The 71,145-nt window shown below is 47.9% G+C and overlaps 2 protein-coding genes across 8 annotated transcripts in view; one reads left to right on the top strand and one right to left on the bottom strand.

Annotated features, from left to right (window-relative positions):
- RPRD1B (regulation of nuclear pre-mRNA domain containing 1B) overlaps positions 1-20,367 on the top strand; it is a 77,439-nt gene extending 57,072 nt beyond the window's left edge. The window contains exons 7-10 of one of the 7 annotated variants that reach the window (XR_003793060.1): positions 15,657-16,219; positions 16,478-16,594; positions 17,727-17,929; positions 20,219-20,366. Coding sequence is in view for 1 of the 7 variants with exons in the window: in XM_029219886.1 (XP_029075719.1) it covers positions 20,219-20,323 (105 nt within the window). In the remaining 6 variants the exon portion in view is untranslated. Of the gene's footprint in view, positions 1-15,656; positions 16,595-16,682; positions 16,696-17,726; positions 17,930-20,218 lie in introns of those variants that run through there. The other 6 variants (XR_003793059.1, XR_003793062.1, XR_003793063.1 and 3 more) reach the window with 6 other exon arrangements.
- Positions 20,368-32,455: 12,088 nt separating this feature from the next.
- On the bottom strand, positions 32,456-65,850 carry TGM2 (transglutaminase 2). Its single transcript, XM_029221211.1, has 13 exons — positions 65,740-65,850; positions 62,103-62,282; positions 56,012-56,254; positions 52,242-52,360; positions 49,413-49,541; positions 48,192-48,369; positions 45,762-45,897; positions 44,740-44,843; positions 42,927-43,169; positions 40,652-40,924; positions 36,180-36,340; positions 35,055-35,191; positions 32,456-34,333 (listed from the first exon to the last, which is right to left on the bottom strand). The coding sequence occupies exons 1-13, from the start codon at positions 65,747-65,749 to the stop codon at positions 34,183-34,185; spliced, it is 2,064 nt and encodes a 687-aa protein (XP_029077044.1). The 5' UTR covers positions 65,750-65,850; the 3' UTR covers positions 32,456-34,182.
- Positions 65,851-71,145: the final 5,295 nt, after the last annotated feature.

Genomic DNA, 71,145 nt, shown 5'->3' with positions numbered 1-71,145 from the left:
TAGTTAATGTCTTCACTCCTGCCTATAAATAGTAAGTCCATAATTCCTCTGGTTTAGTTAGCACTTCAGGCTACAAAATGTGACTCTGAGGTCCTCAGAGCTGAGGGTGGAACTGACTACCCAGGAGTTCATGAATCTGTCAAAATGCTTAACCTCTGTGATTAGAGCCATTAACAGTGTGACCTTCCTAGGCAAGGTGCTTTCCTCTCTGGGCCTCAGTTTTCTTATCTTTGAAGTGTATTGGACTAAATTGTTTCTGGACACCCGCCAGCCCTAAACCACATGATTGTTGTCTTGCAGGAGAAGAATGCAGGACTGAAGTCTGAGAATGCTGGATGGCATTTTCTGGGTTCTCAGTAGTATTTGATAGGTAGAGTAATAATATCATCATCGTGCTGTAATCGCTTATTTTTTAAAAAGTTTACATGAAATCTTGGAGGCTGTGAGGATCAAAACACGAGTCAGTGCCAAGACTAGGAAGATGAGAGTAAGCACAGTAGCTCACTGTCTGGGGACAAACAGTCTGCGCTTAGTTTATTTGAGATCTTTAAGAAAAAGCCACCCTCCAACCTGGTTTGCTCTCTTGCTTTCTCTGAAGATCATTCATCTAGCTAAACTCATTTCTCATCGCCACCTCTGTGGGATTTTCCATTTAAAAATCATTTTTCCACTCTGAGGCACAGATTCAATTAAGAATCCTTTATTCTCCTGTACAGTATATTAGGATTCGCACATCTTTACCTAGTGTTGGAAGCCCAGTTTGTTCAATTTTTTAAGACTCTGAGACAGTTATTTTACATTAAGAATTCACTTCTACCCCTGGTTTGATAAATCTTAAAATTAGCAGTATGCATTAGAATTTACCTAATACTTTTTACAAATAAGAGGCAGCTGTAGCAAATGATAACCCCCATCTTCTGATCTCCTCTCACTGTGATGACCTTCGGCAAGTCCCTCAGCCTTTCAGGACCTCAGCTGCTGCTTAAAGGAGATGAGTGTGGTTGACTAACCTATGAAGTCCTTTCCAGATCTAAAGTTCTGTGACTAGGCTTTCAGAATATTTTTTCCTATTGAGAATCTTATTAATAATACCTCACTCTGTAGATTTTTAAATGCCAGTTATCTGTATGAACTCGTGAAATCGGTAAGGTAGTTATAAGCATACCTATTAATAACTTTAAATGAGATGTTTGTAAAAAGGACCTAGTACCATGTCTGGGACAAAGTAGGGGCTCAATAGTAGCTGTTACTATATTCAGATGATTGTAGTTATTTAAATGCACATGCAACAAGAGGTTAAAATAGATGTTTTTTGCAAGGCAGCAATAGATACCACATAAGTATACCATATGCTGTATTTATAATGGAGGTGGTCGAAAACCTGTAGCCATCTTAAACTCCCTCACCCACATCAAGGATATAAAAGAAGAGTTAAGAGTTGAAGAAGGAGGGCTTCCCTGGTGGCGCAGTGGTTGAGAGTCCGCCTGCTGGTGCAGGGGACATGGGTTCGTGCCCTGGTCCGGGAAGATCCCACATGCCGCGGAGCGGCTAGGCCCGTGAGCCATGGCCGCTGAGCCTGCGCATCCGGAGCCTGTGCTCCGCAACGGGAGAGGCCACAGCAGTGAGAGGCCCGAGTACCACAAAAAAAAAAAAAAAAAAAAAAAGAGTTGAAGAAGGAGAATTTTTGGTGGGGATTTCTTTGAAGAGAGCCATTTGTGTGTTTGGAGTCTCCTCAGCAAGAGTAATGGGTGCCAGTTGCGCTCACCTCAAGGCTAGGGAAAAGGGCCTCATTGGAGCTTAATATGTGCATCCCCTGTAGGGTGACAATCTGATAGACTGTACAGACCCTGGCCTGGAAAAATCTAAAGGATGAGATACCAGTGGCTGGCTGGGTGCTTTGATGATGGAGCAAAGGAGAGGTGGCAGAGGTGGGTGCAGCCTCCACTCCCAGAGCTTGTTGGGCCAGGGATGTGTCTCTGCCTCCCAAGGACCAGATGTGGGCTGCGTGCAATAGAACTGGCACGCGGTCATCTGAGAGCCTGAGCAAGAGCCGAGGGTTTACTCCAGGAGATGAACTTCCAACTCGCGGTGCTGATGAAGGATCAAAAAGCAGAGTCATGGGGAAGTCGTCACCCCTGAGGGCTCCCTGGGGCATGATGATGGCATGACAGGGAGAGAGGAGAGGACGGATGAGCCACCCTGAGGAGCGTTGGAGGAGCCCACATGAGAAAGACAGTTAAACTCTTGCCAAGTCAGTGCCCAGTCACCACAAAGCCTCAACTAAGGCTGTTTTCTTGCTTTGCCTTCATTTCCTCACTCCCACGGCCCTACCCCAGGAGGGTCAGAAGCCTTAATACACAAAGAAGGCCTCCCTTCCCTGATGCTGGCTTCTGGTCTGCAGCAGGCCCAGAGAAGGCCTCAACTTCAAATGATAAGCCATTTTGATTATAATGGAATTGGACGTTTAAACTTCTGAACTGAGACTGTTTTGCATCTTAAGTGTGACTACAGGATGATATTATGATGATGATGTAAGATTGACTAGAGAAGTTGTAGAGGCCTGATTTTCTTCTAGAACTAAGGGATACGCTAGTCCCACAAGTTGGATTTCAGGAGACGGTAGGAGACAAAACTTGCTTTGTGATTATAGTTCCACAAGACTACTTGTTTATCACAATGGTTACACATATTTTATGACCTTTAATTCTTTTTTTTTTAATTTTTAAATTTTATTTATTTTATTTTTGGCTGCGTTGGGTCTTCATTGCTGCGCATGGGCTTTCTGTAGTTGCGGTGAGCAGACGCTACTCTTCGTTGTGGTGCTCAGGCTTCTCATTGCGATGGCTTCTCTTTTTGTGGTGCACGGGCTCTAGGCGCGCAGGCTTCAGTAGTTGTGGCACACGGGCTCAGTAGTTGTGGCTCGTGGGCTCTAGAGCACAGGCTCAGTAGTTGTGGCACACAGGCTTAGTTGCTCTGTGGCATGTGGGATCTTCCCGGACCAGGGCTCGAACCCATGTCCCCTGCATTGGCAGGCGGATTCCTAACCACTGCACCACCAGGGAAGCCCGACCTTTAGTTCTTGATTTGTTGTTTTATTTTTGTTAACTTAAAAAGTTCCATTTCCACATGTTCAATTTGTTTCTTAATTAGTAAGTTCAAGAATTATCCTTCTCTGTGTATTTGAACACTTTTTTAAATTGTAGTAAAATGCGCAATATAAATTAGCCATTTTAAAAGTGTATGATTCATTGGTATTTAATACATTCACGATGTTGTGCAACCATCACAACCTAGTTTTAGAATATCTTCATCCCCTCAAAAGGCAACCCCATAGTCATTAAGCAGTCACTCCTACTCCCAACCCCCTGGCAACCACTAATTTGCTTTTTGTCTTTATGAAATTGCCTATTCTGGATATTTAATATAAATGGAATTTTACAATGTGTGATTTTTGCGTCTGACTTTGTCCACTCACCGTAGTGTTTTCAACATTCATTCATGTTATAGCATTTATCAGAATTTTATTTTTTTAATGGTTGAACAATATTCCATTGTATGGATATCCATCAATATTTATCAGTCAGTTGATGGACATTTGAGTTGTTTTTATCTTCTATTGTCAATAGTGTTGCTATAAATATTCTTGTACAAATTTTTGTTTGAACACCTGTTTTCAATTCTTTTAGATATATACCTTGGAGTGGAAATCCTGGGTCATTTGATAACTCTGTTTAACTAATTGAGGAACCACCAAATGATTTTCCACAATGGCTGCACCATTTACATTTCCATCAGCAATGGATGAGGGTTCCAATTTCTCCACATCCTTGCTGTGTTAGGGTTTTCCAGAGAAATAGAATCAATAGGATATTGATATAGGTAGGTAGATAGATAGGGATTTATTTTAAGGAATTTGCTCACACAGTTGTGGAGGCTTAGTAAGTCCAAAATCTGCAGGGTAGGCCAGCACCTGGAGACCCAAGAAATAGGTGCAGTTTTAGTCCAAAGACAGTCTGCTGGCATAATTCCTTCTTGCTCAAGGGGAGATGTCAGTCTTTGTTTTATTAAGACCTTTGATGGGTTACTCACATTGTGGAAGGTAATCTGATTTTCTCAAAAGTCCATCCATTTAAATGTTAATCTCATCCTAAAAACACCACAGAAACATCCAAAATAATGTTCAACCAAATATAGGGGCACCGTGGCCCAGCCACATAAAATTAACCATCACATTTGCCAACACTTGTTATTTTCCATTTCTAAAATTATAGCTGTGTTGGTGTCCTAGGGCTCCATAAGAAAGTACCACAAACTGGGTAGCTTAAAACAGCAAATTCATTGTCTCACAGTTCTGTAGGCTAGAAATCCAAAATCAAGGTGTTCACAGGGCCATGCTCCTTCCAGGTCACTAGGGGAGGATCCTTCCTTGCCTCCTCCAGTTTCTGGTAGCCCCAGGCATTCCTTGGCTTGTGGTAGCATGACTCTAATCTCTGACTCCATCTTCACATGGCCATCTTCCCTCTGTGCCTTTGTCCGAATTTCCCCCTTTTATAAGTAAACCAGTCATATTAGATTGAGGCCCACCTTAATCACCTCATCTTAACTTGATTACATTTATAAAGTCCTTATTTCCCAATAAGGTCAAAGTCTCAGATACCAGGGGTTAGTACTTCAACATATTTTGCAGGGGAGGGGACACAATTCAACCCATAACAATAGCTATCCTAGTGGGTATGAAGTGCTCTCTCATTGTGGGCTTGATTTGCATTTTCCTAATGACTAATGACATTGTGCTTCTTTCCATGTGCTTAATGTTCTTTGTATATCTTTGGAGAAATGTCTGTTCAGGTCCTTTGCCCATTTTTGAATTGGGTTGTCTCTGTTGTTGAGTTGTAAGAGTTCTTTATATATTTTGGATACTAGACTGTTATCAGATACATGGTTTGCAGATATTTTCTCCTATCTTGTAGGTGTCTTTTCACTCTCTTGATAGTGTCCTTTGATGTATATAAGTTTTAAATTTTGATGAGGTCTGTGATCTATTTTTTCTTGTGCTGTTTGTGCTTTTGGTGTTATATCTAAGTAAACACTGCAGATCCAAGGTCATGAAAGTTTACTCCTATGTTTTCTTCTAGGATTTTACACTTTTAGCTTTTATATATAGGTCATTGGTGCATTTTTTAGTTAGTTTTTGTGTACAGTGTGAGGTAAGAGTTCAACTTCATTCTTGCTTATGGATATTCAGTTATCTCACCCAGTACCATTTGTTGAAGAGATTATTTTTTCCCCTTGAGTGGTCTTGGCACCCTTGTCAAAATCTTGAACACTTTAAAAAGTGAATTTAAAGGTTAAGTAATGGGTTGTGTCTTGATCAATTCGACTTAACCTTGAAGATCTTTTCCTAGTTCAACTTTTCATAAAATCTTGACAGAGCCTAACTTCCTGGTAGAATTGTGAAACTCAAAAATATTCATGAACTAACTCCCAACACAATTTTCTTAAACTGTCTCTAACAACTTTTAATGAAGTCACCATCTATTAGTTAAATGATACTTTAAAGTATAAACCAATGGTGAAAACAACTAGGATAGAGATTTTCAGTTCCACCCATGAAGGATTAAGTGCTGTGGGAATTGCCTTCTGCCATAAACAACTAGAAAAGCAGACAAAATATACGAGACAAACGTTTTCAGACATTGGACATCAGGAAGCGTTTGGGACATCTCAGGGCTGTGACTCCCTGAGAGAAGGAAAACACACAGGAAGAGGTGGATTGCCCATCTTACTCATTTAGGATTTTTCCAGTCTTCACAGAGATGGGGAACCAGACGCCCACTGTATCACTGAACTGGGAGACAGGGGTCAGAGTTCAGGAAAGCTGAGGCAGCTAAAATTTACATGGAGAAATAACAGAGAGAAGGTAGCTTCATAGAGGCAGAGCTCAGAAGATCCACAGAGGGCTCCCTTGACCCTTAGGTAAGTTCTGATCAGGACATATGTGGGCCGAAACTCCATGCCACCAGAGAAAGAAAAAACAGAAAGCAGTAATTCCCAGGGCTCACAGAGATCTGGGAATAGTTGAAGTTTCTGCTAGCCAGAGAAGAGACATTGTAATACACAGTGTTGGATAGAATCCTGAAAAGGTCATGCCTTTGTGGTGGAGCTAAAGTAGTCCTAGAGTAAAGGTTGCTTTTAGCCTGCCATAAAACAAGCTCAGTATTAATCCTCAAACTGATCTGCAAGTAACTGCTTGGCAGAACGAAGTCCAGCACTGTTTAAAGAAATACAACAAAACCCAACACTCAACAATGTAAAGTTTATTATATTTGGCACAAAAAAAAAATCACCAAAGTAGCAGAAAAATATGATCAGAACCAGGAGAAAAATAATTCAGCAGATCCAAAACGACACAGATGATAGAATTAGCTGACAAAGATTTTAAACAGATATTATTAACATTATAAATGCTCAAGGATATATAAAGGAAAACATGAGCATAATGAGGAAAGACATAGAATGTATTTTTTAAAAATCCAAATCAAATTTTTGGAGATGATACATAGACTATCTGAAATTAAAATAAACTGAATGGGATTAACAGCAGAAGAAATTAGACCCTGCAGAAGAAAAGATCAGTGAAATTAAAGGCACAGAAACAGATATTATTCAAAATGAAGCACAAAGAGAAAATACTGGAAAGGGAATGAAGAGAGTAGCCTGTGAAACAATACCAACTGTCAGAAATACATACCAGAAGGAGAGGAAAGAGAGAAAGAGACAGAAAACATATTTGAAGAAATAATGGCCATTCCCCAAATATGATAAAAATGTTAAAGGGGCATAGGTCCAAGAAACTCAGTAGTCCTCAAGAAGAACAAACATGAAAAAAACTTACATCCTAAGACACATCATAGTGAAATTGCTAAACCACTGATAATGAATAAGAAGAAACATATACCAAGGAACAAAGATCAGAGTAGCAGCAGACTTCTCATCATAAACTATGCAAACCAGAAAGGAATGGCATGACACCTTTAAAGTGTTGAAAGGGGGGGGGGGAAATGTAGAATTCTGTATTTAGCAAAAATGTCCTTAAAAAATGGGTGGGGGTGTGGCCAAGATGGCAGAGTAGGAAGACCTTGAACTCACCTCCTCCCACAGGCATGCCAAAATTATAACTGTTTAGAGAGCAACTATCTATGAGAACAACTTGGAGGCTAACAGAAAAGATTTTCCACAACTAATGACATAAAGAACTACAACAAGGTGGGTAGGAGAGGTGAAGATACAGTAAATCCAGGACCCACACACCCAGGTAGGTGACACACAGTTGAGAGCATAATCACAATTGCAGAGGTTCTTCCCAAGGAGTGAGAGATCTGAGCCCCACATCAGGCTACCCAGCCTAGGGGTCCTGCACTGAGAAGATAAGCCCTAGAACATTGACTTTGAAGGCCAGCAGGCTTGCATACAGGAGAGCTGGAGAGCTGTGGGAAATAGGGAGTTTGCTCTTAAATGGCACTCACAAAGTCTGACATATTCCAGGTCCCTGTGCAGAGGCAGTAATTTGAAAGGATCCTGGATCAGACCCTCATGCTAACTTTAGAGAGCCTCCTGGAAAGGCAGGAGGCAATTGGGATTCTCCTTGGGGACACAGACACTGGAGGCAGCCATCTGGGGGAGCTTGTTCTACCATGAGGACACTGGTGGTGGCAAGCATCACTTTGCAGTCTTCTCTCTAACCCATTAGTGCCAGGGTTTTACCCACCTGCCAGCAGACCAGCACCAGTCCCAGGACCCCCCAAACCAAGCAGTCAGCTGCCCCAGGACCCAACCCAGCCCACCACTGCACAAGGCAAGGCCTGGCAGCCAACCAGACCAGGGCCCAGCACCCCCTTACTAGCACACCCATAGTAGTAGGCCCTGTTACAACAAAAGGGCCCATGCCACCCACATAGGGGACACCCCTAGAGCATACAGCTCTCGTGACCAGAGGGGAGTGTGATGCTGGGCCCCATAGGACATCTACATAAGGCCGCTTCTTCAAGATAAGGAAACATAACCAACCTATCTAATATACAGAAATAAACACAGGCAAAATGAGAAGACATAGGAATATGTTCCAGACGAAGGAGCAAGACAAAACTCCAGAAGAACTAAGTGAAGCGGAGATAATCAGTCTACGCCCTAAAGAGTTCAAAGTAATGATCATAAGGACACTCAGCAAACTCAGGAGAAGAATGAATGAACATGTGAGAAGATTAATGAAGAGTGCGAAAATATAAAGAACTAAATAGGGCTGAAGAACACAATAACTGAAATTTAAAAATACACTAGAAGGAAGCAACAGTAGATTAGATGATACAGAGGAACAGAGCAGTGAACTGGAAGACACAGTGAAATTACCCAAGCTGAACAGAACAAAGAAAAACATAATTTGAAACAATGAAGGTAGTTTAAGAGACCTCTGGGTCAACATCAAGCATATTAACATTTCCGTTACAGGGGACCCAGAAGGAGAAGGGGGGGTTGCTATTTGAAGAGATAATAGCTGAAAATGTTTTTAACCTAGGAGAGGTAACAGACACCTAGGTCCAGGAAGCACAGAAGGTCCCAACTAGATGAGCCCAAAAAGGTCCACACCAAGACACGTTATAATTAAACTGGCAAAAAAAGATAGAGAATCTTAAAAGCAGCAAGAGAAAAGCAACCAGTTACATAGAAGGGAACTCCCATTAGACTATCAACTGACTTCATCAGAAACTTTGCAGGTCTAAAGGGAATAAATAGCATGATAAATTTAAAGTGATGAAAGGAAAAAACCTACGACCAAGAATACTCTACCCAGCAAGACTATTATTTAGATTTGAAAGAGAGATCAGGAGTTTCACAGGGATTCCCTGGTGGTCCAGTGGTAAAGAATATGCCTTCCAATGCAGGGGACGTGGGTTTGATCCCTGGTTGGGGAACTAAGATCCCACACGCCACAGGGCAACTAAGCCCACGCACCACAACTGTTGAGCTCACGCACCTCAATGAGAGAGCCCACGTGCCGCAAACTACAGAGACCACACTCTGTGGAGCCCGTGCGCTACAACTACAGAGCCCATGTGCCCTGGAGCCTGCACGCCACAACTAGAGAGAGAAAACCACACGCCACAACTAGAGCGAAGCCCACGCGCCACAATTAGAAGCCTGAGCGCTGCAGCGAAGAGACTGCATGCCAAAATGAAAGATCCCACATGCCTCAACGAAGATCCTGCGTGCTGCAACTAAGACCTGACGCGGCCAAAAAAATAAAATAAATATTTTTTAAAAGTTTCACAGTTAAGCAAAAGCTAAAATAGTTCAGCGCTAGCTTTACAAGAAATGTTAAAGGGACTTCCCTAGGCAGAAAAGACTACAACTAGATATATGAAAATTATAAAAGGAAAAATCTTATTGGTAAAGGCAAACATATAGTAAAGATAGTAGATCAATCACTTATAAAGCTAGCAGGAAGGTTAAAAGTCAAAAGTAATAAAATCATCTATATCCACAACAAGTAAGGGATAAAGAAAACATAAAGATGTAAAATATGATGTCAAAAACATTAAATATGGATAGGAGGAATAAAAATGCTTGGTTAGAATGTGTTGAACTTAAGAGATCATCAACTTAAAATAATCATATTTACATAGTTATATATGAGTCTCATGGTAACCACAAACCAAAAATCTATAATACACACACCAAAAAAAGAGAAAGGAATTCAAACACAACACTAAAGATAGTCATCAAATCACAAGGGAAGACAACAAAAGAAGGAAAAAGGAAGTACAAAAACAACCGTAAAACAAACAAAATGGCAATAAGTACATACCTATCAATAATTACTTTAAATGTAAATGGACTAAATGCTCCATGAAAGACAGAGTGGCTGAATGGATAAAAAAACAAGACCCATGTATATGCTGCCTACAAAGACTCACTTTAGATCTAAAGACACACACAGACTGAAAGTGAAGGGATGGTAAAATGAATTCCATTCAAATGGAAACTAAAAGAAAGCTGGGGTAGCAATGATTAAATAAAATAGACTTCAAAACAAAGACTGTAACAAGAAACAAGGAAGGACATTACATAATGATAGAGGGATCAATCCAACAAAAAGATGAAACAATTTAAAATATATATTCACCCAACAGAGGAGCATCTAAATACATATGGCAAATAATGCCTATAAAGGGAGAAATGTATAGTAACACAATAATAGTAGGGGACTTTTAACACCCCACTTACATCAATGGACAGATCACCCAGATAGAAAATCAGTAAGAAAACACTGGCCTTGACCAACACATTAGACCAGATTAATTTAGTAGATATCTTATAGAACATTTTATCCAGAAGCAGCAAAGTACACATTCTTTTCAAGTGCACATAGAACGTTCTTCAGGATAGATCACATCCTGGACCACAAAACAAGTCTCAATAAATTTAAGAAGATTGAAATCATATCAGGCATCTTTGTTGACCATGATGGTATGAGATGAGAAATAAAATACAAGGAAAAAAAAAACTACATAAAACACAAACACATGGAGGCTAAACAATATGCTACTAAACAAGCAATGGATTGTTAAATCAGGAAATTTTTCAAAAACCTGAGTGGGAGAAGGTGTGTGTGAACAATTTGGCAAAAAGAGGTTAATACCCAAAATATATAACTCATCAAAAAAAAAACCCTATTTTTTTTTTAAATGGGCAGAGGAAAAAAAAAGAGCAGAGAACCTGGATAGACCTTTTTTCCCAAAGAAGACACACAGGTGGCCAACAGACACATGAAAAGATGCTCAACATCACTAATCATCAGGAAAATGCAAATCAAACCACGATGAGATATTACCTCATACCTGTCAGAATGGCTATCAGCAAAAATACAAGAACTAACAAGTACTGGTGAGGATGTGGAGAAAAAGAGAACCCTCGTGCACTGTTGGTGGGGATGTAAATTGGTACAGCTGCTGTGGAAAACAGTATGGAGAGTCTTAAAAAAATTAAAAATAGAACTGCCATATGATCCAGCAGTTCCACTTCTGGGTATTTTTGTGAAGAAAACAAAAACACTAATTCTAAAAGAAACATGTGCCCCTATGTTCATTGCAGCATTATTTACAATAGCCAAGATATGGAAGCAACCGAAGTGCCCATCAACAGATGAATGGATAAAGAAGATGTGGTGTATATATACACAATGGAGTATTACTCAGCTATAAAAACGAATGAAATCTTGCCATTTGTGACAACATGGGTGGACCTAGAGGGTATTATGCTAAGTGAAATAAGTCAGAGAAAGACAAATACCATATGATTTCACTATATGTGGAATCTAAAAAACAAACTGAACAAACAAAACAGAAACAGACTCATAGATACAGAGGTCAAACTGGTGGTTGCCAGAGGGGATAGTGTGGAATGAAATAGGTGAGGGAGATTAAGAGGTATAAACTTCCAATTATAAAATAACTAAGTCATGGGATGTAATGTTTAGCATAGGGAATATAATATTGGAATAACTTTGTATGGTGACAGATGTTAACTAGACTTCTCGTGATCACTTTGTAATGTATAAAAATATTGAATCACTATATTGTACCCCTGAAACTAATTTAATATTGTGTTGATCCCTGAAACTAATTTAATATTGTAAGTCAATTTTACTTTAATTTTTAAAAAGAGAGAAAAAAATGGAAATGAAAGAGAAATGTTTTCAAAGCAACAAAAGCTGAAATAATTCATCACCAGTAGACCTGAACAATAAGAAATGGTATCTGAAGAAGAATGATACCAAGATAGAAATCTGGATCTACACAAAGGAATGGAGAGCACTGAAAATAACTCCATGGGGAAGTATATAATTTTTTTTCTTATAATTTAAATGTCTTTAAAAGATAATCGAGGGACTTCCCTGGTGGTCCAGTGGTTAAGAGTTCGCCTTCCAATGCATGGGTGTGGGTTCAATCCCTGGTCAGGGAGCTAAGATCCCACATGCCTTGCGGCCAAAAAACCAAAACATAAAACAGAAGCAATATTGTAACAATTTCAATAAAGTCTTTAAAAATGTTCCACATCAAAAAGAAAATCTTAAAAGAAAGGTAATTGTTTAAACAAAAATAATAATGTACTTCGAGTTTTATAACATACAAGAAAGCAAAACATATGACAACAAAAGCATAAAGTCAGAAGGGGGAGAAATGGAAGTAGTATTATAAGGATCTTATAGTATTCGTGATGTGTTATAATGTCACTTGAGAGTAGAATGTGATAAGGTAAAAATATACACTAAAAAGTCTAAAACAACCATGAAAATAACAAACAGCTGTAGCTAATAAGTGAACAGAGGAGATGCAATGAAATCATAAAAATTATTTTCAAATATTCCAGAAGAAGGCAGAAAAAGGAAAAAATGAAGCAAAGAATAGATGAGACATGTAGAAAACAAATAGCAAGGTGATATGCTAAAATCTGATCATATCAGTAATCACATTAAATGTCTAAATACCTCAATTAAAAGGCAGAGATAGTAAGAAATTTAAGGTGCATGGTTTCAGGTGTCAGAGTCACCAAGTAAGACACAGCTCACATAGGCACTAGATGGAATGATGCTTTACTCACAGAAGAAAGCAAGACCTGCTTTAATAGCACTGGTTCCCCATGGTCAGCGGGTCCTGTCCTGCAGCTGACACAGGAAGATGGTCTGCATGTGCCTCATTGTGCTGCAGGAGGAGGACCCTGTTCCCTCTCCCCAGGAACAGATATAAGCAGTGGGGTTGGCCAGATGCCACTTAAGCAGAACAAAGACATATACATCAAACCTGTTAGCAGGGGAGAGATATTTGCAAACAAGGTGATATGCCCAGCACTAGCTGTGAGAGCTCCTTACCTTCCTGTTAGGAAATGTTTCAGGCCCCAGGAACACGTTCATGCAGCTGTACAGGAGTCAACAGGCTGTGTATGACCACATTTCCCAACATATATACTATCTGACCCTTTACAAAAGTCTGCCCATCTCTGGGTTAATGTAATATGTACTTCAGCCCAACAAGAGACCATGATGACTGCTGAATTATTGGGGTATGAATTAATGAGGTCTCCATGTATTTCCTAACATGGGCACTTTCAAAATATCAGATGCTTAGGTCAATTCGTTTTTGTCTCCCTGGACCGGGAACCCACTGGGTAATTGTGGACTGTTAGATATGCATGTGGGCTCAAAGCCAGCTTAGAATGCATTTCACTTCCCTGGGTAGGGTCTTTGTGATGTTGCTCCCCTGGAGGATTCCCCTTCAATTAAACCTGATGAGTCCGCTCGGCATGCTCTAGGCTAGAGCAAAGAGCCCTGAACTTGGAACCCAGGTGAAGTCCCAACTCCATCACTGCAGAATGGAGTGACTTAAGGCAAGTCACTTCACATCTCAGGTTGAGGCTGACTTACCCAGGAGACAAAGTATTTCCAGATCTCCCTAGAGATCTTCATCACTGTGCTTAACATGAACAACTGCACAGAGAGGCAGCACAGGGAGGTTATGGGCACCAGCTCCAGACTCCAATGATCTGAGTTTGAGTCCCAGTCTCCCCACTTTTTAAATTTTATTTTATTTTATTTTATTTATGGCTGCGTTGGGTCTTCATTGCTGTGCGAGGGCTTTCTCTAGTTGCGGCGAGTGGGGGCCACTCTTCGTTGCGGTGCACGGGCTTCTCACTGCGGTGGCTTCTCGTTGTGGAGCACGGGCTCGAGGCGTGCGGGCTCTGTAGTTGTGGATCGCGGGCTCTAGAGCGCAGGCTCAGTAGTTGTGGCATGCACCGGCTTAGTTGCTCCTCGGCATGTGGGATCTTCCTAGATCAGGGCTCGAACCCGTGTCGCCTGCATTGGCAGGTGGATTCTTAGCCACTGCGTCACCAGGGAAGCCCCCCAGCCTCCCCACTTAACTGGTACTTTGGCCAAGTGACTTTACTTCCCTGTGTCTTGGTTTCATCATCTGTACACCAGGGATGACAATAATAGGCTCGTAACTCCGAGGCTTACGGGGATTTAATGAATATTGCTGAAGTAAGCTGAGCTACATGAGTATTTGTTAAATAAATAAAAGCTGTTTACTGATGTGGAACAATCAGTGCAAACTGGGCGTGTGAGCCTGGGATGTGGTACAGCTGGACTCAGCCGTTCTTCTCTGGAGGCCATAGCGCAAGAACTGTGTCCTTTTAAAGTCACAGCTGTTGTGAAAAGATGCTGAAAAGGGGCACTGGCCAATTTCAGGACAGTAGCTAGGCCTCAAAATCAAGGCCTCCCAGGAAGGATGACTTGGAACAGTTTAGCCTGCAGATGAGAGGGCAAGTATGGTGGTGCTCAATGTACATAGATAAAGGCAGGCATAAAAATGGTTCTTACTTTGAGGATAAAAGTGGGGACAGGAGTTGGACGTTTCAGTGGGGACAGCTTCTGACCCATTATCAGGAAGACATTGCCCCACCAAGGCTGGCTGACCCTTCTTGTCCGGGGTGCTGTAGGGTACTTCTCAATTAAGGTAGAGAGTTAGATGAGATGAAACATACAAGGGCTCTCCCATATCGAATACTCCTGGACTCTAATATTTCTGTTGGCTTTGAGATTTGACTGCTGATACGTGTGGTAGGAACGAAGCCATTGCTTTTAAAGTTCCAAAATTTGAAGCTTGCCAAGAACTCTCTAAGAGTGTCTGCCCAGATTTCCTGGGCCACCTCCTGATGGGGTGCTCAGTGGCCTGTCTTTACTCTAAAACTCCCCCACCTCTATGGATTATGAAACACGGGTTGGTGGTGACAGCTCCTGGCAAGGTCATAGAAAGGCAATTTATCTGAGTGCTGTCATTGCTCAAGAACCTGAAGACAGACCTCCAAACCCTCTTGATATCGGCACTGGTTGCCTTCAGAACTTCCAAAGGGCCATCCAGACTTGACCCCTAGTTTGCCCAGAATGCAATGGCATCTGGATTTCATTTCGATGGCTTGACAGTCTATGAAGTCATTTCCAAGAGGGGCCTTCTTATCTGCCTCAACCAAAACAAGCATGTTCAGTCCTGGTTCTGAGGTAATTAAAGTTCCTTAGGCTTTGGAAGTACATTACAGCATGACCTGTTATACATGAATTCAGATCGGCCATGGTTCAAATCAAGCTCTCTCTCCCCACCACCATCTACGTGGCCAACCATGGAACAGACTGGAAGCAAACTCCCTGGAGGCAACAAACAGTGCCTGTGTGACCCCTTATCTGGGGAATAGTTACAGAGGGGATTCGCAAATCTCAATAGAACAGGGGCTGCAAACTCAAATGCCTTCAGGACCTGGGGAGGCAATAGGAAGGAGGCAATTTGGCCAGCTGTGGACAGGCAAATGTGTGACAACCGCTGTGTAGTTCAGCCAAGTGTCGCACGCCGGAAGGGAATATCAGTATTACCAGATTGTCTGATTTTTCTAAGAGAATGTGGAATCCTGGATTTGCATGTAAAAATACTTTAGTTTTTTAATGTTGGCAACTAATTTGAATACCAGTTTGGAATTTTGTTTTTTTGGAATATCAGTTTGTCCTTGGAATGCCAATTTGTTTTGGAATGCCATATTGTCATTTTTGCACGTAGAAAGTTACTCTGTGCTGAGGACCTGTGACAGGAGTTTGCACAGCTGACCACAGTCTGAAGAAGACCACACCCCTGTTCGAAGAAGAATCTATTAGCCTCAGATCAGAGCCTGCAAGTACCTTCAAGTTAATCCAGTCCGACTACTTACAACCTGCTGTAGAGACAGGAGCACTGGCCAGAGAGTGGAGAGCCCGGGTTCTGGTCCCAGCCCTGTCACTGATTCCCTGTGTGACCTTGGGAAAGTCTCTGTCCTTCTCTGGCCTCGGTTTCCCCTTCTGGAATTGGCCCAGAATATCTCAGGTCCCTGCCAACTCAGATGGTCTAGAACTCCGCCTCAGAGGAACCCCAAATTGAGAATCCTCAAAAACAGGGCTTGTTCTTAATTTGGGGTGAAATGGCTATTTTCAGGACCGGTTGTGCATCTTTGGAACCAGTAGTTCCAGAGCTAAGGAAAGAATTTACCGGAAAGGAGGCTTTGCCAAGCAGCTTCTGGAGTTTTTGTGCCAAGATCTTAGGGCTGATGGAGGTGATCAGTTAGCATTCGTCAAGTGCCAATGGTGAAGGTAAGTGGGGCTTATGACAGATGGGAAATGGCAGGTGAGGGGGTCACACAGAGGCCTGGCTTCTTGTCCTGTTCTCACTCACTCTGCATCCCGGGAAGTCCTTCTCTGTCTCTGTGTTTCAGTTTCCTCTGAGGAAATTGTCTGGCTGGTTTCTGAGCCCCCTTTGAGCCCTGGAGTTCTGTGATTCTAACAAATTATGTTTCAGAGTTATAGTTTTATCATCTTCCCAAGGACTTTAATTTTTTTTTAATTCAACAGGTGTTTCTTAAGCACCCCCTGGTGATAGGCACTATGGATGCAGCTAGCAAAACCAGAAACAATCCCTGTCCTCATGGCACTTAGAGTCCTGGGGGGAGACAGACAGCGACCAATCAGGTAAAGGCACAGTGGGCCCGGCAAAGTGCTATGACCAGAGGATGAATTTTCAACAGGTGACGTGAACCTGGGTTGCGGCATCTTCCAGAGCTCATGGCCCCCGGTTTGCCGTGTTGAGAGTCCAGAGGGAGGTGCCGAGGGGCTACCCCAATCCACAGAGACCACCAATAATCGCAGACAACATGTATGCAGCACCTTCTGGATGATGGGCCCTTACATTCACCATCTCGTTTAATCCTCACAATAACCCTACGAAAGTAGGAAGGCCTATTAGCCCCATTTTGCAGGTGAGAAAACCAAGGCTCAAGGTCAGGTAGCTAGAGAACACAGGACTGACCCAGGTCTGCATGCTTATGTGCTCTACCTCCTGGGACCCTCTGGTGAGGATTATGGATGGTGGCTGGGTGGTATGGGGGAGCTGCTTTGGGGGATAAGGTGGCAAAGCTGAGAAGTCCAGGCCCTCCATCCCTGCTCCAGTGAAAGCAGCTCCACTGTTCCGTGTTGTGCCTTTGTGTTGTGCCTTTAAGGGACTATGTTAAATTTCACTTGAAAAACAGTTACAAAAACCAAACCAAACCAGATGGCATGGTGTTTCAGAGTGTGTGGCCTGAACTGAGAAAGTCCCAGTCCCAAGTCCCCACTTAGTGACCTGGAGAGCTAATAATAGGTCCTACCTCATGGGGACTCATGGGGGATTCCATGAATCAAGCCCGTAAAGCCTTAGCACGGTGCTGGGAACCGAGTAAATACTCAGTGGGGTGCTATTTGCAAGGAAAGATTTGCCTTTATCAAAGGGGTCTGTTGTTGGAGAAAAACCATGACTCTAGGCAGGGGGGAGACTTTGAAGGCTTTGAACAGGGTGAACCCACTCAAGTTTGTGCTTGTGGAGAAGCCCCTAGGCCGGCACCTACAGCCATCGGGGGAGCTGTTCCGTTTGCCACAGAACTTGAACTTGGTAGATAAGTCTGGTGGGGCAGGGGGGCGGGGGCAGGAGGCAGGGCAAGAGAAATGCCGTTGTGGGTTTTCTCTGAAAGGAAAGCCTAGGAGAAGGAAGTGGACAGCGATAAGATTAGGGATTGTTACAACATGTTCTGGAGCCATAAATCCTGGTTTATTTTACCCACTTTACCAGAAGGATTAAGTTGATTCTGAGAGGAACCAGAAGAAAGGAGAGAGGCTGCCTCCCAGGGACAAGTGTGAGAAGAGCTGAGGTCCAGCCTGGGGAGAACCAGCCTCTCACTCTGAGCCCAGTTTCTTTCTCCAGCACCCCTGGACGCAGCCCATCCTGTCCGTGCTTGAACCTCTCCAGTGACGGGAAGCTCACTCTCACACAGGGTAACCTGTTCCGACAGGTTTATCTCTGAACGTTCAGAAAACCTTCTTGTCCCCCAAGTGCAGATCTTCCCCCCAGTAGCTTCTTTCAATAATTCAGTGGATGATTATATGGAAACATATTTTTAATATGTTTATTTTGAATCCAATAAAAATGCTAAATTTTCTTGTTAATTTAGATAACATAGTTGTAGATCATTTGGGGTTTCTCTATATATACTAATTATAGCACCTTTGAAAGATGACTTTTATTTCTTTTCCAACTCTTACATCTTTTATTTCTTTTTCTCGCCTCACTGCACTGGATAAGACTGCCAGTAAAATGTTGAATAAAATGGGTGCAGTGGGCATCCTTGACATCCTGATCTCAAAAGGAAAAGCTTGCAATATTTTACCATTAATTATGGTAGCCACAGACATAATCTTTATCAAGTTATGGTAATTCCCTTCTGTTCATAATGTTGTAGATTATCATTTTTTTTTAGTTTTAAAATCATGACTAAATATAAATTTTTTATCAAATGGTTCTCTGCGTGTAGTTTTTGTCCTTTAATCAGTTTATGTGCTGAATTGTATGAATAGATTTTCTATTGTTAAATCAACCTTGTGTTCCTGGGATTAGCCCACTTTTGTGGTATCCTTTTATATAGTGATTTATGTGGCTAACACTTTATTAAGGAGTTTTCATTTATATTTATGAGTAAAATTGGCCTGTAACTTTCTTTTCTTGCTGTATCCTTTTGCTGTTTTGGTAGGCAGGTTATGTTACTCTCATAAATGAATTGGGGATTATTTACTGTTTCTCTATTCTCTAGAAGACTAAAATTGTTTCTTCTTTGAATGTTGGATAGAACTGGCCAGTGAAACCATCTAGACTTAAAGTTTTCTTAATGAAAGGGATTTTCAGTGTTCTTAATTATTAGAGGACTCTCTAGGTTTTCTATTTTGTCTTGAGTCAAAATTGGTATATTACACCTTTCCAGGTTGTCCGTTTCATTTAAACTTTCAAATGTATTGACTCAAAGTTGTTCAGAATACCCTCGTTTTTCTTTAATGCTAGCAGCCTCTGTAGTGATGTCCCACTTTTTATTCCTAATATTGTTTTCTTGGTGCCAGTTCTGTTTTTCTCTAGACCAATTTCCTTCAGGGGTCTATCAATTTTACTACCTTTTCAAAGAACTGTCTTTTGGCTCTGTTTTAATCTTTGCTTTCTTATTTGTTTTCTGTTCATGCCTTTATTATTTACTTCTTCCTACTTTTATTGGATTTGTCTTGACATTCCTTTTTTTTTGGCTGCGTTCTGTCTTAATTGCTGCGCGCAGGCTTTTCTCTAGTTGGAGCAAGCGGGGGGCTACTCTTCCTTGCAGCTCGCGGGCTTCTCATTATGGTGGCTTTGCCCATTGTGGAGCACGGGCTCTAGCTGTGGGGGCTTTAGTAGTTGTGCCTCGTGGGCTCTAGAGCACAGGCTTAGGAGTTGTGGTGCATGGGCTTAGTTGCTCTGTGGCACGTGGGATCTTCCCAGACCAGGGATCGAACCCGTGTCCCCTGCATTGGCAGGCAGATTCCCAACCATTGCACCACCAAGGAAGTCCCATGCCTTGACATTCTTCTTACGACTTCTTGGAGTCGATGTTTATTTTATCAATTTTCAGCTTCTTTTCTTCTCTGACATATGTATCTAAGACTATAAATTTCCCTCTATGTACTGATTTACCTACACTCACAAATCTTTATATGAATTAATTTGCTATCAGTTCATTCAAAATATTTTTTAGCTTCCTTTATCAGTTCTTCTTTAACCCATAGGTTATTTAGAAGTGTATTTAAAATTTTCCTAGCATATGGAAATTTCTAATTATCTCTTATTATTGATTTATACCTTAGTTATAAGAAATAGCTGGTTAGCTAATATGCTCTATATGATTTTGGTTCTTTGAAATTTGGTGAGACTGGCTTTATATATAGCCCAGGTTATAGTCAAATTTTGTAAATTGTCTTATGTGTCTGAAAATAAGGTGTTGGACACAGAGTTATCTATGTATGTCTATTAGGTCAAGTTTTTTCACTGTTTTGTTCAAATCCTCTGAGTAGAGACTATAGGTTCCCACTCCGGCCTGGTTTTCCTCTCTTTTCTGGAGACATAGGCAGACTACACTTCTCAGTATACTTAGAGATGGGAGAGAATGTGTGACCAGTTCTAGCTAAAGAGATGTGAATGAAAATGATATGTGTAACTTCTGAGCCAAGGCAATTAAGAGCCAGTGTGCTTCCTCCACACTTTGTCTTCTTTAGAAGCATCTGTGGGAACTACAGAGTGAGATGGCAGAGGCATGTGATGAGAGCAGACTGGATCTCTGGGTCACTCCTTGGAGGAGAACTGTCCTGAGAATTGCCTGACTTCACTGGACTTTGTGTGACTGACAAATAAACCTTTGTTGAACCAAGCCACTGAGACTTTGGAGTTTTTTGTTACTGAGGCATAACCTATCCCTATCTGATAAATACATCTTTTATATCCATACTGACTTGTCTCCATGTTCTGTCAAATACTGAGAGAGATGTATTGAGTTATCTTTCTATCAATTTTTGTTTTGAAACTATGTCATTAGGTGTATATAAAATTAAGATAGTTATAAATTAAAACATTTACCATTATACAGCAGCCTTCTTATCTCTAGTAATACTTTTAATGATAAAGTCTCTTTTATTTTATGTTAATATAGTCACACCACCATTCTTTTGTAAACTATATTTTATTACATCCTTTTACTTTCAATCTTTATATATCCTTATGTTTCCTGTATGCTGCTTGTAAACCACGTATAGTTGTATTTTTCAAATCCAAGCTATACAACGATCTTTATATTTTAACTGAAGCATTTAGTCTTTTGATATTTAATATAATTATTGATGTATATGGGTATAAATCCACTCGCTTATTTTGTGTTTTCTTTTCATCTCACCCTTTCTATGTTATTTTTCTATTCTTTTTGGCTATTCTGAATTGATTATTTTTTAATTCTATTTCCCTTCTCGACCAGCTTGGAGATTATACATCTTTTCTATTTTTTAAATGTTGTCCTTGAAATTACAACATGAATATTTAAATTTATATAATCAGTACCTTTTATCTTTTCCCAGCCACTGCAATGCTACTTTGACATATATGCCGTAGTTTTCATGTATTATAATTCTATCAAATACTAAAGAGAGAAAGAAATTCTACCAGACATTGATATTATTGTTTATATATAGTTAATGTTCAAATAGACCTGCAGATGTATTTATCAGTTTCTTTGCTCTTCATTTCTACTTTTATCTCAAGCCTTCCATCAGGGTTAATATTCCTTTTACACAGAGTATATCCTTTAGAATTTAATGAGGTTCTATGAGCAGAAAGTTCTGATTTTGTTTGTCTGAAAATGTCTTTATTTAAACTTTGTTCTTGAAGTACATTTTGGTGGGTATAGAATTTTATTTGGGTAGCTATTTTCTTTTGGCCCATCAAAGATAGCATTTCACCATTACCTGGCTTCCATTGTTGCTATTTAGAAGTCAGCATCACCTGTCATTCTTTTGAAGGTAATTTATTGTATTCTCTAGATGCTCCGTAGATTCTTCTCTTTGTCTTTAATGTTCTTCAGCTTTTCTATCATGTATTTAGACATGGATTTATTCTTTAGCTGGGGGTTTGTTGGGATTCTTGAATTTGTGGATTATTAGCTCTCATCAGTTTTGGAAAGTTCTCAGTCATTATCTCTTCAATTATTGTGTCTGCCTCTTCTTCTCTCTTACATCCTTCTGAAACTCTTAATAAACGTATTTTAGACTTTCTCGCCCTGTCTTCAATGCCTTCCCAATTCTCTTTCATGTTTTACATCTATTTCTCTGTGGTGTATTCTGGATCATTTATCTTCTGCTTCTCTAATTCTCTCTTCAGTTCTGTCTAATCTGCTATCAAGCTCAATCATTGAGTATTAAGTTTCAGTTATTAATAGTTTTCATTTCTAGAAGTTCTGTTTGGTTCTCTTTTAATTGTTCTAGGCACCATTTATGCTTTCCTGTACCATGCAGATATTTGCAAGATCATACTCCTTCCTTCTTGCTGTTCCCTGTCTGGATTGCAAATCCTCACTTATCCCTACCCATCCTCCACACCTGGATGTAAGTCTCACCTCCTTCCAAAAACTTTGGCCGACAGTTACGATGGAAATTAAAGCCACATTCATCATTTAATCATTTTGTGTTTACTCAACAAAAAAAACCTACTAAGTGCTAGGCAGTTTCTACAGGGGATACAATGATGCATCAGGCCTGGAACCTGCCATTGAGAAGCTGTGTCCTGGGAGGAAGCTGATATGAGAAAAAGGAAATGTAGAATGAAATCTGTATACCTTCCTTGAATGCCTTTTGTGTGCCAGTCACTTGGCGGGTTCTGAGTACACAGAAGGGAACAAGATACAATCTCCTCCCTCCAAAAGGTTACAGTGTAGTAGCAGAGATGAAATGAGGACTTAAATAATCATGTGAAATGTAATAAGTGCCAGACACATGATGGATGCCTTGTAAATTATCTCTGAGTGAATGATGTGAGTTAATGTGGCAATTCAGAGGAGAAAGGAATTACTTCTGATGGGAATGGATCAAGGAAATCTTTGTAATGACATTTGAGTTGGGCCTTAGCAATCAGCTATTTTGGGGGCATTCAGATAGCAAGGAGAAGGTAGGGGCAATCCAGGTATTGCATGAAAAAAGGCATGGAGTATCTTTTTATTTTTAAAAAGATATAATTATTGAGATATAATTTATTGAGATATAATTTACGTACCATAAAGTTCATCTATTTAAAGTGTACGATTCAGTAGTTTTAAGTATATTTGAGTTGTGCAACCAACATCATAATATAATTTTATAACAATTTTCATCATCCCAGAAGAAAATACTCATTAGCAGTCACTCCCTATCCTCTTGACCCCACCCTTCCCCATCCCCTGACTCTAGGCAACCACTCATCTATTTTCTGTCTATTTGTCTATTCTGGACGTGTCATATAGAATGGAATCATAGAATATATGGTCTTTTCATTTAAGATAGTGTTTTCAGGTTTCATCATGTTGTAGCATGTATCAGTACTCTATTCCTTTTTATTGCTGGATAATATTCCATTGTATGGATATACCACATTTTATTTACCCACTCATGAGTTGGTAGACATTTAGGTTGTTTCTACTTTGTGTGTGGGGGGGTGGGGGTTGCTTGTACTTTTAAGCTACTATGAATAATGCTGCTATGAGTATTCATGTTCAACTTTTTGGGTGGACGTATGGTTTTTTTCTCTAATTCCACTAGGAATGGAATTGATGAATGAAATGGTAACTCTATGTTTAACCTTTTGAGGAACCATCAAACAGCTTTCCAAAGCAGCTGCACCATTTTATGTTTCCAGCAGCAGTGTATGAGTGTGCCAACTTCTCCATATCCTTGCCCACACATATTATCTGTTTACTGATTATAGCCATCCGGTTGCTCTGAAGTGGCATCTCTTTATGGTTTTAACCTTCATTTCTTAATGTCTAATAATGTTGAACATCTCTTCATTTGTTTATTAGCATCTGTATATCTTTTTTGGAGAAATGTCTCCAAGTCCTTTGCCTATTTTAAAATGTGGTTATTTGACTTTTTATTAATGAGTTGCAGGAGTTCTCTATATATTCTGGGTACTAGACTCTTATCAGATAGATGATTTCAAATATATTCCCCATCCTGTGTGTTGCCTTTTCACTTCTGGATGGTATCCTTTGAAACAAAAGTTTTAAATGTTTATAAAGTCCAATTTATCAATCTTCTCTTTTATCACTTGTGCTTTTAGTGGTGTGTCAATTGTTCTATTTTTTAACCTGGATGCTGGTTTCATGGCTGGGTTCAGTTTATGATTTGTGGACTTTTCTGCACATGTACTTAAGGCTTTTTGTTAAGGGGTGATAAAATAATTGCAGCTTCTTCCCCTGGGTCATTGTGGGGACCGAATGGGCAAATGCCTGCACAGTGCTCGGCACAGCATCTGGCTCCCCTCAGTGCTAATACACAGCAACTGTTATTGTTCTTTTATTGTTAAAATCTAGCTCTGCCCCTGATTGAGTGGGTGATCTTGGCCCCAAGTCACTTCACCACGTCAGACCTCACTTTCCTCATCTGTGAAATGGGTTAGTATTACCCACTTCACCAGGACCACCAGGTGCCTCAATGATACAAGATACAACATCATCGAGCTTCAAATCTGCCCCAAGGACACCATCACGAAGCTTTGAGTCAATAAAACAGGAAAAAGGGGAAAAAAAACCAGTCATGACTGAGGAGAGACAAATTGGCAGCGCTGTGATCATCTGGGTGACTGCCAAGAGCTGGCTGTGGGCCGCTCAGAGTTTCCATGAGCAGAGCTGACCAGGCCTGGGAAGGAATGAAGGGGGAGTTGGCTGACAGAGAGTTGGCTTCCATGTGGAGCTGGGTGTACCAGGCTTGGGCAGGGCTGGAGCTTGAGCCTAGCCGGGCAGGGGGCAAGGAAGCTCATTCTGGAATGATCAGAGACCAGCCCTCCCTCTCCTCCTCAGCCCCCCACACTGGCTGCCCCTGTTCTATTTCAGTCTCCCTGTCTTTGCCCAAAATATCCTCCCCAGCCACCTCCACCTCCTCCGCCCCTGTCTTGCCTTTGAGGTCCCGCCCAGGAAGAATTCTCTGCCCTTCCCCCCTCACTGGGCATCTCTGCAGCCCCTCCCAAGCCTCCCTTCTGCTACCCTGGCATTATCACTCCCTCCCTGGGGTGGCTGGAGGGAGCTTCCTAAAGCATCAAGGAGATCATATCACCTCCTGCTCACAACCGTCCAGTGGGAACCACTGCATGGTAATAAATTCCAAACCCTTCTCTGGTCTCAAGGTCAAGTCAAGGTTTCAAGGGGCTTGAAGCTTATACCATTGGAGAGGGAAGCATTCATTAAAGTACAACATGCATATAGAAGAACATACGTCATAAGCATATGGCTGGATGAATTCCCCCAAATTGAACACACCCATGTAAACCGGCCCCCAGCTCAACAATCAGCCCAGCATCAACACCCCAGATGCCTCCCTGATGCCCCTTTCCAGTTACTAACCGTTCCCTAAAGGCAACCACTGTCTGACTTCTCACATCATAGATGAGTTTGCCTGGGGTTGAACTTCATATGAATAAAATCATTCAGTGTACCGTGCATCTGGCATCTTTCCTTAACATGCTTGTGAGATTCAACTAAGTTGTTGCATGTAGGTGTCATTTATTTTTTTATCATTCTTTCTTGTAGTGTCACTTTGAATGACTATACCAATTTATATATCCATTCTGCTAGTGTAGGACTTTTAGGCTGTTTTCAGCTTTGGGGTATTATGAAGAAAAAAAAAAAGACTGCTAGGAACATTCTTGCACATGTCTTTCAGAGAATATATGGACTCATTTCTGTTGGGTAAACATCCATGAGTGGAATTGCTGCCTTATAAAGATAAATGATTGTACATTTAGAAGATATGGCAAATAGTTTTCCAAAGTGGTCATAACTATTTACATTCCCCTCACAGTCACATAGGAAAGTTCTTATTGTTCCATATTTTCACCGACAATTCGAATTTTTTTTTTCTTTTGCTTTGCATTTTAACCATTCTGGTGAGAAGGCTGTGTTGTCACATCATGGATTTAGTTTTAATTTGGGGCGGGGGGACCATCTTTAATAAAAAAGAATATAAGATAAAATTACAAATATAAAATTGAGTACAAAAGTGATTATTTATGAAGAATGTGAAAAGAAATCATAATAAATTGCTGGAGACTTGCTAGTTTCAGATTCCCTTCTTCTGGGCATTTTTCAAGCTATTTCCCAGAAATGCTTACATTGAAATTCTTCCTGATAGCAATCTGGCTCCCCTCCCTGCCTGCAGTACTCCACAGCTGCCTGTGATCTTTGTGTGAACAAGGCCCCACACAAGTGAGGGTCCCAGAACCTAGAGCATCAGCTTTCTGGGAAATGGCCTCTGCCCCCACCTCCCCCACCCCTAACCTGCCCCCAACCCTTCCCTGGGCTGGTTCCTCCTCCCTAGGGTTTCAGCTTCCACATCACCTTCTCAGAAGGCTTTCCCTGACCTCCTTGTTGAAGAAGACCCTCTTGTTTTGTAAGTCCACATCACAAGACAGATGACAACAGAGCAGGAGGTTCGGGGCAGTTGCTGTGAACCCAGCCTGCCGGGTTGGCATCCTAGCTTCCTTGTTTTCTAGCTGTGTGACCTTGGACATGTCACGTAACCTCTCTGGGCCTCAGTTTCCTCGCCCACAGAGTGGAGAAGGTAATACTAGCTCCCGCCTCACAGGGTGTTATGAGGACCCAGCAAGTTCATGCATGTGATGCATTTAAAAGGGTGCTTGGCACCCTTGCTCTCATGATTGTGCTGACGGCCCCATTATCCTGAGCCTTAGTCTTTTTTTCTGACACATCTCACTTCACACTGGTGATCTGCTTGAATACTCTGTAGGACAGGCCTGCCATGGTGACCACTGTATCCCCAGGGCCTAATGCAGCACCTGGTCCACAGCTGGGGCAAAAAAAGTTGTTGTTGAATGAATGAGTCTCCTCTGTGTACCTCAAATCCATTCTGATGACTCCAAGACAGCCACACCCCAGTCCAGGCCACCTCATCCTTTCCCTTCAGGCAGCAGCCACCTCTGCTGACCCCATAGCTACCACTGGTTAAATAAATGAGCCTCAGTCGCTCGCCTTGATCTTGCCTTTCTCATTCATGGCTGGAGTTCCTGTTGGCTTCCATCTCTACAGCCCTTTACAGTTTATAAGGCCTGTCCCCATCATAATCGCGTCCCTGGGCTGGGTGACAGGGCAGTAATTGGAGCTCCAGTGCGACAAAGGCCTGGAGAGGGAAAGTGGCTTCCTCAAAATCACACAGCAAGAGAGAGCGGGGAGATGGGACACAGGCCCAGGACTCCTGGGGAGGGGCTGCCCACACTTGGTCGGAGGCCCTCTCTCATCCCTTCTGGAGAGCACCTCAGGCTGAGCACATAGTAGGCTCTTAGGCTTGTTCAAGACAAGTGGAAAGAGAAAGTCCTTGGGTTCAGCCTTGGATCTGGGACCATGGACCCACCCCTGCCCCATCTGTGCCTGTTTCCCCATCTGTAAATGGGCTTCACTTACCAAGTGAAGGCGGATCCCCGTCTCACCAGGTCTGGCTGGCATTTCTCCTTGGTCTCTCTGTATGTTTACTCCAGATGACTTTGGAATGAACTGACGTGGAGTTGGGAACTGAGTAAGGGCCTAGAGAGAAACTGGGATTTCCACTGTGCCTCTGGTATCCTTGACATGGAGCAGTGGCTGAAAGCAATGTTTGGAAAAGCATCTCTTCTCCCATTTTTAAAGGCTGTTGAGGAAACGTTGCGCTTGTGGCCAGAGTGCAAAGATCCCATGAACGATTAGGGGTTTACTAGCCCTGGGGGACCCCCAGACTCCACAGGCTGGGCCAGGAGCCTATGTGGCCATGGATATGATGCCCACATCAGTGGTGTTTCAGCACTCCTCTGCTGCTACTCTCTCCTCTCCCCTGGGGCAGCAGGGCCAACTAAGGCCCAGAGAAGGGAAGAGCTTTACCCAAGGTCACCAGCACACCCAGGCAGACCTCCTGAATCTGAATCAAGTCAGATTCTGGGGCTCAGCCTTCTCCTTTTTTCCCCCTGTTCATTATTTATTTTTAAACAGCTTTATTGAGATACAGTACATATACCTTGCAACTTACCCTTTTAAAGTGCACGATTCAATGGCTTTTAGTATAAAATTGTGCATCTATCATTACAATTAATTTTAGAACATTTTCATTACCCCAGAAAGTAACCCCATGCTTTTTAGCTGTCACCCCCTCCCAGTCCCTCCAGCCCCGCAGCCCCAGTCACTAATCAACTTTCAATCTCCATACATTTGCCTCTTCCGGACATTTCATATAAATGAACTCATACAAATGTGGTCTTTTGTGACGGGCTTCTTTTCACTGATTATAATGTTTTCAAGGTCCATCTATGGTGGAGCATGTATCAGTACATCGTTCCTTTTTCTTGCCAAATAATATTCCATTGTATGGATATGCCACATTTTATTTATCCATTGGTTGACTGATGGACATTTGGTTTGTTTCCACTTTTTGGCTATTATGAATAAAGCTGCTATGAACATTTACATACAACTTTTTGTGTGGTTATATGTTCTCAGTTCTCTTGGGTTTATACTTAGGAATGGAAGTGCTGGGTCATATGGTAACTATGTTTATGAGCCCAGCCTTTTAGCTCTGGCTTTCTCAGACCTTGGGGGCTGCTGATGGGAGACTTGTTACTCCCAGTGGCCAGGGTCTGTGGATCAAGTCTCCACCCCACTTTGGACTTAATTTTAGAAACTTCAAGTACTATGTTTTCTGAACTTGAGACATTTTCACAGGCTGAGTGTACTTGTTTACCTAGCACCCAGATGGAAAAAATCAAAGCCATCCCAGTGCCCCAAAAGCCCCCTCGTGCTTCTGTCCAGTCTTTCCCCTGCCATGGAAAACACGACCCCAACTTCTAACACCACAGATGAGTTCATGAACTTTGTCCGAGTGGAATTATGTGGATCGTGGTCTTTCATGTCTGCCTCTCTTGCTCAACTTCAGGTTGTCAGAGTTCCTGCGTTCTCAAGGCTGTATGCACCACCTTTTTTGTCATTCCTTCTGCTTTTAATGGAACACTTTGGACTTGGCATCTTGAAACAAGACACAGGGCTTCACGGTCTCGTGGGCGTGCGTCTCTGTGTGTGTTCTCAGGCCTGTCCGGGAGGGAAGTGGGGAGGCTGGGAAAGTGTATGTGATGACCTAGTCCTGGCCCCAAGGCCCATGTGCCTCTAGGAGGCCCCTACCTGGCCCTCCCACTTAAGCCTCTCCTCTTGGACTCTGTCAAAGTTCTGTTATTCTGGGTTTGACTTGAGGCCAAGGGGCGGAGCTGGCAGGCATCCCAGGTAAACAAGAGCAGCTGGAAAGGAGAGGGACTCTTGGGGGTGGAAAGATAGACCTGATCAGACCTCCATTCCACAGGGGCTTTTTTGGAGGCCTGTGCCCCGTGTATCCTAGCACTTGGTGGGAGGGGAGGGTTCCAGTAGAAATCGGGCCTCCTCTAGGCTAGGCCGTGCCCTGGGGAAGGCAGGCTGCCTGGGTTCAAGTCTCCCCACTCTGCACCTTACCAGCTGTAAAATGGGGGGAAAAACTGGATAGGATTGTTTCAGAAGTGAAGAACTCAGTGCATATAAATGTTGCTGACCTGGAGGAAAGTGGGCTGTTATGGTTAGAATGTTCCAGGAGCCAGCTGAATATTTTATGGACACTGTTATATCGAACTTACACACCAGTCATGAAAGTAGACACCAAATCATCCCCATTCGACAGATGAGGAAGCAGAGGCACAGAGAGGTTGAGAACCTGCCTTAAGCCACACTGTGAACCCGTGGCAGAGCCAGGATTTGATCCCAGGTCTGCTTGGCTCCAGAATCCAGGCCCGTTTGGCTCCAGAATCCAGGCCCCTGCCACCCGGGCTATGAGCCGAGCTTTTGGTATGGGCCCAGTAGCTCTGAGCTGCCGCGGAGCTGTGCCCAGCACTGTTGTGTAGGGCCCCAGACTCAACTCTTGCCTCTGGTTTGTGGAGAAGGAGCTCAGGCTCTTTTCCCCTGTCTCTAATGGGCCCACGTGACCAGCAAAACCTTCCTCCTTCCTGGGTTCCTGGCTAGTGAGCTCTCAGGGGTGGGGCAGGCCTAGGGGGTGGTCAGGAGGGGCCTCCCAATCTGTCCAGCATTGGCAGACCTGGCCGGGGCAGCCCTGTCTCTCTTTAGGAGGCGAGGCAGTCAGGCCTGGGAGCTAGAGTCAGCAGTACCGCTTGGTCCACTTGGTGACCCCCTTGTGTGAGGTGTGCCCTGACTCTGCTCTTGGGGTGCTCCAGAGCATGGGCCAGGCACATCAGCAGCTGGTCCTAAGCCAGGCTAACCTGAGTGTTGTAAAGGGCTCTCTACCATATGCCAAGGGGAACAGAGCTTGAAGCAGTTGGCTGCAGTCCAGGAAGGCTTCACAGAGCAGGTCTCCCTGGAGCAGGGTTTTGAAAGCTGAGTTCCTTAGGTGGAGATGATTGGAAGGGTGTTCTTACAAAGGGAGCAGCCATAGGTATCGGCTACTCAACTCCATGCCCCCAAGCCCTTGCCTCACCATCTCTGTTTTTCAGGGGCTGGAAGCCTGGAAATGATATTTGCCAGAGCCCCTCGCTAGCTATTTCTGGTGAGGATCTGCCAGTGGGGAGAAGGCAGGAGGATGAGAGATGCCAGCCTGCCTCTGGCTCCTACCAGGGCTGACTTCGGCAGGATTTGTAGATTCGGCAGCTCTGTTGGTTCCAGAGCTGGAGTGACAGTGCCTCCAGCAGCTTGGTGGTGGGGACTGGCTCCTGGGCTCCTGAGCATCCTGCGTGGCAGCTGCTTCCCGATTTCTGGGTACCACTCCTTCTCCCTCTGCTCTTCCAGCATCTCAGATGTTTTTGGAGTCAGTTTCCCTTGTAAACTCCCTCTCCACCTGAAATAGCCGAGTGTTTTCTATTTTCTTGCTGGTCACTAATTGATAAAATGCTCAGGCCATCAAGGCCAGACCCAGGTGTAGTTTTTAAGGAACAGAAAGATTTAGCACCCCGAAAATGTGATGTCACACTTTGAGTTTGATTTATTTTTTGCGTGCATGTCAGATGTTTCAACATGGGTTTCCTGAAGGCAGAGACTGTCTTCCATCACCTATTTAATCAACAAACATTGATTAGTGCTTCATTGGTGGGGAATGAGATGAATGACCAAATCCCCACGCTCCTGGAATCAGTCTAGACTTGGAACCATTCAACTGAAACTGAGTCCCCTGAAACTGAGTTCCCCTGCTGAGTTTATGATTCATCTTTCTCTGTCCAAAACTTTATTCACTTTCTTGTCCCACCCCTGTTCCCCTAAGGATTGAAGAGTATCAACAAAAAGAGGGGATTGAAACCAAGCAGGACCTTGTGGGGTCTTCCCAGGTACAAAAGTCCCTCTGTGTCCCCTGTTTCTTGTTTGTAAAAAAAAGGCTTTAGTCTCCTAGGCCTTCCCTGAGTTCCAAAGAGCAGACCCAAGCAGTTAATGATGAAGACCATAGAGTCACAGGGCTCCCAGTTCCTCCTGAAAGGATATAGATAACGATCTGATGCATATCTTTGAGTTGCTCTGTAGAAACTAAGAACCCCCGCCCTGCCCAGGTGGAGGATGGCGGCTACATGCTGACCACAAGCACGTACCCCAGACTGGTTGGAACCAGAAGGTTGAGATTCCTGAAACATCACCTGTTACCTCACCACCAACCAATCAGAAGAAGGTCCACAAGCTGATCACGCATCCTGAGACCATATCCCCTCACACTGTCTTTCCCCTGAAAGCCATCGGGGTGTTCAGGTCTTTTGAGCATGAGCTGCCCATTCTCCTTGCTTGGCGCCCTGCAAATAAAACCTTACTTTGCTGCAAACACCCACTGTCAGAGTTTGGCTTTCTGTGTGGCAGGCATACGAGCCCTTGCTTGGTAACACAATGTAGTAGCCAGTAGCCACCTGCAGCCATGGAGCACTTGAAATGCAGCTAGTTCGAATTGAAACAGGCTGTCTGTGTAAAATACACACCACATTAAAAGACTTTGTATGAAAATTAAGAATGTAAAATATCTCACTCATAATTTTTATGTTGATGATGTGTTGCAATACAATATTTCAGACATATTAGTTTAAATTAAATGCATTATTAAAATGTATTTTACCTGTTTCTTTTTCTCTTTTTAATATGGCCACTAGAAAATTTAAATTACATATATGGCTTGCATTTGTGGCTCACGTTATATTTCTACTGGACAGTACTGGTCTTATGGGAGCTGAGTTGAAACACACTGATCCAGCATTTATTAGTGTCTGTTTAAGAGATTCTTGGTCTCTGCCCTTGGGACTTCAGACAGGATGGGGAGCGGGACAGGTATATCAACATGGAACTAAAAGTCACTGTGATAAATGTTTGAGTTGTCCATGTTCCAGGGTTCTGAGAAGAAATCTGGGTAGGCTTCACAGAAGAGGTGACTTTAGTGTTAAGCATTATAAGATGAATAGGAGTTCACAAGCTGGGTAAGGAAAAAGAGGGGCACTCCAAGCTAAGAGGTTGACAAGTACACAGGATGTTAGAAGAGATACAGGTAGTTCATTCTGGTCTGAACATGGTTTGTTTGGAGAAGAGGCTGGAGGTGGAGCTGGACAGTTGTAGAGCATTGAATGCCAGTAAAGTTTAGATCTGAGGGAGGCGCTGAGGCTAGGGAAAGGCTCTTAGGCAGGAAGTGGCTGGTCCAGATGTTAAGTGAGCTCACCCACCCAGCCTCCTCAAAAGCATGCAGCGAACAGACCAGACCTGGTTTGAATGTGAAAAATAAACTCTTTTATTTCAGTACTTGCTCTTTGTGGCTCAAAAGCACATCTACTGCTTGCTTGGAACCCAAAAGTATTTATAAAACCATAGAGAAATCGAGCAATATGTATACAGAATAGAACATATATATTTCGGCTCAAGTGCTTCTTCCTGTGCAAAGCAGAAAGTTCTAAGTGCATCAGCGTGACTTTCCCCAAATCCCTCTCTGGGATTTGGGGGACTCTGGAGTCTTTGACCCCACTCCAGATACAGAATTCTCCCCACTTCCGTCTTCCAGGCTGAGGGAGGCCCAGTCACATGGAGAGAACGAGGGGTAAAGTCAGAGATAGCAACTTGTGGGGTCCCCGAGCTTAGTCAGGGGCAAAGGCTGTGTTCCAGGGCCCTGGCTCTTCAAAGAGGGGTTGGCTGAGAAGCCAGCCTTGTTGGTGAGTGACCAACACAGGCAACTAAGGCTCCTGTGAAGTCTACACATTGTGGTGGGTGGGGTCATGGGTAGGTCAGGGGCCTCCGGGGCTCTTTTCCCCTAGAACTGGGCTCTGAAGGAAGATGCCTGGGCACAGGTGGGGGACTCAGACAGGGCTGGGGGCAGGAAGGTGGTCATGGTCATGGTCTCATTCTCCAAAACATCCTGGCCTGTGACCTAAGGCTCTGTGAAGCCAGGGAGTAAGACTCAATGTCATTGGCAAGGCTGAGTCACATAAGGCACCAGAAGTGCAGAGCTGAAGGGGCCTTGGAGATGAGCTGGTTCAACCACTCTGTGACCGATGAGCAGACTGAGGCCCAGAGAGGGGAAGGCAGTGGCTGGCCAGACTTGGGGCTCAAACCCAGGGCTCTAACCCCTCCAATTTCCTCCCCACCTCCTCATCCTAACTAGATCCTTTTTGATCAGGCCCCAGATGGCTTCTCTGACAGTCAGGTCAGGGCTGGTGTGGTGAACAAGGCCCTGGACTCAGAGTCAGAAAGCATGGCTCCACTCCCGTACCTTCAGGCTTGCAAGTACCAGCGGTGCCAGGCTGGCCACCTCCCTTCTCCAAGCTGCAGTCTCCTCACTGACAAAGCGGCTCCCGCTCTGCAGTTTTCCATGGCAGTTACATGGGTTGGTGGCCGTGTGAGCCCAGGAAGCACTTAGTAGGTGCCTCACAATTGTGGCGTGCGGGGGTACTATTGGGCCAGGGCTGCTGGGAAAAGGGGGGAGCTTGGGTCTGGACTATTCCTGGGACCCTCCCGATCTGCACCTGCTCAGGCTCTGCCAACGGCCCCTGGGGCCTGGGCACAATCTGGGGAAGGGGTTCAGGACACCCCAGGGAGCTGAGTTCCTTGATCTGGTCACTGGGCACACTGTTTTTCGCCTGCTCCCAGGGAAGGGGCTCTGGAGTTGATCAAACAATATGGCAGGTGGTCAGTGGCTTTCCAAATGGCATCTGGGCTGGGAAGGGAGGCTGGAGTCCCTCCTCCCCGGCCCACCCCCCAGGCCCAGTCAGCCAAGATCAGGGCTCCTACTGTGGAGGCACAAAACATTCCTCACAGGTGAGGGAGGTGGGGAGCCAGGCTCAGGGGGACCAGATGGGCCGGAAGTACATTTGATTCCAAAGAGGCCCCATAGGCAGCCCACCCTGCCCTGGAGTCTGGGGCCCAATAAGGGGCAACTTTTGCTCATTACCTTGGGATAAAGATTGGGGTCAAGTTGGGGGCCCTCGGCTGGCACGGGGGCCCTTAGGAGGTGTTAACAATGACGTTCCTGAAGCCCTTCACGGCCTTCAGCCTGTCGCTCTCGAAGTTCACCACCAGCTTGTGGCGGCCCGCGTTCAGGGGCAGCAGGTCCACCCTCACCTTGACTTCCTCCCCCGCCTCCACGGGGTGCGGGCTGGGAGAGAGAGAGAAAGAGGGTGAGATCAGGGCCCTGGCCTGGTCCCTACAATGGGGACAGGCCAGGATGACACGTGACTACTGAGATCTTAGCCTAGAAACTCCATGGATGTATAGCTTTGTGCCGACAGAATAAAATGGGTCCCGCTCACCACTCTCCGAAGGCCTGGGCCATCTGCCCTCCTATGTGTAGAGGGGCTGGTGTGTTTGTGTGTGTGTGTGTGTGTGTGTGTGTGTACATGAAAGTGGATGGTGTGCTTGGGGGTAAGAGTGGATGCTCATGTGACCACATGCATGAAAATGCATTGAGCTGTACATACGTGACTTGCGTGCTTTACTCTATGTAAATTACAATGAAAAAGTGAAAAAGAAGAAGTGTGTATGCTCGTAAGTGTACGTATATATAAATATGTATCCATGAGGGTACACCACACAGGCACGCATGTACACCTGTGTGTATGTGAGAACTTGGGTGTCCCGAGGTGGGTGCTTAGTGAATGTGTACCTGTTTAGGTTTGTGAACACATGTGCACAGAACGCAGCTAACGTGTGGGTATTTGGGCATAGACACGGGGGAATATTAGGCAGGTGTGTGGGTGGGTGTGTGGAAAGGGAGAAGAGGGGGTTACGGGCCTGGGTTCAGTGCTGGAGGGCGGCCTTCCCCCTGCAGCATCTGCCCTCTGCTCCCAGGGCCCCAAGCTGGAGGGACCAGCACTTACATTTCCACGGTCTTCTGCTCCTTGGTCAGGCCCGCCCCCTCCACGGTGAAGGTGCAGCCTGACAGCGGCACGGTGAGCGGGTTCCACAGGGACACCTCAGCCACCAGCTTGCGATTCTGCTTGGGCTCTCCCAGGATCTAGAGGAGGCATGGGGCAGATGTCAGGGGAAGCACGGAGGGAGAGCAGCCCACAGCCCCTCAAGGGCATGCAGGGTCCCAAATGGGCCATCTCCATCTTTGCTGCAGTTTGGCCCAATGTCTGCCCAGCTCCGCCGCTAACATCCCTCGCCTCATCTGGAAAACACAGATGATGGTACCTGCCCAGGCCTCCTTCATGTAGCTGAAGTGAGGCTCCATGCAACCCACAGGATGTTTAAAATGCCTCCCTCATTCTAGGGTCTAGGGTGGAAAGATCAGAGTCTTTGGAGCCAGGCTGATCTCTGCCCCTTTCTCACTGTGTGACCTTGGCAAAGTTACTACCCTCTCTGAGCCTTGGTTTCTTCATAGAAGAGAAATGCCTGACTGCAGGGTTCTCATGAGGATTAACTGAGCTAATATGTGCAAGCTCCTAGCAGACTGTCTGGCACACAGTGCTCACTCCCTCCTGCTCTGCTCTTTACCATTTATTTGTAACTGCAGCGTTTGGGGATCTGGGGCTGTGACTCCTCCAAGTGAATCACTATGATGACCATGAAGTTGGTGATAAGAATAGTCAGTTTTTATTGAGCCCTCATAATGTGCTGGATATGGTTCTATGTGCTTCCTGTAGACGCACATTTAATCTTTACAACACCCATTTTATAGATGAAGAAATGGACTCCAGAGTCTGTGCCCTTAACAACACATCCTTTCCTGTCCCACCAGGGCCCCAGGACCTGGGAATCTAGCATTAGTAGTTTAGCTTTTAAGGGTCCATGAGTCTGAGATCCCTAAGTGCCATGATCCTACTACTCTGGGATTTTAGGATTCATTCCTAGAGGCTGTGAGTCCCAAATTCTGCTTCATGATGCTTTTCTTTGATGAACCTAGGATCTGAGGAACCTGGGGCATCAGAGATCTTGAGGTTGCAGGGAGGGAGGTGCATGCACGTGTGGGGACCTGTCCAGGGACCCAGGCCAGCCCTTACCCGAATCTTGATTTCTGGATTCTCCAGATAGATGTCCCTCTCAGCCAGCAGGTAGCTGTTGGCAGCTGGCTCGACGAACAGGCCCCGCACCTTGATGAGGTTCGACTCGGTCAGGTAGTCACAATACTTTTCGTAGAGGATTCGAAGGGGAATGCTCTTCTCTGCAGGAGGGGAGAGGGGAGAGCGCTCATGACATCTGAATCGTGGCCCCCACCTCTCCTATGGCATCTCCACAAGGCACAGAGAGGGCAAGGAATGAACTCGAGGTCACACAGCTGGTGAATAGAGGGGCATGTCCCAGCACTTGCCCTCACCTGCCCTGGCTCCAAGGCTCCCAAGGAGGAAGTGGGGAGGGGAGGCTTGGGCTTTAATCCTGCCTCTGCCCTTCACTGACTGGGGATGCTGGGCAAGTCACTCCACCTCTCAGGACCTCCATTTCCCCCCATGAGGTCGGTAGAATTGTACCCATTTACAGATGAGGAAACACTTCTGCCAGTAAGTGTTCAGATCAGGAGAGCTGGCCCTGCTTGGCCACTGTCTGACTGTGTGAGCCTGGGAAGATGACCTCCCCTCTCTGTTCCCTCTCTGTTCCCTGGGACATCTGGCACCCGCTGGGCACAGCTAAGATCAGAGGTCATTTCAGAGCAAAAGCCACACAAGTGATAGGGGTGAGAAAAAAGCCGGCAGGGCCAACCCCTCCCGCTGCAGAGAAGCAAAGTGTGGATTGCAGCCCCATTTCTCTGACAAGAACACTGAAGCCTTAGGGCACCAGGAGTCAGCTTACAGAAGGCAGGAAGGAGCAGTGAAAAGGGCACAGGACTGATTCTCCACAGGTCCTGCTTGTTCACTCGGTCGCAGGGAACCTTGGGAAAAATCCCTTCTGCTCCTCGGGCTTCCCCCCATCAAACAACAATGTTGGAGGGATGGTCTTGGGGCTCCATGGAGCCCAGCCAACCTCTCCTCACTGTCCCAGTGCCATGATGGGAGATGCTGTTTCTTCTTTTTCTGCCATCTGTCCCCTCCGTCCCTGCACTAGACCAGCATTTCCCAAACTCCAGCCATTCATGTGATTTTTCACATGTCTGAGTAACTCCTCATTAAATAATTTTTCTTTCAGTCCCCACGCTTTACACTTTTTAACCTTTTTTGCTTAGGGAACCTTTTCATCATTATTTGCAGAAAACCTGTCTCGTTTACCATAAGTAGAAGGAAGCTGGTAAAAACAAACCCCAGCAAACAAAGTCATGTTTATTCAATTCGGGCCGATATTCTCATCTGCTGAGGGCTCTGAGTTTGAGATCTGAGCTTACTGTTAAAGAGGGAGGTTAGCAAGGGTCTGGGGTGCCCGGGCCAGTGAGCACCCGTTGGGAGGTCCTCTCTAGGGCCGTGAAGGCCCGAACAGACGGTCACCTTCTCTCTGCATGAGTCAAGGTCCAGTTCCTGGCTGGGCACATTGGTGTTCCCCGTCCCACTCTCTGGAAAATGTGTGCCCAGCCCTCTAGTCACTCATTCCTGGGGTGGATCTGCCCCAACCTCTGCTCAGATGGCGTGGGGGGAAAACAAAAAAACCAAAGCTTCTGCCAAAAAGGACAAAAAGGAGTGAAAGTTCCTGGGTCAGGACCTGGTGGAGCAGAGTAGAAACTCTGACCAGCTTCACAGGAAAGAAGGAAACCATTGTCCTCCAGGAGCCTGGAGGAGGTGGCCCCAGCTGTTAACTTTTCCAGGAGGCTTAGGCCAGGGTGGGGCTGGACCTTTGAGAACTGCTGTCTACAGGCCAGGGGCCTTGGCCTTGGCTTCGGGCCAGATGCTGGCTGAAAGAGGGAAACATTTGTGGTTAGTGTCTATTCATTCCTTAGATGATTCCTTTGATCATCACAGAGATCACGCTGCCTGCATTCCTCATGACCCACCTGGAGGGGTGAGGGTATCCAGAGAGAGAGAAGGGATGGGTGGCAGGAAGGGAGAGAGCAAGGAGGCGGGGTGGGGTCAGCTGGATTCAATTCAGCTGTCCTAGGCCTGGCTTCCTGTCCGCTAGCACATGGAAATCCCCCAGATTTATCATCAAAGAATAACCAGCAACTCAGCCAAAGTTCAGGGTCTCACAGGGTGGGAGAATCACTCTCAGGTTGACTTTGGCCTTGGAGGCCTCAATAGGGCATCCTGGCCTAGGCCCACCTGAGGGCAACACGCAGTACCACTGCCCTTCTCTGCCCTCTCCCGACAGGCTGTGCCCCTCAGAGGTCTCCGTAGCAGGAGGGACCCCTCCGCTGTGAACACATCCCCAGGAAGAAACCCTGGCGGCTGTGGCTGAAGCAGAAGAATGCTGCGAAGGGCCTGAGGGTATCTGGGAGGCAAAGGGTGACCCAACAGCAGCCTGGGTGGAAGTTATTCTGGCATCCCTGGCTCAGGTCGGAGTTCACCTTATGATACACATTCCAGGAAAGGCACTTCCTCCCTTTGAAGCGGTTCTGAGCGTGAGGAAGAACTGACACGTGTGCATTCACACAAAAGGGCTGGAAGGGCTCTTCAAAGATGAGCCAGCCTTTGTACAAATGGGGAACCCGGGGCCTGGAATGGCGAAGAGAAATACCCAGGAGCCCACATCCTGTGGGCAGAATTGCAGGAACTAGGACCTCGGTATCCTGACCACCCCACACACCTGTAGGGATGGAGCCCTGCCCCCGACTCGGGGCCTGGATGTGGAGATGAGAGCTGAGTCCTCTGCACACCAGCAAGGTTGGCAGTGACTCAGGAAGCACTGAGCCCGGCCCTGAGACCATTGCCTGGCACAGCAGGGTTCAGGAAAGATGCTTTTCGGCCTCCCCACACCTGTTGGCACTTGCTCAGCGGAAAAGTGAAGAGCCGTGCCGTGTCCAGGCACCATCATACACTTTCTAGATCTTTCCTGAGCACACATCTCCTTTGCAGCCCATGAGGGGCATGCTAATGCCCCATTTGATGGATGAGTGTGATTCAAGGCCCAAGGTTATACATCTAGAAGGCGGGAGAGGTTCTTCCCTGGTGGTCCAGTGGTTAAGACTCCGAGCTCCCAATGCAGGGGGCACAGGTTGGATCCCTGGTCGGAGAACTAAGATCCCACATGCCACATGGCGCAGCCAAAATTAATAATAATAATAGAAGGTGGGAGAGGCCAGATTCAAAGCCAAGTCTGGCCTCCGAACACGCCTTTTAGCAGCATAAGTGTTGGGGCCCCAGCCCTGGTGCCACGTGGCTCTGCCCCTAGAGTTTGCTGCTGCTCAGGGACCCTGACAGAGGGTCTGCTCTGTCCCGGCGTGTGGCTCCAGGGTGCCTGAGGTGGGCCTGAGATAGAGGCCCCAGGGTTGACTGATGTTCTACTCAGATCATGCTGACCCCAGGTCCTCTCCCAACTCGAAGACCCCCCTGCCCTCCCCATGTCCACAGGCTCCAAGTGCAGGAACAGAGAATGGGCTGCTGGGGGGGATAGGAGACTGGGCTCCGTGCTGCCTCCCTAAGTGACCTCGGCAGCCGCAACCCCTCTCAGGGTCTCCAGCTTAATTTTAGGGAGATAACCAGTAGTGGTGACAAAGCCAGCAGTGGAAAAAGGGATCAAGGGGACGATGACTGTGCAGGCGTCCGACCAAGAAGCCAGAGCGACAGAGGCTCTGCCCAGGGTTGAGGGCTGGAGGAGCTACTGACATCATTTCAGCCCCAAACGGGGAAGGGGATCTGCTCCCAGGGAGGTCGGGCCAGGCACTGGAGCCATGGAAGAGGAGAAGATCAGGGCTTTTCCTTTCCTATCACTGTTAGAGCCACACTGTCCAGTATGGCAGCTTCCGGCCACATGCGGCTGTTTAAGTGAAATTAAAACTTTAGTCCCATAATTACACCAGCCACACTGCAAGCGCACAACAGCCACATGGAGCTAGTGGCCACCATACTGGACAACGCAGATACAGGACATCCTTATATCACAGAAAGTTCTCTGGGTAGTGCTGGTCTTGAATCTCTTCTCTCTGAGCCTGAGAACCTCCGGAGAAATAGGAGAGGTTCTCAAAGGGGCTCTGGGGAGAGGCACCTGTAGTGTGAGTTGCTGGAGACAGAGGAAAGGAATTTGCTGGAAGGGGCAGCAGAGAGTCTGGGAAAGCAGTCAGGGGTCCTGCAAAGATGAGATGGAACGAAATAGAATAGTTGCTACGAGTACAGGTTCAAGTCTCCGTCCTGTCACTTCCTGTGTGGCCTTGGGAAAGTTACTTAACCTCTCTGTGCTCAGTCTTCTCATCTGGAAAATGGGGCCATAAAAGAATCCACCTCCTACTTTTGTTATAAGAAGGAACTGGGTTGCTATTTATAAAGTGCCAAGGACAGGGCCTGACCCACAGTGAGGGCAATGGGAGTGTCTGTGAGGTAGATGGCACACGTTCACCTCTCAGGGCACGACCTAGCATGTCGTCAGGGTGGTCAACAGCTGCTCCAGGAACACAGGGCCTTACCAGAGAAAGGCTCCAGGGAAAAGTTGAGCAGGTCCTTGGTGCCACACTTGGGTCCCAGGATCCCGTTGTAGCTGACGGTGCGGGCACAGAGCAGGAGGCAGCCAGCGTGGTCCTCGGCAGTGTTGTTGGTGATGTGGGCAAAGACGTCAAAGTCGCTGCCCCTGTTCATGCCCTGGCCCGCACGGATCCGCATGGCCACCCCTGTCTCCTCTTTATCAGCCAGTTTGTTCTGGTGGTTGGCCCTTGTGAAGGCTTCCCTCTCCTCTGCGGACCCTGTGGGGACAGGGGAGAGAGCTTCATCACAGCTGGAAGGGGGATCAATGAGAAGGAGGCTGGGAGCAGGGCAAGCTGGCTTCTCAGAGTTCTGGTGACTCAGAGCACCCCCTGAGGGAGCCCCTTCTTTACATTACTGTGCCAGGAGGAGGAAAGAGTATTTTATTTACTTTCCACAAGTGAGCTCCTATACATCCCTCAAAACCCATCCCCAAATGACCCCTCCTCCAGGACGCCTTCTCTGACTCCTCCTTTCCCAGGATGAAAGAGTCACAATGTCTTTTGGAGTTTCATAGCTGCCTATTGCCTGTCATGGTGTTTTGGCCCACCAGGTTTTTTTTCTGTTCAAATGCTTACACTCTCAAGCCTCTTGAGGACTAAGACTGTGTTTTACTTAATCTTAAGTCATACCCAATGCCTACAACAGTGTTTGGTGCCTAGTAGGCACTGATACAATGAGAACTTTCTCACCTCTAAGCATTTGCACAGGGACCAATTCTACCTGAAATCCTTTCCCTCCTTTCTCTACCTGTTGAGCTTTCCAGCAGGAATGACTGCCCCCTGCTTTATATTCCATTTACTTCTCCCCATGTGCCTTTTATTTTTGTCCCCAGTGTTGTTGGGTACATATTTATTTCTTCTATCAAATCATCAGCTCTAGACCTTTCAGAGGCCAGGGAAAGCATCTTTTCCTTCTGTTTTAGCCCTTCCCACTGGAGCACGGCCGCTTAATACCCAATCCCAAGTCAGCCCTGGAGAGTCAACAGGGGTCAGATAAAGCCTGTGGTTTCTTAGTCACTTCTGTGAACCCTACTGTGCTTGGCACACCGTAGATGCTTAGAAAATATCTGTCTATTGAACTGGCCATTGGATGTGCTCAAATCCAATTTTTAAAATAAACCACATCTTTTTCCCACTACTGATTTAATATTAGTAGCAGAAAGAAGCTTCATCTTTGTGTCTGATTGAGCCCATCTTATTATCTTTAAGTTTCTTTTGGTCCATTTCTCTTTAAACCTTTCCAGTCTACCTTCATGCCCACTTCCCCACCTGTGTTTGAAATGCTAAAACAATTAACACTACAGAGTTCCAGGAACTTCTCTTCCGTGGCCCCTCTGGACTTCCAAGCCTCTTCAGCACAAATACGCTGCAATAAAAAAGCATGAAGGGGGCTTCCCTGGTGGCGCAGTGGTTGAGAGTCTGCCTGCTGATGCAGGGGACACGGGTTCGTGCCCCGGTCCGGGAAGATCCCACATGCCGCGGAGCGGCTAGGCCCGTGAGCCATGGCCGCTGAGCCTGTGCGTCCGGAGCCTGTGCCCCGCAACGGGAGAGGCCACAACAGTGAGAGGCCCGTGTACCGGAAAAAAAAATAAAAATAAAAAAGCATGGAGGGACCTCCCTGGTGGTCCAGTGGTTAAGACTCCGTGCTCCCAATGCAAGGGGCCCGGCTTTGATCCCTGGTCGGGGATCTAGATCCCTCATGCTGCAACTAAAGATCCCGCATGCTACAACTAAAGATCACGCATGCTGCAGCTAAGACCCAGTGCAGCCAAATAAATAAAATAAAGATTAAAAAAAAAAGCATGGAATTGACCATCTATTGTTGGAGCTCCCACCACTAATAAGCTCTGTTAAACAACATGGACATCATGAATTTTCTGTGAAGATGAAAGCCTCTCTTGTATAACAGCCATCCCTTTCAGTTTTATTGAGTCAAACCAACAAAGAAAGTGAGGCTTAAAAACCAAATGAAATCTTTTTGTGGAATATAGAATTCTTTTCCTAAATGAATGATCTTTACCACTGTCCCCCTGCCCCCAGTGTGTTTGTCAAGTTTGCACCTGATTCTAAGGAATTTCTTGAAATGGAGAGTAACCTACAGATCATTGTTGTTTGCAAGCTGCCAGAAAACACACACACACACACACACACACACACATGCCCTCTGGGCTGGTAAACAAGCTGCTTATCCGCAAGGCAGTGATAAGCTGAGGGCCCCTACCCTCCGGGTACTTGTAGGTGTGGGTAATGTCCTCCCGCTCATCTCTGCCCACGCTCTTTGTGCTGATCTTCTGCCCCACGACCAGGGAGTGGTTGATGGACTTGTGCATGGACCCATCATCCTGCCGGATCCAGTCCACCACGTCGGCGTTGACCTCGGCAAAGACAAAAGGGGCGTCGTACTTGGTGCTCAGGTCGCCCACCTTGATGGCACGAACGGGAACCGGGCCACAGCAGTATGTCCCTGGTTGGGAGGAGGAGAAGGGTAAGACGAGCCTGGGCTGAGGGGAGGGTGGTACCTCCAGAATCTTCCACAATTCAACCACACGTAGCCGAAAACCTAGAGACCATATAGCCTTTGACTCAGGGATTCCATTTCTAAGAAGGCAGCATCAGGTAAGAATTAAGAATTCCAGGGGAGGGAGTTCCTTGGTGGTCTAATGGTTAGGACTCTGCGCTTTCACTGCCGGGGCCCTGGGGTTCAACCCCTGGTTGGGAAACTGAGATCTTACAAGGCATGCAACAAGACAAAAAAAAAAAAGAATTCCAGGGGACCCTGGAACCCAGCTTCTGGGGTTCAAAGCTCAGTCTCTTATTAGCTGTGTGACCTTGGAGAAGTCACTTACCTTCTCTGAGTCCTGGCTTCACGTGGGGATACTTGTACCTACCTAATGAGGATTGGCAAACACTTATCCCTATGTGTTTGATAAACAGAAGTGTATCCCAAGGCACTTAAGGAAGTGAGGGAGCCAACTGTAGGCAATACTTTACAGGGGTGTGTGTCTGTCTGGTTTCCTGCCCAGACTGAGAGTAGCAGTCAGTGTCTGACACTGACTCAGGGAGTGTGTGCTAACGAAATGAACAAGAGAGCTAGATGTTTATCTGGGTGTGGTTTACCACTGCCTCAAACTGGTCACAAATTTAAATGTTGAGGACTAGAGGCTTGGTAGCTATATTACAGTGCGTCCATTTGATGGAATGTGGTAACATTAAATTAAAATTAAAATCACAGAAAACTATCTGATAGAGAAATGCTAACGATATATGGAGAAGTGACAGGGCCAGGATGAAAGCCCATGTGCAGGAAGAGTTCTTAACCTGGGGTCCATGGAACCCCCAAGGCACAGCAAATAGAATTCAGGAGTTCATAAACTTGGATGGGAAAAAATTACATCATTATTTTCACTTCCTTCGACTGTGAAAGACCAAAAACCACAGTCTTAGGTGCACTTATGACTTGTCACTCATAAGAACCACAGATATTTTTATCTCTCTTTATAGTTGTTACAGATAACCGGAAATATAGATTGCATTCATCTCTACCACAAAATTATGGAACTTATTGATTCTACTAATAAATCTTGTTATATAGAGCATATATTACTATATCATAAATTTATTTAAAATTTTTTGATAACTATATTGCAATGTAATTGAACCCTAGGTGTTATATTGTGTGTATTTAAAATATTATTCTAAGGAATGATTCATTTGAAATTATTGGAAGCTGTGTGTGAATGTTAATGAAATTTCTTGGGGGGAAGAGGACAAAGATGCTATTTGACTTTTTTTCTCTGTGCTTCTCCATATTTTCTGTTTTCCACAATGTGCATGAATTACTTTTCAAATTATAAAAGAGGTGTTTTATAAAATATCAATGAGGTCCCCCAACACTCAATGTTCTTTGGAGTCAGCCAGACCTGGGTTAGCATCCCAGCTCTGCCCCTCTCCAGCTGAGGAGCCCCTCTGCTGGGTGGGTCCCCTCCAGCCTCTGTTTCTTCATCTCAGTAATGGGGCCACACCTGCCTACCCACCTTCACTCTTCTCCTGGGGCGTGGGGTCCAGGGCCTGCCACCCCTCGTATCCCGGCTGCAAGTCAGGCCTGGTCATCCACGACTCCACCCAGCAGTGGAAGTTCCTGTTGGGGAAACAAAGCAGAACGTGGACCAGGACTCTCACGCAAACGTTCACAGTCACCTCCTGTGGGCTGTCCACACTCGCCTTGTCCTAAGCTGACCCCAGAACATCCCATCCCACACTTTGCTCTTCCTCTGGGGGCCCCAGTTGGGTGCTCCCAACTACACTGGGAGTCCTCAACCCCTCTCCCCAACTCCTTTCCCCTCTCAGTGGCTCTGCATGCCCAGCTGACTGGACCTCCTAATTTCTCGACTCTTCTTTCTTCTTTTTTTTTTTTTTTTTTGTTGTTGTTGTTGTTTTTTGTTTTGTTTTGTTTTGGTTTTTTTTGCGGTACGTGGGCCTCTTACTGTTGTGGCCTCTCCCGTTGCGGAGCACAGGCTCCGGACGCGCAGGCTCAGCGGCCATGGCTCACGGGCCCAGCCGCTCTGCGGCATGTGGGATCCTCCCGGACCGGGGCACAAACCCGTGTCCCCTGCATCGGCAGGCAGACTCCCAACCACTGCGCCACCAGGGAAGCCCCGACTCTTCCTTCTTTATCAGCTCACAGGCTCCGCCTGGATTCAGACCCCACCACCACCCACCTGGACCGCAGCCCCGCCCCCTGCTTCCGATCTGTCCCCCCGGTCATCAGCACACCCCTCTCCAGTCTGAAGCCTTTGGAATCAAGACCAGACCCCCAGCCTGGCAGTGCAGACCCCGGATGGTGTGTTCTCCCTGATGCCCTTTCATGCTCCCTGCATTGACTTTCCTTCCTCTTGGCCTTTGCTCCTGCTGTCCCCCTCCTGGAGCCTCTCCAAGGCCCGCTTCCTTTTGTCCAAATACTGTTCAACTTTTAAACCCAGTTCAAATGTGACTTCCTCTGAGAAATCGCCCCAAGTTTCCTCTCCAGGGGATCCTTCCCACTGAGCGCCCCCCTCACCAGATCATCTCGCTCTTGTCACTCTGGATCTCCCCAAACTCGTTGCGGAAGTACTCGATGAGCAGGTTGCTGTTCTGGTCGTGGGCCGAGTTATAGTTGGTCACGACGCGGGTGGGGACGCCGAGGCACCGCAGCACTGGGTCGGGGGACACAATGGAGAGAGCTTAGGGGATGAGCTGAGGCCCTAGACACATCTGCTCTGCTTGGCCTCCACGTGCCCATCTGTACCCCAGGGAGCACTGCACACTGGTAAGGGTGTGCCATCCCTTTGCCCGGACAATGGCACCCACCTCGTTGGTTGGCCCATGTCCACTCTTTCCCTTTCACATCACAGATAACAAAAGACTCTAAATGCAAATCTGACATTAACAGTCCTCTGCTAAACCCTCAATGGCTCCCCACAGCCCTCGAGGTCAAGGCCAGGCCTCCACCGCGGCCCTTACCCTGGAGGGTCTGGCCCCTGACCACCTCCTGCGCACTTTGCTCCAGCCACACTGGCCTCGCTGCTCCTCCAGCACTCCATGCTGCCAACAGCCCCAGGACATTGGCATATGCTGTACCCTGGGCCAGGAAGGCCACCCGGCCGGGTTTAGATCACCCCATCATTTGCATTCATAGCAAAACTGGCGATGCCTCATCGTTCTCAATATACAGGTGTGCGAGGGATTCTTTCATTTGTCCTCTGAGGGCAGTGAGCGAGCTGTCTTATTTTATATCCCCGGAGCCCAGCACAGGCCTGGCACAGGCTAATTTGTCAAATGGGATGAAGGAGTGGGTGAAGTAGAAAGAAAAGGAGGAAGGGAAGGAACGACAGAGATTCAGAGTGAGGAGTGGACAGCGGGGCAAGCAGAAGAGGGAACAAAGGTCAGGAGCCCTTCCGTTCCAGCCCCAGCTGCTTCAGGCTGTGTGGCCTGAGGCCAGTCCCTTCGCCTCTCTGGGCCTTGTTTCCTCCTCTCTAGCCCGGGCTTCAGGTGCACTGGGACTCCATCGTGGACCAGGAGGGCCTGCATTTGGGCCTCAGCACAGTTTACAGAGAGCCCAGAGTAACTGGGAAAGGGACTGGTGTTGGAATGATAGGTGACAAAGAGGCAGGATATCAAGTGGCATCTATAGACCACAGAGGAGGGACGAAGACCCCGGGCACGAATCCTGCCCAAATGGTGATGCTAGGTGCTCCTGACAGAGGGAATTATGGGTGTTTTTCCTCCTTCATTTTGTTATGTTACTTATTATGTAAAATGTAAAAGTAACATATTCTCAGGGTAAGGTAAAGAAAGTAGCATCTAAAAAAAGAAGTGCAACAGAAAGCCCTACTAAATACAATCTGTAGGACCTTTGGTTTACTTTTAGTTTTGATTGAGGCTGAGTCTCTGAGACGGGGGAGGGGCAGGGATGTGACCTTTGCCCTGTGCCCAACATCAACCAGGGCAAGAGCTTCCCCGATGGCCCTGGATTCTGGCCGGGAGACATGACGGCACTGGGAGGAGGAAGGAAGGAGCAGCTGTGACCCTTCACCTCTTGCCTGGTTCCTGTGCCCTTTAACTTGGGTAGAGTCTGGATGCTCTGCTGCCCGTGGCGAGGGCTGATGTCCCAACCCCAGGCCTTGCCCCACCATGTGACAGGTTTCAGAGTACAGACCTGAGGCTTGGGGAGACCTGTCGCCGCTGCCCAGGGAGCAAGGCTCCACTCCTGTCCCAGGGATGGTGTCCCGGGAGGCCCCATCATCACAGTCTAAGGCCAGGAGGCTGGCCTTAGAGGGGCGGGCCCACCTCGTTCCAAGCCTGGCTGTGCCGCTCACCAGCTGTGCAACCTTGGCCACGCCACTTCTCTTCTCTGAGCCTCCGTTTCCTCCTCTAAGAGGAGCTAATAATAGCAGCTTGTAATGATTCAGAGGGTAATGGGTATGGGCAGCCTGGCCGAACAGAAAAGTGTGTCACTGTGCCCATCACTGCAAACGTCCATCCGATCACTGTCATCCGACTTACGGACACAGAGAAAATGCCCCAAGATCCAGCTGAGGAATCCCAGCTGCCCCGGAAACCCACAAACCCCACCTAACTTGAACCAGAGACTGTACTAAGTGACATCTCCCCGGTTCCTAAGAGCTCCCTGGGACTTGGGTCAGTTACTGCTGTCTCCATTTTACACATGAGGAAACAGGCTTGGAGACACCAGTTCTCTTGCCCAAGTCCTCCCAGGGGCCAGAGGCAGAGCTGGAATTCAACCCGGGCAGTCCATCTCGAGTCCCTGGGTCGATCCACCATTCGGCTCCCTGCAGAAACCCCGTGACCACGGGGGTCAGACACCCCCTTATTTGACCAAATCTCCCTGGCTCCGTTACCCATCAGGCCTGGGAGAAGTCTGCAGGGACCCGGGCTCACAGAAGCCAAGGGCGGTTCCAGGCCCGCTCACATCCCGTGTGCCGCTCACCAGTGCAGGCCACAGCAGCAAAGACCCAGCACTGGCCATACTTGACGCGCTGGCAGCTGTCATTCTTCCAGCGACGCAGGATGTCCACGCTGCCGATCCAGAACATGGGGCTGATGCCATCCCTGTAGTTGTTGTCCCAGCGTCCCAGCAGCACACCCTGGTCATCATTGCAGTTGACCTGCAACCAGCGAGAGCATCAGAGGGACCAAGCCTGGGGAAAGGGTGACGGCTGCACTAGGGTGGGCATGAGTTCAGCACATGGTGAAAGGCAGGGAAGGGCGTTCCAGGTTGAAGGAATAGCAGGTGCAAAGATCCCAAGGTGTGACAGACTGGGAGGTTAGAGATGGTTGGCACTGGAGAGAGAAGCGGGAGGGAGGAGGTAGAGAGGGGTCAAGGTCGTGAGGGTGATGCTGGAGATGTGAATTTGTCCGTGGAGTGGAAGGGGAGTGACACGGCGTGACCTGAGTTTTACAAAGACCCCCTCTGGCCCCTGCCCAGATTGTGTCATTTGCCCCCAGACTCCCAGAACCTCGAGAATAAAATGCAGCCTCCTGACCGTGGCCCTGAGGCCTGCACCGTCTGGCCCTGCCCCCTCTGCAGCCCACCTGCATCCGACCCTCCTGCTTGTGCTCTGCTCCAGCCAAACCGGCCCCTCTTTTGCTACTCAAACCTGCCACAGCCGCCCCTCCTCAGGGAGCCTTTGCACAAGCTGTCCCCTCTGCCTGGGATGCTCTTATCTTCCCAGTTACTACGTCAACTCGGGACTCATCACCCAGGGAGGTCCCCCAGCCCCTTGCTGGCGTTAGGCCCTGTGTTCAGACACTGTCACACATCTGGCCCCTTTGGCGAGTGCATCGTAATTTATGACTGTGCACTCATGTGATACTGTGGTTCCGCCTGTCTCCTCCCACACACACCCTAGAACGGAAGCTCTATGAAGTTAGAGACCATTCATGTCTTACACCTGCTTTTCCCTGGTGCCTAGGATGTGGGTGGCACTTGACGAATACTTGCTGGATGGGTGAGTGAATGAATGAATGAATGGATTGCTTTGAGGGACCACATGGCATTACCCGCATTTGTACCTTGTCTCTCCAAATACAAGGTCTCCTAGCTGGGACTCACCCATCTCCTGGGTTCCCCCACCGTGCCCAGCGCGGGGCCTGGCCTCCATCATCACAGTAAGGGAGGGCCCCTGGGGCGGGCCTGCTACTCACTCACCATGGCGCTCACCACCCGGCCCACGTAGACTGGACTGCTGCGGCGGGAGCAGTCGCGGCCAGCGTTCCTCAGGAACTTGGGGTTCACGTCCAAGAGCATCAGGCAGATGTCCAGAATCCCATCTTCAAACTGTGTCAGAGGAAACAAGGGGAGGATGAGGGAGCTGAGAAGTCACCTCCTCTGGGAAGCCTGCCGTGAAGTCCAGCAGCTGTGGGACCCCTCTGCTGTCTCACACACCAGATCGGAGGCTCGGGCTGGGTCTGTCACATCTCTGTAGTGCCAGCTTTTCCTGGCCCAGGAAAGGTGGGGTGAGGTGGGACAATGACTGAGTGTGTGAGAAAGGGGGAGGGGGTGTGACTGCATCCAGGCTGGGGGGTCCTGGGAACGTGGAGTAGAGCCCAGAGTGAAAAGCCCAGCGTCCCTGGAGCTTCCCTCCCCTCCGACTCACCTCAGGCCCAGCCACTGCACTCCCCCACCACCACGTCTTCACTTCCCTCAAGCCTGACTCACCCTGCAGAGCTGATAAGCCTCCCCTCCTTCCCCATCCCATCGCCACACACCGTTCGGATTGGAACCAAAGTATAGACTGTAAAGAAGTAAATCTAATCTCATCACTCCTGTTTCCACTGCACCCAGAGTAAAATCTAGACTTTTCCCTGTGGCCTACAAGGCCCATTAAGATCTGTGTCCCATAGAGAACAAACGTATGGACACTAAGGAGGGGGAAAGTGGCAGGGGGGCGGAGGAAGGGAGGTGGTGGTGAGATGACTTGGGAGATTGGGATTGACATATATACACTAATGTGTATAAAATCGATAACTAATAAGAACCTGCTATATAAAAAATAAATAAAATTCAAAGAAAAACGATCTGTGTCCCACCCCATCTTTGACCTCATCTCTCACCGCTCTCACCCATACTCATTCTGCTCCGGGCTCACTGCCTCAGGACCTTTGTACTTGCTATTTCCTTTGCTTGGAATGCTCTTCCTGCCTCTCTCTGTGTGACGCACACCTTCTCATCCTTGCAACTCAGATGTTATGTTTTTCAAAATCTCTCCTTGTCACCTTCCATTGGACGACCCATCCGTCACATTCAAGGGCTCTCCTGTCTGCCCCCTGCTCCCCGTCTCTGTGGTCTTGTCCCAAACCAGGCCTTATCGCAGGTCTCCCTCCATGACACAGAATAGCCCTCCCTGGCTTGAACCATTCATTTTGTGGCTCCCTATTGCCATCTGCCTGACATTCAGGGCTGTTCACAACCTGAACACTGCTGACTTCTCCCACGTCATCTCCTGGGGCCCCTTCTCATATAAGTGCTCCCCAAACTGTAACATACTTCTTAGGTACAACATAAACTTTCCCACCTCTGAGCTTCGGCTAATGCTGTTCCTTTTGCTTGGAATACCAGGCACCCACCTCTTCCAAAGCTCAGCTCAAATTCTGCCTACTTCAGGAACTGCCTGATTCCCTTCCTTCCTTTAGGTCTTATCATCCTGGCTAGTGATGACTTCCGGAAGTTTGCAAGGCCATGTCCCACGGCCCCGCACAACCTGGACACAGACCAGCAACTCAGAAAATGAAAGGGAGGAGTTGGCTTTGTTCTGTCTCTCAGGGGAGAATACAGAGCCCTGGGAAATAAGAGCCAATTCATTTTTTGATGTGTTTTGTGCATTACAGTCATATCACCATTTTGTTTACATCCCGCAGAGGGCTACGGGGTTTCCGCAGCTATTCGGAGGCGGTTTTACGATTATTATCCCCAATATTCAGAAGAGGAAACTGAGGCCAGAGCCCCAGATCTCAGGGATCATCCTATGATCCCAGGGCGGGACTCTCTAGTCCTGAACATGGAGCCTGATCCAGGGGCTGCTAAGAGAAATCTCAAGGTGAACCCTACCCCAGGAGGCCAACACCCACTAATACACAAGGAGGTTGAAGGGCGAGGGGTGTGATGGTTCTTGCTTCATGAGTTTTCTCAGCAATATCTCAAGAATTTTTATGGGGTGCTGGATAGTAGAGGAAATAAGAGTATTGATTTGGAGAACAAGCCCAGGCTGGCCTGCTGAAAGAGAAGGAATCACATGGTACAGTGATGAGCCAACCAGCTGAGATCAGCCAAGCCCAGCCTAGACAGCCATGTCCTGGTTGGCCCATAGATTTATGAGAAATAACGAATGATTGTTTTTTCAAGCCTCCAAGTTTTGGACTTGTTTGTTAGTCAGCAGTAGCTAGCTGATACGACAGTGATTCTCAAAGTATCACTGGATCAATAGCATCAGCATCACCTGAGAACTTGTTAAAAATGCAAATTCTCAGCCCACAGCCAGACCTACTGTATCAGAAACTAGGGATGGGACCCAGGAACTTGTGTTTTAACCCATTTTTTTAGGTGATTCTGACATATATTCGAGTTTGTGAACCACTGATCTAGATAATGGTTTAAAGCCCCTCTCAGCACATGCCTAGCATATTGTAAGCTTTCTCCAGTGCTGCCCATTATTTTGATATATGGCCTTGAATGTTCCCCTTCTCCCTCATGGAGTACCTGCCAACCCCACAACTCTCAAAGGCCCTCCTATTCTTTCCCACTTTGAATCCAGAGCTGCTGCTCCCACAGTGGAAAGGGCCACCCTTTGCTGTGTGACCTCAGGCTTGGCCTGGGCCCTCTCTAAGCCTCTAGCCATTTCAGGGCCCTTGAATCTTTGACAGCATGGCGTGGGTGACTCAGACCTGCTCACACTTCTGACTTTGATTTTGACTGTCTCAGACCCAGGACCTAGCACACGGTGGGCCTAAGATGGCTGGGAGGGGCAGGGTGTGGCCTTACCTGCCCAAAATTCCAAGGTATGCCCTTGATGAACTTGGCTGAGCCCTGGTAGATGAAGCCCTGTTGGGTGAGGATGTACTCCCGCCGCTCCTCATCTGAGTCCAGGTACACAGCGTCCGCTGTGGGTGAAAAGGAAAGGGCCTCAACTCTAGGTCTGGCAAGGCCCAGGTTCCCCACAGACATGGCAGCCTGGGTGCCAACTCCCCAGGGCCAGGTCAGTTTCTCAGAGGCCTTTCTCTCTTTTAATCAGAAAAACTAGTCATTAATTAATAATCCCGTATCAGTGAGATAAGGTATTATCAGTGACAACAATGTCTGTCTTTTATCCAACACTTGCCATGTGCCAGGACCCATGATAAATGTATGACATATATTAACTTGTTTAATCTCTACAAAAGCCCCATGTGGAAGGGATCCTTGGAAGCCCCATTTTACAGATGGCAAAACTGAGGCTCAAGAATATATTACAGATGGGAAAACTGATGCCAAAATAAGAGACAGGCACACTCGCTGGGCCACGAGTCAGGAACCCCCTAGCTCTGAGTCTCCTTTGCTGTGTGACCCTGGGCAGGTCACTTCTTCTCCTGCCACCTGACTGTGTTCCCTAAGAGTAAAATGTGATCCCAGATCTGAAAGGTGCTTTGCAAGCTAAAGCCCTGAGCCAGTGCGAGGAAGAAGCATCATTCAGGTGGAGAGAAAGCTGAGAAAGTGTCACTGCAGCTCAGGGGAGGAGGGTCCTTGTCCAGCTTGGGGGGTCAGCTGGCATCTGAAGGTTGCCTGGATGACATTCTAAGCAGAGGACCAGAGAGAGCAGAGGTGCGCCTGCTGGAAGACGCAGGGCACTTAGTTGCCTGTGGCTAGCGACGACAGAAAAGGGCCTGGGGCGGTGGGGCCAGATGACAGGAAGGCAAAGGTTAGCCTGGCCTTTCTAATCCTCACTTCAAAGTGAAGAAATTGAGGCTGGGAAGGGGAATTCCAGAGCCATGGTATGACTTTGGTCGGCTCTGGGCATTTTTGCCTCCGTGGGCTCCTTCCTCCACAAAAAAATAAAAAAAACAAAAATATATTTTATGACTGCATTGGTATAATGATGAACATATTAATATTATATGTTAAAACACATTCTCTGGCCTGAACATTCATTTTGTTTCTTCTGATTTTAAAAGAAATTAACACATTTTCATGGGTCCCTAAAAGTATGGCGGGCCCAGGCAGCGTGCCTACTGAAATCAGCTTGGGGAAACATGTCCAGTGCCTGGGATGCAGCTGCCCGGCCCCTCAGACCCCTGGGCTCCTCTACAGTGACCAGCAACTTTACAGCTTGGAGGAAGCAAACGTGAAAGTGGCTGGGTGTCTTCTGCGTCCTGCCCTGTGGCTCTGAAGATTGCGCAATAAACATCAGCCTTCAGATAAATAAACTATGTGGCTGTAAATCAGTGGCAGCGCGGGAGGAAGAATTTAAAGAAGGCAAAGCCCACGGTACTTTCTCATCCAGTGAAGGTGTCAGCACATGTTGAAGTGTCCCCACCGCAGCCCAGGAAGCTGGGACTATGATGTCCCCGCTCAGGTCTCTAGCTGGTAAAGGTGGAGGCCTTGGGGCCGCTAGATCCCGACCCCGACCATGTTGGAGCTCAGGGACGGGAGGCCCCCAGGTCACGGGCAGATCCCCCCTCCCCCCAGAGGGAGAGCAGTTTCCTCCCCTAGTGTGCCCACCCCCACTGAGCCCAACTTCCTGCCTCCGCATCACCAGTTCCCGGCCTAGGATGTGGGTCCCTTTAGTCACTGTGCTGCTTGGCTGACTGTCAGCCCAACTCTCCGGGCAGGGAGGAGGCCAGGACACAGGAAGGGGACATCCCCCAGACCCTCACTCCCCGTTCCCTGAACTCTGAAACCCCACGGTGTTGGGGTCGGGGAGGGGCACTGCCACGTTCCTGCCCTGCGGGCAGGGTTGCCAACTAGCTGTAAGTTCACATTGACTAAAATCAAAATGAGTGGACAGTGGGTCCAGCAAGGCCACTTCTGTCCTGAGAAACCATTCCGTGTGGCCACAGGGCATGTGATCAAGGGTGTTCCTCCCTCTGATAAGCCACAGGGGATCAACTCATGCCTGTGGGTGGGAGCCAGACTAATGAACCATCCAGCCGGCAAGACCCAGGGCACTCCCAGCTCTTAAAAAGGATGAACAGATGTCTGCAGACTGATACGGAAAGAGCCTCAAGATGTACAGGAGAGGTAGAAAAAAACCAACCCAAGTTGTAGGCTGATGTATATGGTAAGATTCTTTTATGTTTAAGAAAGACAGGGAAACCCATAATGCAGTGAGGTCTTGTACAACATGATGAATGTAATTAACACTGCTGTATGTTACATATGAAAGTTCTTAAGAGAATAAATCCTAAAAGTTCTCAACACAAGGAAAAAATTTTTTCTATTTCTTTAATTTTGTATCTATATGAGATGATGGATGTTCATTAAACTTGTGATAATCATTTCACGATGTACATAAGTCATCGTGTACAGTCATCATGCTGTACACCTTAAGCTTATACAGTGCTGTATGTCAATTATATCTCAATGAAACTGGAAGGAAGAAAAAACACAGTGACTTCTCCAGGCACATACATTGGAATCTAAGGAGATAACCCCCCCAAAGACATCTAATAATGGTGTTTCCCAAGGAAGAGAGTCAAGGGGGGGCTTGTCTCTCTGTAGTGCTTGAAGCTTTTATAGAGAGGGTGTTCTCATGTCTTACTGTTATAATTAGAAATAAAAGCAAAAGTATGTAAAAGAGAAAATAAAAAAATCTTTCTGTTCAAATAAAATGCCCCAAAATGGAGAAAAAAGAAAGAAAGAAAGAAAGCAGTGGCCTAGTAAGAAGCTGGTTGTCTTGATGCTGGAGAGGACAGGATTTCTGCCCTGGGCCCGGGCTTTGAGGAGGGACAGCCCATTCCCAGGCTGGGCCCGCCCACAAGGCCCCTCTCTCTGCTGGGCTCCGTAGGAGCAGGAAGGAAAGAGAGCCCACTGTCTTGTAAGTCACATGCGGAAACTGAGGCCTGGGAAGGCCTGTGGCGCGCCCCTGTCTCCTCCCATCTGCTCGAGACAGACTCAGCCCTCTCCCTGACTCTCTAGTTTTGTCCAGCATCACCCACTTGCTTCTTGAAGGACCTGCCTAAAACCACTTATCTCTGAGCCTCAGTTTACCGTCTGTAAAACGAGGATGCTAACCTCTCCCCCCGGGGATTGCTGAGAGCCATCACTGAAAGAGTGTATAAGGAGGCACTTAGGTGACCAAACTGCTCCTGCCTACCTCTCCTGGGTACCCCGCCCCTCCACCTCCCTGTTTCCCTTCCCCAAGCCAGTCTGGTGGGATTTAAAACAGAGCCCCACGAAACAGAACCAGGCGTAAAGCCGTGGCCCTGGGCATCCATTGGGCAGCCCTTTCCTGAACTGGGCTCCTGAACCCAGGCCACCTCCAGGCCCAGCTCACAGTGCCAGGGCCTCAGACACAGGGTGAGATCCCTTCGTAGCTGTGTAGGCTGGAGCAAGTCATTTTGCTTCCGCGAGCCTGTCTCCTCCTCTGTAAATGGGAATAATGAGTTCCGACATCACAAGGTCTTTGGGAGGCTGGAGCACGGAACTATACAGAGTAGGCCTCACTCAATTCAATTGGATGTCTCTTCCACCCCATCCCCCCACCCTCAGTGGTTCCCACGGGTGGGTCCAGCCCTGCCCATCTCCACACCCTGCCCCGCGGATGAAGCGCAGCTCACCTGGGCACCAGGCATTGAAGAGCAGGGTGAAGTGACCCAGCACGAAGCTGGAGCCCTGGTAGCCAGTGGAGGCCTCCAGGCTGAGGCGGTACAGGCCAATGGGGGAGCTGGCTGGGGTGCGGAGCTGCAGCGAGAGGGCACTGTCCTGCTGGTCCACCACTGTGGCCACCCAGGCACCCTCCTCCACAGCATCGGACAGCCCGAAGCGGGCCTTGGTCCCGGCATCCTCACTGGGGGCTGGGCCTGCAGAGGGAGAAAGCAGGGACCGTGAGCCAGGGGTGGTGAGGGGGGGTGAGCGCCAGGGCTGGCAGGAGCAGAGCACATGTCTGGGGTCCCCTGGGCCTGGGTTTGAGGCCTAGTTCTGTCACTAACCATTGAGGGAACTTTGGGGACAGGTTTCATCTCTCTGAGCCTCAGCTTCTTCATCTGTAAAATGGGGATTAGACCCCAAAATGTGCAGGATGGTTTTGCGGGGATATGTGAAAATGTGCAGGCACACAGCACGTCCTCAATCTCCTAGGAGGCTCCTCCTGGGAGAGGGGACAGTGTGGCCTAGGACAGGGTCACAGTCACACTGTTCTGGACTGGCGTGACTTTGGGGAAGACCATTCTCTTCTCTGGGCTCAGTTTGCCCATCTATAACATGGACAGGAATTAGGCAAGATACCCCCCGAAGGTCCTCCTCTCCTGCCTAAATCCTTTAACTTTCAGAAAAAGAAGCCGAGACTCTGAGTAGAATGGGACCTTGGTCCTCTGATGTCCCCAGTGGGGCCTTTCTGAAAGCCTGCTTGCTCTTGGCTCGCAGAGGGTGCTGGCCAATGCAGGTCTAGGTGTCTATCTCCCAAGGGCCCCTCCAACTTTTTGCCTCTGTATCTCCATAGGCAGCCACGAAGAGCCAGAACTACCCCTCACCTCCCTACAGCCTTTTACACTTTACAAAGCACCTTGGCACTTCCTGCTTCTCCCAAGATCCCTTGTACAGGAGGGAAAACTGAGGCTCAGAGAGAAGGGCTCTCCCAAGAACATCCCAGGGGTCTGCAGCAAAGCTAACATCTGAGCCCACATCTCTAGGCCCTGGGCTGCCCGCAAGGTGCCTCTCATTCCCAAAAGGGATGCTCCCTAGTGGGGGGGGTTTCAGGTCTCAGTGTGGTGAGAGCCTGTCTTGAACTGGCTCTTTTTCAGTTGGAGGGCAGGGCCTAGCCCATGCAGGCAGGTCTGAGTCATGGGGAGGGTGAGGGGTGCTGGTCACTCTTTCTGGACTTGGGCGGCAGAGAGAAGAAACAAAACCTCCTCTGCCTGGTTGGGCGGCTGCTCGGGAGGGTTTCTGTTTATTCTTGCATCTCCCTCCCTGCAGCTCTGCCCCCCTCACTACTGACAATATGGGGCCCTGCTCACTGAGGGGCTACCTGCCAGCCCCACCCACTCCCAGGCCCAAATATAACTATGAACTAACTGGCATGACACAGGCCTCTGGGGCCCTGTCTGAGTGCCAGGAGCCAGCTGTAAGCCTTTAAATGCTCCCTGTCTTCCAGAGCCAGTATTTAGGGGAGAAGTTGGGCAGCACTGGGGCCCGAGAGCCAGCCTAGGTCTGGTTCCACTATTTAGACCCTGAGTGCTGTGTGACCTGGGCTAAGTCACCAGGCCTCTCTGATCTGTGATTTTCTCATCAAAGAAGAAAACAGGCTTAGACTACACGCCTGGAAATTTTCGACTCCAGGTCTGAAACTGGCTCTGTGACCTTGGACAAGCTATTTAGCTTCTCTGTGCCTCAGTTTCCTTACCTGTAAAATGGGGTCAATTGCAATACCTCCTCATAAGGTCATTGTGAGGCTCAAAGAAGGTGATGCTTGTTAAGCACATTGCAAGGTGCCTGGCACATAGCAAGTGCTCAATAAATGATAGTTATTATTTATTATTGTCACTACCACCTTCTAATGCTGTTTAGAAGAATCAGTGAGAGTTTAAAGTAGTGACTAGCACATAGTAATTATGCAGTAAATATGAACTACCCCCAGAGTCATCCAAAGAGATCATATTACAAATCAGAATTCTCAGAGACTGGAGTGGAATGTGGTAATTGTCTAGCTCAATTGAATCACTTCACAGATACAGAAACTGAGACCGAAAGGGGTAAAGTTGGGGTGACTATACGTCCCAGTTTTCCCAGGATAGTTTCATTTTATGCCTGTGGTCCCAGCATAATTCTTTTTTTTTTTTTAACATCTTTATTGGAGTATAATTGCTTTACAATGGTGTGTTAGTTTCTGCTTTATAACAAAATGAATCAGTTATACTTATACATATGTTCCCATGTCTCTTCCCTCTTGCATCTCCATCCCTCCCACCCTCCTTATCCTACCCCTCCAGGAGGTCACAAAGCACAGAGCTGACCTCCCTGTGCTATGTGGCTGCCTCCCAGTAGCTATCTACCTTACGTTTGGTAGTGTATATATGTCCATGCCTCTCTCTCGCTTTGTCACAGCTTACCCCTCCCCCTCCCCATATCCTCAAGTCCATTCTCTAGTAGGTCTGTGTCTTTATTCCTGTCTTACCCCTAGGTTCTTCATGACTTTTTTTTTTCTTAAATTCCATATATATGTGTTAGCATACGGTATTTGTCCTTCTCTTTCTGACTTACTTCACTCTGTATGACAGACTCTAGGTCTATCCACCTCATTACAAATAGCTCAATTTCATTTCTTTTTATGGCTGAGTAATATTCCATTGTATATATGTGCCACATCTTCTTTATCCATTCATCCGATGTTGGACACTTAGGTTGTTTCCATCTCCGGGCTATTGTAAATAGTGCTGCAATGAACATTTTGGTACATGACTCTTTTTGAATTATGGTTTTCTCAGGGTATATGCCCAATAGTGGGATTGCTGGGTCATATGGTAGTTCTATTTGTAGTTTTTTAAGGAAACTCCATACTGTTCTCCATAGTGGCTGTACCAATTCACATTCCCACCAGCAGTGCAAAAGTGTTCCCTTTTCTCCACACCCTCTCCAGCATTTATTGTTTCTAGATTTTTTGCTGATGGCCATTCTGACTGGTGTGAGATGATATCTCATTGTAGTTTTGATTTGCATTTCTCTAATGATTAATGATGTTGAGCATTCTTTCATGTGTTTGTTGGCAGTCTGTATATCTTCTTTGGAGAAATGTCTATTTAGGTCTTCTGCCCATTTTTGGATTGGGTTGTTTGTTTTTTTGTTATTGAGCTGCATGAGCTGCTTATAAATTTTGGAGATTAATCCTTTGTCAGTTGCTTCATTTGCAAATATTTTCTCCCATTCTGAGGGTTGTCTTTTGGTCTTGTTTATGGTTTCCTTTGCTGTGCAAAAGCTTTGAAGTTTCATTAGGTCCCATTTGTTTATCCAGCATAATTCTTAATGGCACCGCTTTCATTCTCAGAAAAGACTCTGTTTGGATGATCAATGATCTGGTCTCCATGGTAACGGCCTGGGCCAGGTACCATAGCCACCATCACTATTGATACACCACCCTCAGGGACAGGCCAGGAAACACATTTCCCTTTCTCTCTGTCCCGCGGCAACCGTGTACATACACGCACTTACACACCCCTTTCTTCTGAGGGGTCCTGGTGGATGGGATGCGGGCGGGCTGCCCCCCGGCCCCACTGCTGCTCACATAAACTGGCTTAGAAAACTCCTTGGCTGCGGTTCCACATGGTACTCTTTGTGGGGCTAGAGGCGCTACAGAGACTCCCCTGGGTAAATGGCCCTGGAGACCTGAGGGGTCCTGGCCACTACCCCGACCACGGCAGTGAGGGCCTGGGTGGGGTGGATGAGGGGAACCTTCCAGAGTCAAGCCTTCTATTAGCTGCAGAAGGCTTCTTTTCACTGCTTCAGGATGACCTCACTCTCACCCGACCCACTTTCCCAACCCTGGCCCACCTTGGGGGGGAAGCAGGGCTTTATTCCTTAACAAGGGTGGTGCTTGTCTGCTGTGGTCTGTACCCCACAGCAGAGTCTGTCCGGCCTCGAATTGTCAGGGTGAAATGCATGGCATCTGGGCATGGGTGGGGTCAGGTCACACACCCCCTTTGCTGAATGACCTTCGCCAGCTCTCTCCCCTCTCTGGGCCTCAGTTTCCCTGAAGAGGTAGGACAGGCTGATCATAAGCTAGAATGTTCCAACACTAGGGCAGGGTGCCCAGGCCAGGCCCAGGGTCGGGGGCTGACCAAAGCCAGGCCTCAAGGCAGAAGGCCCCGCTTCCTGGTATTGTTTCTCAGCTTCCCCAGCCCACAGGAGGGTCTTGGTAGCTCAGACAGGGAGGCCGAGTGCACCCAGAGATACAGTGCCTTCTGTGGCTGCCCCGGGGGCTGTGGACGTTACCAAGGCAGGTTGGCTATGATTTGAGATAAGTTGGCAGAGACTGGAGAACAGAGATTAGCTGCTGGGGTAAGAAGGTCAGCTGCCTGCCTCCCCCGTGGCCCCAACCCTGAACTTGGGGCCTCGTGACCTCGTGTCAGGCTACCTAGACAAATGGAGAAGAAGGAGAAAGAAATTCGGACACCTTGAAAGTGAAAGAAGGAATAAGAGATGGGAAATACCCAAGTTGGCAGTTCATCGACCATCCATTTCACAGAGGAATAAACTGAGGCCGGCAGGCACTTGTGGTGAACAAGTAAATGTCCCTGCTCTCAGATCACATCAATGAAAAGCCTCAACTCTGGGGTCAGGGTTTCAATCCTGCTGTGTCCCTAACTTACTGTGTGACCTGGGCAAGTAACTTGACCTTTCTGAGCGTCAGAGTTCTCATCTGTAAAATGGGTGTTAGTTATGCTTCCAGAACAGAAGGATTCAGGATGAGTATGCATACAGCATAGATGTGATTTTCATCAAGCCAAGCCTGACACTTCTCAGGGCACCACACCCAGCCCTTAACTGCCATGGATTCAGCCTTCCACTTTACAGAGGGGGAAACTGAGGCTGGAAAGATCAGAGACTTGCAGGAGGCCCCTCAGATTTATTGGAAGAACCCCAAGGATGCTGGGTATGTGTGTGTGTGGGGGGGTGCCCTGGCTAGTAGGTGTGTTCCTGCCAGAAGGGAAGGGGGAGGAAGGAAAGGGATGAAGGGGATATCCGTGGCCGGTCTGCAGGCACTGTGATAAGCTTTATCAAACGGCCTCCCAGGTAGTACGGGCCTCAGCCTGCTTGCTCTCTGGCCTCAGAGACCTCAGGAAGAGCTAGAGCTCACCTTTCCCACACTTGGGCCAGAGTCCCAGCCAGGCAGCCCCTCTCTGACCTCAAGGGAGTGGTTCCCATCAGAAGCCAAACCCAGGGATTTGGCATTTAAGGCCACTTTCCTGGGAATAGCAAAGAAGACTGGACACTGGGCATCTGGGGATGGGGTGGTTGGGGCCTCAATGTCCCTTCATCCATCACTGGAGTCCCTGGAGCAAGACCAGCAAACAGCTGCTAACATCTGCAGAGCACTCCCTCATGTCGGGCCCCTCTCACCTAACTACCTTCCACCAGAAGTGCTTTACCTCAGAGAGGCTAAGCAACTTGCCCAGGGCCACACAGCGGGTAGGCAGTCTGGTCCACACCAGAACCCAGGTCTGTCTGTCCAGCTCCTGAGCCTGAGGCAGCCTCCCAAGGCTTAGAGAAAGAACCAGGGGAACATAAAACTGCCCACTCAGAGGGCTGGAGCAGCTGGGGTTCTCTCCACCAACCAGACCCTCTTTGGGCCTGATCCCAGAGGCTTCATCAGGTTGCGTGGGTTTGCGGGGGTGGCTGTTGATAAGAATTGGGAAGTTGTTCTCATGTGGGAAAAGGCAGGCAGGACCTTGATGGACCCGTGTGGCGGCAAACCTACCCCTCAACCCTGGTGACAACAGGTTGTCAGGAACCCAGGCGTCCAGAAGCACAGACTTATCTACAAGACTGAGGGCCTGCGGAGACATCTCTGCACTCTCTGGCCTCAGTTCCCTCATCTGTAAAATGGGTTATGACTGCTGGGAATTTCTCAGGGGGCGAAGAGGAACGGCGTCACCTGTCCCATGGTCTGTCAGGGGACAACGAAACCACAGAACAGGGAGGTGCGGGCGTGGGACTCACCAGTCACGGCACAGAAGGTGAGGCTGTCCACGCCGGCCTCGTAGTTTCGGCCCTCGAAGTGCAGCGTCAGCCAGAAGGGCTGGCCCCGTCGCACCACCAGCTTCTCCCTGCACAGGTCAGCCGTGTGGTGGTCACGGCCATTGGCCTCCAGCTCCAGGTCACATCTCTCCAGAACAAGATCTGTGGAGACAGATCTTGAGCCGTGGTTCCATCCCTCAGCCAGCTGTGAGCCCTGAGCTCCCTGGACGTGAGGGGTTCAGGGCGCCCCCCGGGAGCCAGCCTTCCCAATCCCCACCCGCCCTGTCCCCCAGGGGCTAACTGGGCCTGAATCTCCCCAACTCTTTTTTTTTGGCCATGCTGCGCGGCTTGTAGGATCTTAGTTCCCAGACCAGGGATTGAACCTGGGCCCACTGCAGTGGAAGCCCGGAGTCCTAACCACTGGACCGATGGGGAATTCCCTCCCCAGCTCTTAATCACAGGTTGCGCGCACTGCGGCAAGTGGGAAAGGCTTTGCACCTCCCAGCCGTGGGCCCTCAGGCAACTCAGCTTTTCTGGGCCTCACTTTTCCCCATGTGTCCACAGGTGGGGACAGCAGGACCCACCTAACAGGGCTGTGGTGAGCCATTTAGCCCGGTGCCTGGCTCATAATAAATGCCTACTAAACACGAGCTAGTCTATTGTGATTGGAGGGCTCTTTTGGTAAAAAGGGGGGTGGTATTCGGTATCGATTAATTACACAGGCTTTGCCTTTTAGGTTCAATTTCCAATTTCCAGAAAATACAGAGGACTGAGGAAGATGTAAACACAGAACCAGGAAGCAGTCAACAGAATTCATACTCTGGGAAACTATAGGTAAAGTATTCGGTTTCTTTAACCAATAAATTACAAAAAAAAAAAGAAAAGAAAGAAAAGACAAGAAAAAAAAGTTGAAGGGATAACCTATAGACTAAGAGAAACCTAAAACACATTACAACCCACTGTGCTGTGTGACGCTTATTTGGATTTTGATTTTAAAAACTATTTATTACGTGCATGAGGCAATTAGAAATTTGAATACTGATGCATAATGGTGATATTAAGGAATTTTTAATTTGTTTATGTCTAAAAAGGAGTCCTTATTCTTTGGAGAGATATATTGAAATATTTATGGATGAAATGATGTGATGCCTGGGATTTGTTTCCAAATAATGGGTTGTGGGGTGTGAGGGCAGGAGGAAACAGTAGCCATAAGTTGGTGGTAGTTGGGACCAGGTGACGAGAACATAGGCATTTATTCTACTGTTCTCTCTACTTTTATGTATGTTCAATATTCTCCATAATATAAATTTTTTTCAATGACAGAGGTTTTGGAGTCTTCTGGACCTGAGTTTCAGTTCTGCTGTGCCGCTGTGTGATCCTGGGGAAGGTGTCTCTTCTTCTCTGTGCCTCCTTTTCTGAAGCGTCAAAGGGCTGCTGTGAGGTCTAGCAGAGGACACCCTTTCCCCAGGGCCGAGCCCAGGGCAAAAGTTTGATATGTGAAAGTTCTCTTTTCCCATATTTTCAGAGGGAGCTGAAGACCAGGGGAGGGATTGGGGTGATGGGAGAGTGAGGGTCAAATCTCAAAAACCTTGGCAAGTTCAATTTGACCTAATCAAGGTCAAGATTAGGGGGACCGTAGGGTGAGAGGAGTGGGCAAGGGAGATGCTCAGAATTATGGGGCCCTTAAGAGTATGTGGTCCCACTGAGGCCCAGGGGCAGGGATTTGCCAAAGTCACCCAGCAAGTGGGTCCTTCCACAGGGACATACATGCAGGTCTCCTCCCTTCCGCCATGGAATATCCCCCAAATGAGGCGCAAATTGCCCAGTAACTGCCGAGGGCTTTGACACGGATTATCTCCACTTAAACCTCACAACTACCCACCTACACAGCTACTACCACTACCTTCACTTTGTAGACAGAGACATTACATGGCCCCAGGTCTCACGGCAAGCACAAGCTGAAGCTTTGGGGTTTGAATCCAGGGCTGTAGATTCGGGAGCCCGCACTGGTAACAACCTCACTCACAGGTCAGGATTTGTTGTCCATCCCCCTGACCCCCTCCACCCCTCCCATCCCCCGCCCACGTCCCGTGTTGTTTCAAGCCTAGGAGGAGACCTGGGGAAAGTTGAGGCCCCTGCAATCACAGCAAGAGACCTCCGCTAGCCACAGGGAAGAACTTCCTGCTGGCCTGCTGGGGTGAAGAAACACTGTTTTGGGAAACTTCAACTCCAGAGAGCTTAAGCAAGAAAGAGGCCACTGTTGTCCCCCTAGGAGACCTTAGGGAGATGGTCAGTCCCTGGTCTGGGGCAGATGCAGTGCTTTCTCACTCTATTGTCTGAAGAAAGATTTCCAGAAATCATGCCCAGCTCTAGAGGTGCAGAAACACTGGGGTCTAGGATCTTAGGATTTCTGCACTGAGAAAGGACCCGAGGTCTTCCAGGCCACCGGGACCCCTGTAGGAAGTGGCCACTCTGGCAATGGGGCAGGGGGCTCATCATAATTGGCATCTCCAGAGTCCCCCAGGTCTACTGAACCCCACTCTTGGGGACAGGGTGGGAAACTGCATGGGGCACAAGTGGCCGCCTAGGTGACGCGTCACAGCCAGCCCTGAGCTGGCTTTCGATCACATGTGTTGGGGAGCCGGGTCCCAGAGAGGGACAAAGGTGGCCCGAGATCACACAGCAGGTCGGGCACGTCTGTGGTTCCTCCTGCTTGTTCCAGCTCCACGCGCCCCGGGTCCCTCTCCATGTTCGCTCTGCCCACCCGCCTTCCTGGGGGCTGCGGTGGTGCAGAGGCCACATCCAAATGGACTTGGCCCGAGAGTCAGCCAGGATGCCGAGTCCAGCAGCATGAGTACCGGCGCATCTCCCATCGTAGAAATCCCCCTCTGAAATGGTAGCCCTGCCCGTGTGTGTGTGCGTGTGTAGGAAATGAATTGAGCTCCTTCTCCAGTCCTTTCACAGATGTACCGAGGACTGGCATTACTGTCCATGTTTTACAGGAGGGGAAACTGAGACTCAACCAGTGGACAAGGACCAGGGTTGCAGAACTTGAGGGCAGGGAGGGACCTAGGAAAGCAAGTCTGCTCTCAGGCCTCTCCCCCATAGGAAGCTGGGAGCTCCTCTCTGGCCCCCGAGGCCAAGGAGACAGCCAGGCTTGGGTTACACACCACCACGGACTAACCAAAACTCAGTACTTGAGTCCAGGCCAGCACCCTCTGTACAGCTTCACGCCTGGCATGCAGCAGGGAGCCAGCTCCCACTAACTGACGGAGGACAAGTGACAATGGTCTGCTAACACAGTACTTTACCGCTCGTAACATGCCTTCGTGTGTTCCACTGCCTCATCTGATCCAGGAAGGCAGAGGTTAATGACTATGCCCTGGGGATGGGGAAGCTGAGGCCCCAAGCAGAGCCAGGACTGGGAGCCCGGCACCTCTCACCCAGCCCAGCCCACCTGGTGCGCTCCAAATCGGGGACTTAGGGATTGAGCCCAGCCCGGTCCTGACCCCCACTGCACCGGTGGGACCACAGGGACCAGGTAAGGATGGCTGGACCCGGGGCCCCTGAGCGGTCGCAGCGGCGCTGACCCTGATACTGCACTGACCCTGATACTCACCCTCGGCCATGGTCGGGTGGTGGCTGTGCTCTTCAGACCCGTGGCAGGACTCTCCAAGTGCAGACCACTAGCGACGGGCAATGCAGAGGCTGAGACCGACGGTGAACTTATAGCCCGCTTAGGGGCGGGCTAGGGGCGGGGCCTCGCGGGAAGGCGGGGACCTGGCGGGGAGGCGGTGTCCTGTCTGGGTCCACGCTCCTCTCCACCAGCCGCCTGGGCCGCAGCCGGGGGTCAGGAGACGAGGGAGGAAGTGAAGGTTGGGCAAGGGCGCCCCCTGGGGAAACAGAGCAGGGCTGGGACGGCAGCCACGGGGACACACAGACCAGGACACCCAGACACACCTGGATACATAGAGTCAGATCTTGGGTAACTGAGACCCCTGGATACAGAAACACACACACAGATACAGACACACAATTGCACCAGGACACACAGGCATACTTGGATACACAGACATGGACCCGCAGTCAGGTCAGACCTGGGATCAAGAAGACACATACACCGTCAGATAAAGATACATATGGAGCAGACAGACACACAATCAGGGACGTAGGGTTGTGGACGCACAGAGACACAGACACACTGTGACAGATACGACAAATAAACCTGGACACACAGACACGGTGACGTAGACAGAAAATCAGATTAAAATCAGAGACACGCCTGTACGTAGCCACAGCCAGACACACACGGACAGGTACCAACCAAGAACTACACACAAATAAGCAGGTGTCCGGATGCACCCAGCTCATAGACACACAGACCACACACCACCAGAGGTGGACACAAAATCAGATTGGGGCACTTACAGACATACAAAGGTGCAGATACTGGGAGACGGACACACAGACAGACATGGCCTCATGTACAAACATGCAGACACACCCACAAAGACAGACACAACACACCTGTCTCTGTCGCAAAATCCAGAGACATCCCTCTATCTCATCCATCCCTCTATCCATCTAATTGTCCATCCATCTAATCATTCAATCATCCATCTACTCACCCATCCATCCATCCATCCATCCATCCATCCATCCATCCATCCATCCACTTACCCCTCCCCCACTCCCTCCCTCTACTGATGATGTTCCTTCAGGTCCAGCCTGTGCCAGAAGGAAACAAAGCCAACGTCCCAGGGACTCAACTTCTGACCTCTCACTCCTAGCACCCTAGGGGATGGGGGGATCACCCATTCTTCTCCCTCTGGTCCCCCAGCCTCCTATGGTTCTTAGCCACCACAAGTCCTGAACAGGGAGGGTCCTTGGAGAGGCAGGGGCCTGTGAGCCTCCTCCAGCCCTTTTTCCAGAGTAAGTTCCATATTTATTGATGGATTAGGCTACAAAATTGGCCCCAGTTTCCATTCCTGTGTGACACAGCGCAGGGAACAAACCTGTGTTGTTTTAGTAGATGTGTGTCCCTGAGTCAAATGGACCCTGCCTGAGGTCTTAGTGAACAAACTTACAACAGTTTGGGGCCATCTGCTGACCCATAAAATAGCCCAACGGGTGAACCTTGTCATTGCCCCATCTTATAGATTGTTGGAGAAACTGTTCCCTACAGCTAGCAAGAGCTGACAGGAAGGAGTGGGGTGCATGAACGTCAGTCAAGAAGCCAGGGTTTGAGATCACACTATGTAGCCATGGGCAGGTGTTTTGGCTCTCCAGGCTTCAGTCTCCCCCTCTGCAAAATGAGGAAAAGAATTCCTCCCTCACAGGCCTGGAGTAAGACTCAACCATAATGACTGAGTTTGGGCACCTAGTACATAGTGATCACTCAATAACTGGGGCCTCTGAGTTTTGGAGCAAAAATGCCATGTGTCCCAGAACCTGGCTCTGAGAGTAGGGACCTCAAAGAGAAACAGGAGGCCCGGAGACAGTCAGGCTCTGCAGAAGGAAGGTTGCAGGCTCAGCGTTTCTACAAGAGTCAGACCTGCCCCACATGAAAGGATGGGTTTTGCCTTTGTCCATTCTTTTCCGTTTGGAAATGACATTTCTTCTCCACTTGGAGCTTATCACCCCCACTTGGGAGCTTATCACCCCCACTTGGGAGCTCCCTGGAATACACTGGAAGCTTTTTACCCATCAAGTTGTTCCTGGTGCCCTGCATGGGGCTTGGTACAGAGCCCCAGACCCGTCCCTGACCACGCCAGCTGCCGCCTCTTCTTTCCTCTCCCTGTTTCTGTAGAACTATGACCACCTAAGTGATTCAGGCTCTTAAGCAATCCCAGGGCTGTCCGAGTCAGAACTGGCTTCCTAGAAGTGACAGATAAAGACCAGACCGCAGGCTGAGCCCAAAGACCTGGATTCCAGGCCTGGTGACCAGGGGGCCCTTGCCTCACTCTGGGCCACAGTTTTCCCATCTGCTCAGAAGGGTTGGGAAACCCTGCCTTGTCTTACCTCACTGTGCAAGTAAAAATTCAAAACCATTTTACTGAGGGGGAAACTGAGGCCCAGGGAGGGTGGTTGTGAGCTCAAGGTCCCCAGGCAGTGCAGGAGGTGACCCTTCATCATCCCTTACAGGGGAAGTGCAGGGCAGGGCACAGCTGAGGTCATTCCTGACTGTGTCATCCTGGGTAAATTACTAGACCTGACCAAACCTCAATCTCATTATCTATAAAGCAGGTACAATAAGAATCACCACTTCTGGGATTTAGAGATAATATCTGTGCAGTGGGGGACACATAGTAAGTGCTCAGTAAATGCCACCTAAAACTTTTTTATGATGATGTCATCAAGAGTCAAGGCTCACCTTCCCCCACAAAAGGGAGATTCTGACGTGCGTAGGTGAAGCAGGTTGCAAACAAGGTAGAATATTTGTACATTCTTTAATATTTGGGGGTTTCTTAGAAGAACTCCCTGCCTTGTAAGTAAGTCTTGGGCCCAGGGTCACTGATTGATGCCTGAACTCCCCCATTCGAGGGATCAGTCCTTCATTCCATAAGGATTTCCAGGCCTTGAGGTGGAGACAAAGGTGAATTTTTAGAACTTTGGAATAACCCATTACCAGTCAGATATTCTGTTTAAATCTCACAATATGATTTTAGTCATTTATTTATTTATTATTATTATTTTTTTGCGGTACGCGGGCCTCTCACTGCTGTGGCCTCTCCCGTTGCGGAGCACAGGCTCCGGACGTGCAGGCTCAGCGGCCATGGCTCACGGGCCCAGCCACTCCGTGGCATGTGGGATCTTCCCGGACCGGGGCACGAACCCGTGTCCCCTGCATCGGCAGGCAGACTCTCAACCACTGCGCCACCAGGGAAGCCCTAGTCATTTATTAAATGGGGAAACTGGGGCTCAGAGAGGTGAAGTGACTTGCCTGAGGTCACACAGTCAGTAAGTCAGGGCATGGAACTTGGGCTTGGTTCAAAAGCCTGGGCTGGCTCTTCCAGGGCTCAGAGGTCAGTCCTATCCCACACCCCCCAACCCCATTCCTGCCCACCCAGGGATGGGGTCTCAGGGGCCTGGGTCCTGTCTAATCTTACAGCTCTTGGCAAGTGAGGCCTCCAAGAGCAGTGGTCCATGCTTGTGACCCATGGGTGTCTGGTGTACTGTAGATGTTCAATAAATGTCTATGGCATGAGAGAGGGAGGGATGAGTCAGACTAAAAGGAAGAATGGAAAGAAGGAAGGAAGGGAAGAAAAGGAAAAGGATTAAGGTTCAGAGAGGTTGGGGAAACTGCCTGAGGTTACAGCGCAGCTGGGCTCCCAAGCCCTGGCTGGGCTCAGCTATTCCCTAAGGACAAGGGACCCCCAGACCAGAGATGGCCCTGGATGGCTGAGCTGGGAGGGGAGGGAGGGCTGGGCAGTAGTGGGTGGGACCGTAATAAGGACATGGTCTCAGCTTTTCTACCAGCTGGTGACTAATGGCAAATGAGCAGCGTCTAGCAGAATCCCCTGAGGTGGGAGGGGCTGAAGTAGGGGTGTTAGGACAGGGGACTTAGGGAAAATGTCAAGGGGCAGGCATGACCTTTTAGGCCCTTTGAGAGGGAGCATGGTGGGTGGCCTCTCCGAGGCAGGACCTGGGTGTACCAGGCTGTGGGGAGCAGAGAGCAGGGCACCTGACTGGGGAGGGCCCTCCCAATGTGTCCATTTTGCAGATGGAAAAACTGACCTGGCCATGGTGTCCTCAGCTCCACCCTTACAATGTGCCCCCCTCCCAACTCCCTGCCCCCAGCATAGGGTCTCAACCCCAACTCTGCCACTTAAGCTCTAGGGACCATGAGTACTTTAGTTCATTTCTCTGAAACTTCAGTTTCTGTTTCTGTAAAAGCAGGAATCACAACCCAGTCCTCCTGGGGCTGATGTGAGATAGAGAGGAGGTATGGCCAAAGAGAGTCTTCTGAGAAGTGATCTGAGCTTGTTCCTCTCCTTCTGAAACCCCTGGGGGAAGGTATGAGCTCTTCAGCCTGGCATTCAAGGCCCTGCAGCTCTGGCCCAGCTTACCCTCCAATCGCATCTCCCACATTTGTATCCTCCAGCCTCACCAGACACACTACCGGCCCCCAAATGCACCCTGCAATTATCTACCTCCAAGCCTTTGCTCAAGGTGTGCCGTCAGAGATGCCCTCCCCTTTTCACCTATCAAAATTTCACCCAGGCTTCACGCCCCTCCAAAGGCCACCTCCTCCTAGAGCAGGATTTCCCTTCCCTCATGCCCAGTACCTGCAGGACACAGTCACAGTCTGCGTTGTATAAGGACCAATGTGTGCGTGCGTGCGTGTGTGTGTGTGTGTGTGTATGTGTGTCTGTCTGTCTGTCTTTCTGTCTCCCACTGCCCGCCTGGCTCTTAGTGGCTGCTCAATAAATGTCTGTTGAATGAATAAGTGACCTGCGGCAGAGAGAGAGAAACAGAGAGAGACAGAGAGAGAGAGACTTATTCAAGCTTGGGCCAGACTCAGGGGGTTACCCCAGAGCCTTGGTTGGCAGGATTTGTGGTGCCTGGGGCAGGACCAGGAGCCAGGGCATGGTGCTGGGGCATCTTTCAATTCTTGTTGCCTCCACCAGAGATGAGAGGTCTGAGCCCAACTTACTCTCCAGTCATATCTCCTACAATCCCAGGAGTAGGCAGACTCACTGCTGAGCCTCAGAGAGGGCAAATAGCTTTCTCCAGATCACACAGCAAGTTAGGGCAGAGTCAGGGTGGGGCCTCCAAACACAATAGAAAAACAAGTCCTGGCCTGTACCTCTACTCTCAATTTTGAAAAGGTAGAAAGGTGCTTTTATTTAACTTGGCAACAGGGCATTGCGTTGTAACTGGGAATGGGGTGAAACATGAGACTTGTACAATGGAACCAGTGTGAGTTGGTGTGGCAGGGGTTGACATGGGGTCCGAGAGCACTAGGCTGCAACCCTGCTCTCCCTCTCACTGGCTGTGTGGCCTCAAGTCTTTTTTTTTTTTT

Source organism: Monodon monoceros, unplaced genomic scaffold (genome assembly GCF_005190385.1).
Source record: "Monodon monoceros isolate NGI ecotype Baffin Bay Population unplaced genomic scaffold, NGI_Narwhal_1 Super_Scaffold_13, whole genome shotgun sequence".
Classification (NCBI taxonomy): domain Eukaryota; kingdom Metazoa; phylum Chordata; class Mammalia; order Artiodactyla; family Monodontidae; genus Monodon; species Monodon monoceros.
This window is presented reverse-complemented; position numbering and strand designations above follow the sequence as displayed.

Bases quoted from the DNA above. Each gene is read 5' to 3' on its own strand.
- TGM2 (XM_029221211.1), bottom strand. The intron at 52,361-56,011 runs GTGAGCTGCGCT...TTTCACCCACAG, and splicing joins CTTCAATGCCTGGTGCCCAG to CGGACGCTGTGTACCTGGAC. The intron at 44,844-45,761 runs GTGAGGGGGGCG...TTTCCCCAACAG, and splicing joins GACAAGAGCGAGATGATCTG to GAACTTCCACTGCTGGGTGG.